Source organism: Hippocampus comes, unplaced genomic scaffold, assembly GCF_001891065.2.
Source record: "Hippocampus comes isolate QL1 unplaced genomic scaffold, H_comes_QL1_v1.1 scaffold37, whole genome shotgun sequence".
Taxonomy (NCBI): domain Eukaryota; kingdom Metazoa; phylum Chordata; class Actinopteri; order Syngnathiformes; family Syngnathidae; genus Hippocampus; species Hippocampus comes.
In genome coordinates this window covers 649,118-716,493 of record NW_017805535.1, presented here as the reverse complement: position 1 = coordinate 716,493, position 67,376 = coordinate 649,118, and the positions used below count along the sequence as shown (strand labels likewise).

The 67,376-nt window shown below is 40.6% G+C and overlaps 2 protein-coding genes across 5 annotated transcripts; both read right to left on the bottom strand.

Annotated features, from left to right (window-relative positions):
• Positions 1-11,501: 11,501 nt before the first annotated feature.
• far1 (fatty acyl CoA reductase 1) lies at positions 11,502-50,817 on the bottom strand. Of its 4 annotated transcripts, none has more exons than XM_019878116.1 (13): positions 50,658-50,810; positions 45,635-45,747; positions 37,921-38,037; positions 33,605-33,780; positions 32,794-32,973; positions 27,949-28,126; positions 27,760-27,804; positions 26,442-26,569; positions 24,165-24,232; positions 22,180-22,351; positions 17,184-17,313; positions 15,443-15,570; positions 11,502-15,205 (listed from the first exon to the last, which is right to left on the bottom strand). In XM_019878116.1, exons 2-13 carry the CDS (start codon positions 45,734-45,736, stop codon positions 15,046-15,048), a joined length of 1,584 nt encoding a protein of 527 aa, XP_019733675.1. In that variant the 5' UTR covers positions 45,737-45,747; positions 50,658-50,810; the 3' UTR covers positions 11,502-15,045. The 4 variants fall into 4 exon arrangements, with proteins under 4 accessions (XP_019733675.1, XP_019733674.1, XP_019733673.1 ...); XM_019878115.1 differs by lacking the exon at positions 22,180-22,351 and adding an exon at positions 22,993-23,164 and having other exon boundaries at positions 50,654-50,805; XM_019878114.1 differs by lacking the exon at positions 22,180-22,351 and adding an exon at positions 22,993-23,164 and having other exon boundaries at positions 50,658-50,805.
• A 514-nt stretch (positions 50,818-51,331) lies between these two features.
• On the bottom strand, positions 51,332-61,215 carry dkk3b (dickkopf WNT signaling pathway inhibitor 3b). Its single transcript, XM_019878123.1, has 7 exons — positions 60,883-61,215; positions 60,308-60,406; positions 60,114-60,194; positions 55,877-55,969; positions 54,865-55,009; positions 51,677-51,827; positions 51,332-51,534 (listed from the first exon to the last, which is right to left on the bottom strand). The coding sequence occupies exons 1-7, from the start codon at positions 61,075-61,077 to the stop codon at positions 51,498-51,500; spliced, it is 801 nt and encodes a 266-aa protein (XP_019733682.1). The 5' UTR covers positions 61,078-61,215; the 3' UTR covers positions 51,332-51,497.
• Between the last annotated feature and the right edge of the window lie 6,161 nt (positions 61,216-67,376).

Below are 67,376 nucleotides of genomic sequence, written 5' to 3'. Positions count from 1 at the left end.
TCGTGGGCTGCCTAGCTGTGGTCGCTGGCTGGTTGTCTCCCGGCTCCCTCGCGGTCGCTGGCTCCCCTGCAGTCGTCGCTGGTTTCCTCTCGGTCGTCTCTGGCTCCCTTGCGGTCGTCGCTGGCTCCCTCGCGGTGGTTGCTAGCTGGTTGTCTCCCGGCTCCCTCGCGGTCGTTGGCTCCCCTACAGTCGTCGCTGGCTTCCTCTCGGTCGTCTCTGGCTCCCTTGCGGTCGTCACTGGCTCCCTCGCGGAGTGTGACTCCACAAATACAAACAAAAAGTCTTTTGTGCTGTTAAATGGGCTGTCACTTGTATAGCGCTTTTTTGCCTCAGGCACTCAAAGCGCTTCACATTGTTGTGTCATTCATCTCCTGATGATGCAGCATCAGAAGCAATTGGGGGTTCAATATTTTGAATATTTCCAGGCAAAACGTTGTTTTTTGCTGTATGTAGTATTTGTACTAACTGTATTTCCACACGATGAAGACCTTGGTGCGAGAGAGAGTACTGTGGCTGAGGAGGCAGTGCAGACACACGGACTCGACCCATCGTCCCGCGGCTGCAGGCTGCAAAATATTAGCGGGTGATCGGTTCTTGTGATCGGCAATGAAAGGCATTGCTCGGCATATGCCAATCACATACTTTTCAGAGCACTACTCATGAAAATATTTTACTTTTTGGATCAGATAAACACAGACTTCTTTTTTATGCATTACTGATGAAAGGAAAAAGATCTTACAGTACCCGATGGCCTCTTTCCCGGCCACTGCTCATCAACTGACCTAATCGAAAACACACAAAACTGGATCATGAATTTCCAATAAAAGCAGTGCATGCCCAAATAAAAATCGCCACATGGATTGGACAAACTAAAGAGGTCAGAGCCTCAAATTGGATAATTGCGGCGGTAATAATGTACTCTGCTGTATTCCACAGAAAATACCCATCGAAAAGGGGCTCATGTGTGCTGTAATCAAACCTCTTATACACATTAGATTGTGTAATATTGTTGAAGTGGTATTACCACCCTCTTGCCACCTATGTTTACACAACAATGCTGGTGTGCTGCTGCCCAGTGTGCATATTCATCACCGTCAGTGATGTGTGCCAACGTTGTCGTTGTCATCAAGAATGAGAAAACACTTCAGAAGCTAACACCTGGCCATGTCAATTTGGTTTGCACCGCCTGGATAAAAGGCTTTCCATCGCCCCCTTTACATAAAACAATGTCCAGTGTAGCTGGAGCCAGTATTGAGTCGATTGGTTGCCGTGACAACCAAAATTTATTTAAGGTTGTTGTTTGTGAAGGTGTGTTTGTTTCCATGTCAACCTTCATATTTATGTTTTTCTTAAATCTTTTCAAGATGTTATTTGGAATGTACTCTCGAGGATCATTTCCGGTTCAGGTTCACGTGTGGCGGATAGCGAGGGAATTTGGGAGAGAGATCAAGAAAGAGAGATAACGAGGGAGAGACGAAACGATACGGTCTGGTCAACATTATTTTGGATTATCTACTTTCGGTTTAACAAGGTGCACACGGTATGTATTTGTTTTTGCTTATTTACTTAATGCACAGCAGGGTAGGTCTGGACTTTGTCATCATGCCAAGGTCGAATTGCATCAACCTTTCTTTGTTTCTGGGATTTGCATGGGGGCGTAACCCCCCGCCTCTCATTATCATATTGTATCTATATAATCTCATGACTGTTTTCTAGGCTTCCTGACTGAAATCTGAAACCCTCAGGAGCCCAAATCAATTCGTAAACTGCAGTAAAATAAATTAAACCCTTCGAAGGTAATGTTCATTGTCTCCAGCCTGTATTTCGATAAGCAACATCCTCACAGTGTGAAATTCAACGAACACGCGGAGGAAGAGAAAGGCCTCTCTCCCGCCAACATTATCCATACATGCTTGTAGCACAGGAATAAACTGGCAACAAGGCCAGTTGGGCTATTTGTGCTCCTGGCTGTCATAGGAGCTTTTAGGTTCACCTGAGATTAAGTGGGTACAAGAGTCATTACATACTTTAAAGTTGCTAGTGGTCGAAGCAGTAGACTCGGTTGGTTCTCAGTGGGGAGAGTCACATTATCGCACTTCAAAGTGAAAGAAGTTACAACTGAAGCAAAAGCAGGATTGAAACTTAGTTTCATATTAATGGATAAAGTATGTCACTAGTGCAATGATTTCCAACCAATGTGCCCGGGGTGCAGTAGTGTGCCATGAGAGCTCTAACGGTATGCTGCGGGAACTTGTCAAACAAATGCCACTTCTTGTTTGGTGATGTGCCTTGGCTCAGTAATGGTTGAGAATCACTGCACTAGCAACTTGTCCCAAAGTTAGCTTTTCTGAAAAGGATAATGGGATTGTTAGATAGAAATTAAGTGTCACCACATACAGTATTAACAAATTACCGTATTGGTCCGAATATAAGGCGGTGTTTTTTGCATTGAAATAAGACAGAAAATTTGGGGGTCGTCTTATATTTGGGGTCTAGACATTATACCCATTCACGACGCTAGATGGCGCCAGATATCATTGAAGCAAATGCTGAACTTGACTCCCCAGGCCAAAGTGAACCCCTGCCACGAAGAATAAAAATAAAAATAGCGGTAGCACGAAGAAGAAAAATAAAAAATAGTGGTGAGAAGGAAAAGAGAAGAAAATAATAGAAGAGATCACAGAAAATGGAGAAACGTAGTGACAATCTGGAGAAAAGTGGGTCGACGATCGGCCAGGTTAACCGGCAGCTGAGGAGAAGTTATGATGTCATTTACATTTCAAAAACCAGAAGCCATTCATTTACGAATGTGATTGCACTTTAGATTTGAATGAGGCAAAATAACATGCTTTTTCTCTCAAATATATTGTAATAATCATTTGTTTCAGATGTACTCTAATTATTTTCTGTATAAAAATTAATTTGGTGTTTTTTTCAAACTTGAGTCTTGAACAAGAGGGAGTTGTCTTATAATCAGGGCCGTCTTATATTCGGGCCAATACGATAATACTAAAATAAAGTCACATCATTTGCCTCGCTGTTGATCGGTTAATAATTACATACATGTGTTTCAATGTATCATGTCGAGGCAGGCACAAGGAAAGGCTAAGGTTATATCCAGTGACTTTTTTTTTTTTTTTTTTTGCAGACAGTTCTGTGGACACTGTACACAATGTGTTTTGTTTTCTTGTGGTCAGGTTTGTAAACATACTTCATGTGCTTGTGTACTGGATTAGAAAACATACTGAAATTAAACTTTGAATCCAATGGTAAATTTCAACCTTTACATCTCCGCGGAGCCAAGCCCTCCGAGTCCATGACACCTAGTCACCCCTGAATTGCAACTGGAACAGCATGGCTCATTTCATGGTGAGTCAAAGAATGGGTTAAGTAAATGAATCCACAAGAATGATTCATTACTCGATTCTACCAGTAAGACAGAGCTTCTCCATATCTGAATTGGTGAATGTGAGAAGGCATACACTCTCAAAAAGAGAGACAACACAGACAGCAGGCGGTTCCTAGTTCAGACGTCAAACCCACAAATAAAGCCCTGATTTTCCGCTGAGTGAAAATATATGCGGCATCAAGGTCACGAATGGTTTAAAAACACAAGTCAGGATGTGATGAAACAATTGGAGAAAAAGGGAATAAAACATCCTAAAACACTGAGTTCAGAGGCCACTGTTATTAATTTACTGTATTTGGAAGGGGATGTATCTATGTACATGGTTTCATTTAAGGCTTCACAAATAATAGTGCCGTTTGGAAAGAAAAAAAATATATATTTGTGACGTTTTGCAATGTTCTTGCTTCTGTCACTGTTCCTATGAGTCAGTAAGCTGATTGTTAGTGCTCGACAATATAATGCAGCCCACAATGACGAGCGTGCCCTTTCAGGTAAAAGCTTTACAAGATGAGATCAAAGAAATTCAGCCTATTCGTGAACATTAACCCTAGAACAGCAAGACAAAGGATGGAATAGAAGGAGGGTTGTAACATGTCAGAACACTGGGTCACTTACGAGACATTGTCGCTGAGGAAGGCACTATTTGGTCCCTGACAGCTGCATAAAATCCAACCTATAAATGTACCACAGGTATGAGTTAATCAGTCACACACAAATAAAAGAAGGTGGGTTCTGTTTCTCAAGGCTGGTGGAAAAATGTGAGCATGACCATACGACTTCAACTTGACGCCGACAGGCAGCCAAGAAAAATAATCCATGTTAAATTTCACAACCGATGTAAAGAATTTCTTGGATGTTCTTTCCTGATCACGCCACATTTGCACTACTTTTATTGGACTCCATCATAACTATTCCATAGGCTAGTAAATAAATAAGTGTACACACAATACAGTGATCCTTCACTTACCGCGGTTAATGGGGACCCTGCCGTGAAGTGAAAACCGCGAAGTAGTGTTTGCCCCCCTAAGAATTTTTGTGTAAGGGTTTGTGGGTACCAGCATGTTTAAAATATGTAAACAGTATTTATACTTAACATATTTGAGACAAAGACTACAGCAGTACATGTCGATCCATTCATCCATTTTCGGATCCGCTTTATCCTAACAAGGGTTGAGGGGGGTGCTGGAGCCTATCCCAGCTGTCTTCGGGCAGAAAGCAGGGGACACCCTGAACCGGTTGCCAGCCAATCGCAGGGCACACACAGACGAACAACGATCCGCGCTCACACTCACACCAAGGGACAATTGAGAGTGTTCAATCAGCCTGCCATGCATGTTTTTGGAATGCGGGAGGAAACCGGAGTACCCGGCGAAAACCCCCGCAGGCCCGGGGAGAACATGCAAACTCTACACAGGAAGGCCGGAGCCGAGATCGAACCCACGACCTCTGCACTGTGAGGTCAACGCGCTAACCCCTGGACCACCGGGCCACCCAGCAGTACACATATTTACTTATATTTTTTATCTTATTTTATATTTTTAATTATAAAACCTTATACAGTAATTAACATTCATCAGCATTGCCTTCTGAGAGAAACGAAGAGACTTGTGGTGGTGGCTCTCATTTGACGCTCTGACGGTGTAGCGGCCGTTAGCCTCCAGGTAGCTCCTGGCCAGCTATCCCCGCGCAGCCGATTTGTTAATGGTCAGACAATTAATAGGTATTGATGAGAAGGAGACGAAGAGAGACGCTCTGCTGGCGCACACACCTCCTCTCTCTCTTTCTCTCCACCGCGCAGTAGAAATAACAGAAGAGACAATATGCCAACGGGTCACTAGCGTGATGAGACTCAAGGTGCTGGGCGGGGCTGCGAAGATGCGCAGCCAATCCACTCGTGCTGTCATTGGTCGATGTCGCAGCAGAAACAATCATGCGCCTTGAATGAGTGCCCACTGCATATATACAGTACAGGCTTGTACAAAACCTCTGAGTCATTCAGCATTTTTTTTCAGAATACAGTACTTTGGAAAAAACGCGATGTACTGAAGCCGCGATAAATGAAGCGCAATATAGCGAGGGATCACTGTCCACACTTTGCAGACTATTACATTAGGGATTGAGGTGGGTGTGCCCCTGGACACAGCGATGACAGCAAGAGGGAGTTACTCATCCTGCTTTGTGACGAGCACTTGAGAGCTCCAATTGCCTGGTGCTCAAAGCGAGGTCAGGCAGTACCACTAAATTAACCCAACAGTCCCCAGTAAACGTATAAGTGCAGCCTTGGGAATCGGTTACATCTATCGTTTGCCGCAAACTGAGCACCACAACAGGCCCTGACCAGTGGTTTGATTGGAACTTCACCTCAATGTGAGTATATTTTCTGCCTGAGAGGTCTCCCTCTAGTCTAAGCCATGGTTCCTGTTTATGCAGCACTGTGGGCCGGCCCATTTCCCTGTGGGATTATAGCGGCTGCTGGGTCCTGGTTTCCAGGCTGCTGTTGATAAGCGCTGCATAAAAGAGCACAAAATACATGTCATGTTTTCTTTGAAGCCCCAAGATGTAAATACGACAATCCAAATTCATGGTGCTTTGGCCCACGTAGAACGGATCAACAAAGTTTTATAGTCAACAATGAATGTATCTCATTTCGGAAGTCCTGGAAAGTACCGAATGAACAACTGGTGATCAAAAAACTAAAGTCTTGCCCTGCAATGATCAACTGTCAACATTTATGGGGCCCCAGGTTAATAGAACAGGTTTGACAAATATTAAAACGATGTAAGTGTGACACTAAATATCGTGCACTAGACCAATTTTGTTTAAAGGTAAAACAGCAATTTAAATGATTCAAAATGAAATCTGGGCCATTAGTGTAATAGTTCACAAATCTCACCAACACGAAGGAATCAGTTTGTCTGATGTGAAATTGTGAGCATCATCACCTGGCTTTGAAAAGCGTCACATGAGTACTTGCGTATGGCGACTGAAGCAGTTTACGTACACGAGTGTCGCGACATGCACCACTTAAAAGCTCACGCGATTTAACCCTTTCAGGGACAGCAGTTACTACAGTGGACATTTGATCATGTTATCAGCTTACAGGGTGGATGAAAGGGTGAAGATGAACTCTGTTTTAACATGAAAAAGTTCCGAGATTCAACACACCCCATGCAATGAGTAGAGGAAATTAATCCCAATGGCAGCATTAAATCTTAATGTAGCAGCTCAAGGGCCTCTTTAATCTGACCTCTGCAGAGTACACCAGTGAATGTGGACGACTGACCTGTTACGCACTGATGGGAATAGGTCGTGTATCTACAAATTGAGATTAACTGTTTGTTTCCATCATGCTGTCACTCCCTCTTTATCAGTCGTGTTGACGAATACTACAGACAAGCAAAACACACACATCAAGGCACACAAATGTATCAAACAAACTTTTATTTCTTATTTTTTTGGTTCACAAAACCCCCCGTAACAGGCACCAGTTGATGTATTCTGTTTTTAAGGTGAATACACAAATACAGTAGCTCTGACTGAGTTACGAGCGATGAAAGCTTCCAAAGATGACAAGGTATAAAATGCGAGCCATCTTTTCCTGGTCAACATTTAAACGTCAGATAAACATCACAGACATTCGTGTTTTGCACATCAGTAGGAGAAGGAATGTCAAAAACTACACCCCACACATTCTATCAGTTGGATGTGCCAGTCAAAACTAGATCAGAGCATAAGAAACACAAAGAGGTGGGAAAAAGAAAAAAACCCACACTGGCCCTTAGAATTTGATTAGCCGGAAAATACCGAACGACGTACTTCTAAGGACATTACTGTGTTGAAAGGTCCTGAAATGTATGATCATGGTCAGGTCAGATCAGATCAGATCAGATCAAAATAAGACCAAATGTGCAGTCTGTGCATCAGAGAGGATTCACTCACGCTTGCCGTATCAATTCAATGTCTCCGGGATGCAAACTTCAATTTCTGAATTCGGATATCTTTGGGATTGCATTTCTTGGAATTTAAGCAACACAGTTAAACCTATAATAACAGCTGGAACGCTGGTATGATTTTTATCAGCAGGTTTGGATCTGAATTTATCCCAAATTACTTTCAAAGACAATATGATGCTTTGGTTATTTGTGCATTGCTAATTAATGACCATTTTTTGGCATGATTGAGTTAATCTGTCTCACTCAGTGCAACGCCAAACAAAAAAGCTGGAGTGGAGATGCAAGATCTTATTTTCTCAGAAAAAAAAAAAAGAATAAAAAAATCAAATCAACAAAACTGGCCTAATCACACACATATACACGAACAAAGCTTGTGAATGGCATTTCTATGTCATTTACCCCAGATTCCATGTGCTTATATTTCACTCAGTTTAAAAGAAAAAGGTATTGACAGACGGTTTGAAGCTGACAGGAGGTTAGGCTATCTTATGCAATTACATTCAAAGAAAAACAGAATATTATAGTCAAACAAAAATCGCTATGAGCTTGAGATGCAAGAAGTTGAATGATTTATCATCTCCAGAAATGAAGCAGATAGTGTTGTTTGGGAGTTCAAAGACCCTCACAATATAATTACAAAAATACAACTTCATTATAAATCTACCTAGAGAGCGACCGTACTCACAAAATAGTTTGAAAACATAGCTCTCCTCAGTTTTCACATTGTTCCAAATGTTCAGGCACAAAAGACAAAGTTGCGGAACTAACATATTACATTTTTTTTTTAACTCCAAGACATTCATAGGACATGTGTGACAGTTGTCACCTAAACCAAAGAGAAGACAAAATCAACATGAGCAAACATTGGCAAGGTCACGCCCAGATTATTCAAACATTGTATGTAGCGTTCTTAGGAAAACAAGACAGACTCACACGCACACTTCTGACACGTCACCCGTTCAGTGAAGCCTCATGAAGTCGACGGGTGTTAGACAAAGGTTTGGTGTCAAAGTGCCCTTGCGGAGGCAAATGCCTCTTGAACATGATGAACAGGAAACTTTACCTTTTCAAACTTCAACAAAACAAATGCTACATAAACACTCACTCAAATTAGTAACTGGATTTGGCCAAAAAAAAAAAAAGACCAACATTGAAAATGAGCTTAGCTAGCAAGCAACAGGCACTGGTAGCTACAGCACATTGTACGTAAGGTAGCTTGCATTGCAACTAGCAATAAACAGCTATGGTGTGAACTTTGGCCGAGAAGGTATCGAAATTGTTATTTAGAGGTCATTTAGAAGCCGTCTTTAAAGCAGATGTACTGTCATGTCAGCAGTTGTAGATTTATGTTTAATATGAATCACATGGCTTTAGTCTTAACAGATTTGGTGGTGGTGGCCTGACTAAAAACTGGCTCTCAAAACGAGTGGATTCGCTGCTGTGCAACCTCAGCTACCTTCTCAACAGGTAAAATTTTTCTGCCAGTATGGGCTAATTCTTAAGGCATCTCAAGTCAATATGTATCCATATACTGTATTCACATGGATACAGTATACATAGATATGTATATATTAGTATGTAGTACTCATGTATACTGTATACAAATACAAAGGACCCCTTCTATCTCGCAAAGAGCAAAAATCCATGTATAATAGTGGCCCAATATAAATGGCACTGGAAAACAGGGATAAACCTCCAATAAGCATTTCAGGGAAAACAGGGGTGGCTCCCCCCCAAAAAGATTTTCTTTTTAAATACCCCCGCACCCCCCAAAAAAACTTTACGAATAGGTGAATCTGATCTCTCTCTCTCTCTCTCTCTCTCTCTCTCTCTCTCTCTCTCTCTCTCCCCCCCATTTTTCCAATCTGGTTCATCCTCACAAGGGTCGTTGGGGGTGCTGGGGCCTATCCCAGCTGTCTTCGGGCAGGAGGCGGGGGACACCCTGAATCAGTTGCCAGCCAATCGCAGGGCACACAGAGACGAACAACCATCCACGCTCACACTCACACCTAGGGACAATTTCAAATGTTCAATCAGCCTGCCATGCATGTTATTGGACTGTGGGAGGAAACCAGAGTACCCGGAGAAAACCCACGCAGGCACGGGGAGAATATGCAGACTCCACACAGGAAGGCAGGAGCCAGGATCAAACCCACGTCCTCTGCACTGTGAGGTCAACGCGCTAACCCCTGGACCACCGGGCCACCCAGCAGTACACATATTTACTTATATTTTTTATCTTATTTTATATTTTTAATTATAAAACCTTATACAGTAATTAACATTCATCAGCATTGCCTTCTGAGAGAAACGAAGAGACTTGTGGTGGTGGCTCTCATTTGACGCTCTGACGGTGTAGCGGCCGTTAGCCTCCAGGTAGCTCCTGGCCAGCTATCCCCGCGCAGCCGATTTGTTAATGGTCAGACAATTAATAGGTATTGATGAGAAGGAGACGAAGAGAGACGCTCTGCTGGCGCACACACCTCCTCTCTCTCTTTCTCTCCACCGCGCAGTAGAAATAACAGAAGAGACAATATGCCAACGGGTCACTAGCGTGATGAGACTCAAGGTGCTGGGCGGGGCTGCGAAGATGCGCAGCCAATCCACTCGTGCTGTCATTGGTCGATGTCGCAGCAGAAACAATCATGCGCCTTGAATGAGTGCCCACTGCATATATACAGTACAGGCTTGTACAAAACCTCTGAGTCATTCAGCATTTTTTTTCAGAATACAGTACTTTGGAAAAAACGCGATGTACTGAAGCCGCGATAAATGAAGCGCAATATAGCGAGGGATCACTGTCCACACTTTGCAGACTATTACATTAGGGATTGAGGTGGGTGTGCCCCTGGACACAGCGATGACAGCAAGAGGGAGTTACTCATCCTGCTTTGTGACGAGCACTTGAGAGCTCCAATTGCCTGGTGCTCAAAGCGAGGTCAGGCAGTACCACTAAATTAACCCAACAGTCCCCAGTAAACGTATAAGTGCAGCCTTGGGAATCGGTTACATCTATCGTTTGCCGCAAACTGAGCACCACAACAGGCCCTGACCAGTGGTTTGATTGGAACTTCACCTCAATGTGAGTATATTTTCTGCCTGAGAGGTCTCCCTCTAGTCTAAGCCATGGTTCCTGTTTATGCAGCACTGTGGGCCGGCCCATTTCCCTGTGGGATTATAGCGGCTGCTGGGTCCTGGTTTCCAGGCTGCTGTTGATAAGCGCTGCATAAAAGAGCACAAAATACATGTCATGTTTTCTTTGAAGCCCCAAGATGTAAATACGACAATCCAAATTCATGGTGCTTTGGCCCACGTAGAACGGATCAACAAAGTTTTATAGTCAACAATGAATGTATCTCATTTCGGAAGTCCTGGAAAGTACCGAATGAACAACTGGTGATCAAAAAACTAAAGTCTTGCCCTGCAATGATCAACTGTCAACATTTATGGGGCCCCAGGTTAATAGAACAGGTTTGACAAATATTAAAACGATGTAAGTGTGACACTAAATATCGTGCACTAGACCAATTTTGTTTAAAGGTAAAACAGCAATTTAAATGATTCAAAATGAAATCTGGGCCATTAGTGTAATAGTTCACAAATCTCACCAACACGAAGGAATCAGTTTGTCTGATGTGAAATTGTGAGCATCATCACCTGGCTTTGAAAAGCGTCACATGAGTACTTGCGTATGGCGACTGAAGCAGTTTACGTACACGAGTGTCGCGACATGCACCACTTAAAAGCTCACGCGATTTAACCCTTTCAGGGACAGCAGTTACTACAGTGGACATTTGATCATGTTATCAGCTTACAGGGTGGATGAAAGGGTGAAGATGAACTCTGTTTTAACATGAAAAAGTTCCGAGATTCAACACACCCCATGCAATGAGTAGAGGAAATTAATCCCAATGGCAGCATTAAATCTTAATGTAGCAGCTCAAGGGCCTCTTTAATCTGACCTCTGCAGAGTACACCAGTGAATGTGGACGACTGACCTGTTACGCACTGATGGGAATAGGTCGTGTATCTACAAATTGAGATTAACTGTTTGTTTCCATCATGCTGTCACTCCCTCTTTATCAGTCGTGTTGACGAATACTACAGACAAGCAAAACACACACATCAAGGCACACAAATGTATCAAACAAACTTTTATTTCTTATTTTTTTGGTTCACAAAACCCCCCGTAACAGGCACCAGTTGATGTATTCTGTTTTTAAGGTGAATACACAAATACAGTAGCTCTGACTGAGTTACGAGCGATGAAAGCTTCCAAAGATGACAAGGTATAAAATGCGAGCCATCTTTTCCTGGTCAACATTTAAACGTCAGATAAACATCACAGACATTCGTGTTTTGCACATCAGTAGGAGAAGGAATGTCAAAAACTACACCCCACACATTCTATCAGTTGGATGTGCCAGTCAAAACTAGATCAGAGCATAAGAAACACAAAGAGGTGGGAAAAAGAAAAAAACCCACACTGGCCCTTAGAATTTGATTAGCCGGAAAATACCGAACGACGTACTTCTAAGGACATTACTGTGTTGAAAGGTCCTGAAATGTATGATCATGGTCAGATCAGATCAGATCAGATCAAAATAAGACCAAATGTGCAGTCTGTGCATCAGAGAGGATTCACTCACGCTTGCCGTATCAATTCAATGTCTCCGGGATGCAAACTTCAATTTCTGAATTCGGATATCTTTGGGATTGCATTTCTTGGAATTTAAGCAACACAGTTAAACCTATAATAACAGCTGGAACGCTGGTATGATTTTTATCAGCAGGTTTGGATCTGAATTTATCCCAAATTACTTTCAAAGACAATATGATGCTTTGGTTATTTGTGCATTGCTAATTAATGACCATTTTTTGGCATGATTGAGTTAATCTGTCTCACTCAGTGCAACGCCAAACAAAAAAGCTGGAGTGGAGATGCAAGATCTTATTTTCTCAGAAAAAAAAAAAAGAATAAAAAAATCAAATCAACAAAACTGGCCTAATCACACACATATACACGAACAAAGCTTGTGAATGGCATTTCTATGTCATTTACCCCAGATTCCATGTGCTTATATTTCACTCAGTTTAAAAGAAAAAGGTATTGACAGACGGTTTGAAGCTGACAGGAGGTTAGGCTATCTTATGCAATTACATTCAAAGAAAAACAGAATATTATAGTCAAACAAAAATCGCTATGAGCTTGAGATGCAAGAAGTTGAATGATTTATCATCTCCAGAAATGAAGCAGATAGTGTTGTTTGGGAGTTCAAAGACCCTCACAATATAATTACAAAAATACAACTTCATTATAAATCTACCTAGAGAGCGACCGTACTCACAAAATAGTTTGAAAACATAGCTCTCCTCAGTTTTCACATTGTTCCAAATGTTCAGGCACAAAAGACAAAGTTGCGGAACTAACATATTACATTTTTTTTTTTAACTCCAAGACATTCATAGGACATGTGTGACAGTTGTCACCTAAACCAAAGAGAAGACAAAATCAACATGAGCAAACATTGGCAAGGTCACGCCCAGATTATTCAAACATTGTATGTAGCGTTCTTAGGAAAACAAGACAGACTCACACGCACACTTCTGACACGTCACCCGTTCAGTGAAGCCTCATGAAGTCGACGGGTGTTAGACAAAGGTTTGGTGTCAAAGTGCCCTTGCGGAGGCAAATGCCTCTTGAACATGATGAACAGGAAACTTTACCTTTTCAAACTTCAACAAAACAAATGCTACATAAACACTCACTCAAATTAGTAACTGGATTTGGCCAAAAAAAAAAAAAAGACCAACATTGAAAATGAGCTTAGCTAGCAAGCAACAGGCACTGGTAGCTACAGCACATTGTACGTAAGGTAGCTTGCATTGCAACTAGCAATAAACAGCTATGGTGTGAACTTTGGCCGAGAAGGTATCGAAATTGTTATTTAGAGGTCATTTAGAAGCTGTCTTTAAAGCAGATGTACTGTCATGTCAGCAGTTGTAGATTTATGTTTAATATGAATCACATGGCTTTAGTCTTAACAGATTTGGTGGTGGTGGCCTGACTAAAAACTGGCTCTCAAAACGAGTGGATTCGCTGCTGTGCAACCTCAGCTACCTTCTCAACAGGTAAAATTTTTCTGCCAGTATGGGCTAATTCTTAAGGCATCTCAAGTCAATATGTATCCATATACTGTATTCACATGGATACAGTATACATAGATATGTATATATTAGTATGTAGTACTCATGTATACTGTATACAAATACAAAGGACCCCTTCTATCTCGCAAAGAGCAAAAATCCATGTATAATAGTGGCCCAATATAAATTGCACTGGAAAACAGGGATAAACCTCCAATAAGCATTTCAGGGAAAACAGGGGTGGCTCCCCCCCAAAAAGATTTTCTTTTTAAATACCCCCGCACCCCCCAAAAAAACTTTACGAATAGGTGAATCTGCAGGTGCTGAACCGTAGGTATGTGGTGGTCCACTGTATACATACACTCTCTATATAAATATGTATATATTCTTATACAGTGTGATGTATAATGTATACTAGTGGTGCGCCGATCGATCTTTCGTGATTGGCCACTTTCCGTGGAAAAGTCCATAATCGTCATTTCGATCAATGCCTTTCAATGCCATCGCATAAACTGATCAACTGCAACTTGTATTTTACAGCCTACTACAACTTTCCTAAATATTGCGCAATGCAGACCATACCAGAAATGCAATCATAATCATTTTAAAATAATGTTCTGATTTTGAATAATAAAGGGATGGAAATTCGGATAGAATTGTTTTTTTAAATTTCATTAATAAATTAGTTGCCGGTAATCAATTTTTAAACTAACTTAGTGAAGCAGCTCTGAAATTGAAAAACGTGCAGCTAATCCGTGTGATCAGCAGTGTACTTGGCCAATCTCACCGTGGATGAGGGGTATCGGAATCGATGGCATCAAACCTTGATCGGAAAACCACGACTGTAGACTAATATCGACATCTCTATGTATACCGTATTCATGTCTATGTATACCGTACACACATTGTGTATATATACACCTATGCAACCGCGCATGCACATTCACACACTCACATTGAATACAAACGCAATGCTTCAAGTAACAAAAGACAGTGTAGCATAGGGGTGTCCAACCCCGGTCCATGTGAGCCCCTACCCAAGATGTTTTCGATGTCTCCCTCCTCCAACATACCGGATTCAAATGATCAGCTCATCGGCAAGCTCTGAGAATCTTGACAACGATCCTGATCATTTGAATCCGGTGTGTTGGAGGAGGGACATGTTGAAAACATCCTCGACTGGGGGGTGGGAAGGCTCAAGGGCCGGATTTTGATATCCCTGGTGTGGTAGGTCTGACTGAAACCAGCAGAGTCCTTTCTCAGGTTCTTTCTTAAGCCTAATGTCTAATTGGAGTTGAAAAGCGTGTCAGAGATCAATACAGTATATAAAAATCAAACATATGCAACATTGATGTTTTTGAATGCTATTGAATCGCTGACCAACGAGTATAACTGCTTTGAAGGCTGCGCTCTCTTTTTCACACAGAACCAATGGAATAGATTTGCATATTCTCTTTCAAGAACCACAACCGGAATTCGGTATTCTTCATTTCTGTGTTGTTCCACCCTGCCTCCCTCTACTGGGACTCTGGGTCATTATTTCATGGTGGAAGAGGCTCGGAAGTAGGAGAGAAACTTAAAGCAGAGGCTCACAACAAAGTACCAGATGTTTCTAGCCATCTGAGATCGGGCAATGAAAATGCGCCAGATGAGCACCACTAGGATGGTGTTGAAAGTGTAGCGGATATTCCTCAGCCTAGGAAAAAAAAAAAGACAAACACTTTTAGAATTAGTATGCATGACGAGAAAACAAAAAAGACCAAAAAAAAATCATTTGTTATCCCAATGCTGTTAGTAGAAGTTGCTTAAATAAATCACTGGAATGTATTTTCCAAAACACTGAATAAAATTTACAAGTAAAACCAGTCTACTTATCTGTCATCCATTTTCTGTTTGATGGCAGAAATGCATGTTCAATGCAAAGCACACTTACTTGTTGAGGTGCTTGCGTGCGGCAGGCAGGCCTGACAGCTCTTCATTGAGGACATATTTTTTAGTGCCCATGCAGTAATTTTCCATGTACTCTGCCCAGTTCAGCTGCCGCACGTCGAAATTAAACACCTACAGCAACGAAATGGAGATATGTTGCGGTGTATATGTATAGACGCAGTGGAAGAAGCAACATTTTAAAACATGCAAAGTCAACTTTGTAAATCTAAAATCTAATCTTCTAAAATGAACATATGCTTCGATATGGATATGTGGTATAGGAAGCAGAATCTGGGAAAAGGAGAATCGCCTTTGTCAGGGCCGGAGAGCGGCCAGTCACCTCAGCAGTGGACTACGAGCTACAAGTGGACTTGTGCAAGAAGCTCAAGTTTCCAGTCCACGTCACAACAACTCAATATCTTGAAGGAAGGTGCGATTGACTGAACTGACGGTTCTTGGGAGGATCGCATCGAGGAGACGAATGAGCGGAAGCGGTTAAAGAACCAGGAGCGAGTTGATGTCAAAAATGCGTGCCAATTCTACTAGAACACAAGCGGGCTCTGATCAACCCTGGCTGGCTCATCTGAATGACGGGGTATGATGTCGGAAGACCCGAAATCCCTGTTGATCTCAGCAACATCACTGATGATGTGTCCCAGTCCATCCGAGGATGTTATCTCACACTGTGTACTGTCAAATTGACAGGGACAAGGGAATTTACACACTTGCTTTAGTTCTTTTAGAAAGACTCCCTTTGACTCGATGTAGTGGCTTTTACATCAAATTATCTGCAATGCCGAATGTGCATGACATTGATTGGGGTAGTAACTTCTTATTGAAGTAACTCCTCATTTCTTAAAGTGCCTGTCAAGTGAAATTAAAATGTCGTCAATTTTACAAAAAAAAAGAAAAAAAAAAGAGTTTTGCTAATAACTGTCAAATTTGAATGAGTAAAAAAGTATACAAAATGAGGCTTCAAAATCATGAAAAATCACGCCATTGTCACCACTCTCAATGATGTGGGTGTTTCGGCTGAAGACTGCATGGGGTCACATCTGGCCCCCGGGCTTTGAGTTTCGACACCTGTGCTTTAAGTTGCTAACAAGCGTGAATGGTTGTTATCTATATGTGCCCCACGATTGGCTAGTAACCAGTTGAGGGTGTCCCCCACCTGCTGCCGAAAACAGCTGGGATAGGCTCCAGCACGTCGGTGACCCTCGTGAGGAGAAGTAGATCAGAAAATGGATGGATGGATAAACTGCGGTAGAGTATCAAGGGATCTAAGAATCCCACATCCAGGTGAAAATGGCAGGAAAGTCACGGGCAAGGATCGATATGTTGACGTGGACTGCGCTTCTGCACCACTGAATTTATCCAGACACGACATAAATAAATGGATGGATAAAATATACATCTACAGTATATAAAAAAATAAAGGTGATTGCGATTTGGAAATTGCATTCGACGGCATTGCAATGTTGATTTGAATTTGATTCATTCTTCTGCCTTACTTTGAGGACTCAAATAAGCATTCCAGTAAATAAGATCCCCTCATAATTCCTTTTCCTGAACGGATGTTTGCTGACTGGCAAGCACTTTGAAATGATTTTGTCAAATTGTACCTGATGAAAACATTACCACACGGTAGATTACTGTCTGCCAACTAGGTACTTTGCTCCAAGAGTGGTGTCAGGATGCACGTGACAGTGGGTGGGTATCTGTCTGTCCGTCTGTGATTCTCTTACCTTTTTATCCTCTGGGGTCATGTGGGCCATCAACATGGCTACGTTGTCCGTGCTCCACACCCAAGAGTGACTAGTAAAATATTCCAGAACCATCATGGCTCTATGAAGGCGAGTGATTGTCTTCATCATCCTTTAGATAAGTAAGAAAGTGAGGTGAGGTGTAGAATTAAGATTCCAAAGGATTGATTATGGGATACTGAGCAGGGAGCAGATTGTTGACATATTTCAGTGAGGGGTCGGAGAGGCAAAGCGAGGCAGCGTGAAGAAAGACAGCAAGCTGTGTAATAAGGCGTTTGGAGTGTGAACAAAAGTGCGATAGTGAAGAAAGGACAACAACAGGAGGTTAGTTGTTGCCAGCAAGGATCAGAAAAGTGTTTTAGTAGGATTGCTGTTACTTGTAGATGAGATCCAGTTGAGAGAGGGTCATGAGTACGTGCATGCAGAATCATTATCTTGAATCTACTTTCGGATTATTTGCGTGCAATGGCACTGATTTCCAGGGTGCGAGGAGTGATTTGTTTTGAAAGAAGGTCATTTCAACTAGACAGTGGTACGCATCTGTATGCCCTAAATGGCCTCAAGCTATCTTCACTTTCAATTCAAATTGTCCCCAATCCTCTTTGGTACATCAGACAATCCAACTGGTTCATTGGTTAAAGCGTGTATGGCAAATTAGGACACAGTTGGTTGACATTTTATTGCCACTTAAGTGCGGATTCAGAAGTTAGTAGTTTTGAAGCTGCCATGACATTTCGGGCATAGTTTTTTTGTATACCACTGTTCTCATCAAACTACACCAAGTTATATAAAGTATGATAATGTCAAACAATAACTGTCAAACTTTTGTGCATTTTCTATTTGCAGAAAACGTCCCCCATGAATAGAATCCAGTTCATATGAAAGATATATGTGAGTTGTTTTAAGGACGTATGCATATTGCAATAAATCACAGTGTTGAAAACATAACAGCAAAACTACTTGTGGTGAGAAAAACAAAAACAAAAATGGAATGATCTGAGCCTTCCAATCACTTAGGAACTAATTCAGTTTAAGTGCTTCAAAATGGACATGAGCTGTTTGCATTTTCAAGCAGCAGGTTGAGGCAAAGATTGCTGCTGCTGACAAGCCTAAACCGGAAACATTTTAACCAAACTCGTTTCATTCACCGGAATCCAATTTTATATTTTTAGTGTGGAGATTTACTTCACTTATCTGCAAAATTCACGATTCAAAATGCCACTTGTAATAAGAACGCCATACACAAAAAAAAAAAAAATTAAATAAAGACTGCATTTTGGAAAAATCATTTTGTTATGTTGCAAGCCTATGTCAAAATCTGACGATCAGCAAAAGTGGAGAGAAGAGCCTTGGTGGGAGAAGGAACCAAAAACTCACTATTGAGTTTCTCTGGGGAGCTTTGTGAAAGGTCCAGACCCAGATTGGGCAAGCAGAGATTGCTGCCTGGGTTCCAGCAACTACTGTGTACACCCAAGAACTAAGGCCAAAGAGTTGAATCTTGGTGTCATCAGACCATCTAGCAGGTGGTTCTGTTAAAAAGCCCTGATTGACACTTCAGGAAAAAGAAACAAAAGTGTGACAAAGTGACAAAAACGGACATTTTCAATGTCTTGGGTTATTCCACAGATAGTTCAATAGAATTTAGGCCTGGACTCTTCATAATAGCGCAGTTTTGTTCTCAACCATTTCGGGTACGTTTGGCTGAAATATGTTTTGGAGGACATGTGACTTACAGCTAAGACTTCCTGACACTGGGCCACACAATTCACTCCAGATGACTTTAATTTTCTTGAGAGTTCCTATGTCAGAAAAGCAGCCCCAAAACAACCTCCTTGCTTCACTTTTTTTTTGCTTTGTGTGCTTCATTTTTGCATCTGTAAACAACAAGCCAATATGTTTTGACTCAACTGTTCAAAGAACACATTCCCAGAAGATGAGGCTTGTTGTTGTGTTTTGGCATCGTGTCTATTTATTTATTTTCTGTAACACTAACTTTGTCCATGTGTACATTTTATGGATTTCCTTAATAAGTACAAAATGCTTCTATTCATTAACGGCATATTTTTCCATCTGCTCAAGTCAAAAAAGGTGCGCTGCTGCGCTTCTTTTTGGCTGTGCAGATCCTCTCATCGACTGAAGTGTGCTTCCATACCACCATGAAATGTACGCACCCGAGGTGGAGTGACCTTAAAATCAGGGTGTTCCCTGACAAAATCTGTCAGTGCGTGCATTCTTCCATATGCTTAAGCATCTTTTGTCGAGCGCGCTCCGAGGCTGTACAATGAATGGTCTAGCGCCTCTCAAAGGCAAAATATCACCCTCATTAGTTCGGTTGTGCGTCATTTCACAGCCGCTGACTGCGAATGATGACTTACACAGGCCGACTCGGATGACTTGTGATGTGTCGCAGAGCTCACGTACGCTCACACCAGGAGTGCGCGGCAACTGTCTATGTGTGTCCTCTATACGTTACAATGACAGCCTAATGTTGACATTATATCATATTACTTTGTGAAAAAAAGTACCACATTTTCCAGATTATAAATCACAGTTTTTTTTTCATAGTTTGGCCGGTGGTGAGATTTATACTCTGGAGCGATTGATGTGTGAAAGGATAAACACATTATCATTTCACGATATTTTCACATTAAACCATAAGAGGGTGCTCTAGGCCTGTTGATACTTTCCACATCGGCGGCAACTGATATAAACAACTGACGATGACTTGGGCGTAAGGGACGTAGAAGAGGGAGCGCCGCATCTTCTACCTCCGGAGTTCGTGGAGTTCTTTAAAAGTGACACAGAGGATGAAGATTTCATTGGATTTAGTGATTTGGAGTGACACTCATGGTTTGGTAAACTTGTTAGCATGTTCTTTATGTTATCTGAATAACTCTTAATATGTTCCGTGAACATACCAGGTATGTTCTCAGTTTATTGTTTATGTGTCATGTAACGTTAGCATATCGTACATTTATTCAGCCTGATGTTCTCTATTTTTATTTTTATTTGCTTTTCAAGATGACATGTCTGTTCTTGGTGTTGGATTTTATCAAATAAATTTACCCACAAAATGCGACTTATACTCCAGTGCGGCTCATATGTTTTTTTTCTTCTTTATTATGCATTTTTATGGCTGCTGCGACTTATACTCAGGAGCGACTTATAGTCCAGAAAATACAGTAGGATCAGTAATAGTAGTAGTAGTAGTAGTGGTGATCTGGGTATTCAGATTGAACTGCTTGTATTTGATTTTTTTAAATAGTAAATGCAAAAACACACAGTTCTTCTAAGTCAGTGGTTCTTAACCTGGGTTCGATCGAACCCAAGGGGTTCGGTGAATCGGTCTCAGGGGTTCGACGGAGCCTCTGACATGGACGTTAAGACACACCCGACTCAACATGTCAATTAGTTATGACACGCCCGCTTGGCCATCACTGGCTGCAGTTGATCACATTACATTACTTGTCCAATCAGTGCTGCGGGAAATTTAGTCCGCTCAGTAGTCGCCGTGTGACTGTCGTGATAGTACGTCATACAATTTTTAAAAAACTATACTTAGGTTGTCCCCTGCCTACTGCGCGAAGACAGCTGGGATAGGCTCTAGCACTCCCCGCGACCCTTGTGAGGATCAAGCCGATTGGAAAATGGATGGATGGATATACGAAGGAAACACATGCTGTATGTATGTAGAAGACTGGATTGTCTCAGAATTGTTTGTTATTTATTCCCTTGTTGTGTGTTCACAAACGCCCCCATAGATTTTAGTTTGTGATTCCTCGCTTGATTTTTTTGTTTTGGTGCATTATTTTCGCTTTTCTTAATGTCAGTGAAGTGATCATGAATTTCCGTTTTTCGGAGGCTGTCTTTGAACGCCTCTCGAGTTGAACGAGAAGAGAGAAGGCACGGAGTCGGACTCAGACATGTCTGTGTTTGTCGAGACTGTTAAAAGCATAAAAATAAGCGTTTTAAAAAACCAACACCACAGCTCTCCTTTTTCGGAGCTGCAACATGTATCTATATCTGTTTGAGCTATATTGGCCAACTATCAAAATCTTTCTTCATTTTCAAACATTTTTATAAAGCTCCAGGGAGCCACTAGATGTCGCTAAAGAGCCGCATGCGGCTCTGGAGCCGCGTGTTGCCGACCCCCGACTCAGGCCATGTCATTTTATTTACGTTTTTCAGTTTTTAATAAATGTGTTTTTTTTATTATCTTGAATTTGTAAAAAATTATTTTATTTTTCACGAATAAAGGGTTCGGTGAACGTGCATATGAACTGGTTGGGTTCGGTACCACGAACAAAGGTGGAACCACTGTTCTAAGTAGTCTGTAATTGAGCCACACACAAGTCACTGGCGATAACCTTCAGATCCACGATGGAAATTAAACGTGTTGAGATAGTTTCAATATGGATCTCTATGGAATGCATGTCTCATGAAAACGATGACCCGGCAATTGGGGCCACAAGAGAGTTGATTGAATCACTCCACGATGGTGGTTGCATACACATTTCCAGTTCATGCATAGCGGGTGTGTCAGAAGTCTGGACGGGAGAATCGCAGCGCCTTGAAAGTGTCAAGAAAGGCGCACAAGGAATTGACATAAGCGTTAATGGGTGAATATGCCCCTAATTTACTTCAACAGGTCCCGAGTCCATATTAACAAGTGTGAAACCTTTTTTTTTTTTTTTCGGAAAAAACACCGTGGAGCATTGGAGATTTAGATCGTGTCATACCTCAGTTTCAATAACTCATCTTGCACTCCAAATAAAGTGGATTCTTTTAGCATAGGTTTGCAACATAACTAATATTTAACAAATTCAAGAGCACTTGAATGCACGCTGAATACACCGTATTAATATTAGCCAAGGGACACACTGTACCAAGTCTATCTGACTGAATGTGTGATGCGGTTTTTGTGCAAAAACTGGGCCTAGACTACCGAGGAGAGGAAAAAGTGGACACACAACCTTACCGAGGCTTTTGGCCTTTCAGCCCAAGATAGAAGTCATAGAGGAGAGCTGGCAGCGTGTGGCTGACAAGTGTCCAGTACTGATTAGTAAAGGGGTTGGAGCGGAGATTGACATTGGGCCTTCTGAAGGCTTGCTCTAAAGGATTGGTCTTGAAGGTCATGTTTATACAGTTCTCTGTAGGAGAAAGACATGACAAACAGGAAGGAGAAAAATAGGAGGCCATTTATAATCCGTAATCTCTCCTCCTGTGGTTCCTGAAGGATACACCGAATTGCGTCACGCTATTAACAATGTTAGCTTGTTAAGAGCATCATGCAGTGAACATCTGAAGCTCAGATGATTTCTGAAATGAAAAAGGGTGAATGAAATGCTCCTAAAGTCACTGTGACAAAGCCATGAGCGAAGCAAGACGGTTGGAAAAAAAAAAAGCATCAAAACCTCGGTTGGGTTTCCAAAGGCATAGCCACATGTATAGGCCAACTTTCAACCATTTATTGAGGCTGAACTGAGATGACCTAGATAGGTGTCCATTCTATTTGGAAACTCAACCGGGACTTAACGATTGCTCGTGGTAGAATGTAAAGTGTGCATAAACCAGTGAGAACCCCCCCACGTAAGCAGAGGAGCACCTGGGTTATACATTCTTGAAATGACAAGCATGGCATTACACATGAACAGCACAGCTTTAAGATGATACTACACTGACAAAGAAGTTAAGCAGCAGAAAGGTCTGTGTGTGTGGAGGGGGGTTTCTGGGCATTTTGGAAAACAGGAGTTGGCCAGGAAAGCCCGATACGGCGAGAGAATGAGGTTACCTGGGTTCTCGTCCAATCAGCCTGAGGTACACATCATACAAGAAGGCTGGAGCCTTGTGGCTCACAGCGATCCAGTACTGATTGATTAGGTGATTGGATGTGAGATTAACATTGGGCCGACGGAACGCCTGATCGAGAGGGTTCCTCTTGAAAGTAGATATTACATGGTATTCTAAAAAACAAAAGTAATCGACAAGGAGTGTAAGATGTGTTGTATCATTGTTAGAGTTTTGTCTGGAGCTGTGCATATGTAATTATTTTTTTTTTTCAAAAATGCAAATTCACTTTTTTACTTTCAATTTAACCAATTTGTAAGATGGGGATGGAACAAGTTTCCACCCAGCATTTGCAAGGCCAAGCATTTCAGCGCTCTGTTTTGTTCCAGTTTCAATTAAAATATTCCAGGACTATCGCTTCAGTTCTGGATACAACTGTTATTTTCAATTCTCAACATAGTGGATGCTCGGACAAAATATAGGACTCGCTGTTACTGCCTCGAGGATCTTATGAATTTTGTCAGAGGTCACTGGACTGTCTTTTCAATGAAAATTAAAATGTGGATAATGGATGCCGTTTTGATTATGTTTGATTTTATGGTGGTCCTGTCTTACATGATGGAGAATTTTTCTTCTAATTAAAAAAAAAAAAAAATCACTTTTCTTTAACACTAGCATTTTGAATGTTTTCAGTAAAACTCAAAGTTGTATCCTGCTTTCACTAATTGCATTTACTGTTAAGAAGCTTTATGGAATGATTTTTAAGAATTCACAATAAAGACTGAAAAGACTTAAATAAGACTTACTAAAACACTGCATACATGCAAATGTGTCGCGCTTAATTCATGCGTCCAGATGGCAGGATAATTTAATGACACCACTAACTGCTATGTGTAAACCAAAACAATGTTAAATGTAATATTTAAAGTCATGGAAGTAGCCCTGGACACGTGTGAGACGAAGATTTCAACCTTACAACATTTAACAATGACTGATTAATTAATTTAGCCAGAATCCACAGGAAACAGGCAAATAAATGTTCCCAGGTTGGGTGAGGCCAGTGGAGAAGATACTGTGCACAATTTGAAAATCCATGACAAGTTTCTCTCAACTAGACCGACAACACCGCTGCCCGGGGCTGTTTTGGGCTGTTTAGATAACATCAGAGAGACATACCAACTTCTCCCCAGCGAAATGGGTTGATGCCACCAGTCGTGCAGTTGTAAACCAGGATGGATTTGGGCCTACAATGAGACAGCAACTTTAATTACAAGCACTCTGTGAACATTTTTTTTTGTACACCTTTACAAAAATCTGAATATACAACCAAGTTCACAACAGGCCTGATTTACTAAGATCCCAAGTTCAGTAGCAGATACTAAATTCCGTATTCACTCACACTGACAGCATGCACGGTTAGTGTGCATTTTGCATGCGCTCTATAATGATTACGTTCTTTTACTACGATCCTATATAGTGAGAGTTAAATTCTGGGTTAACTCATGAACAAAATCTGCACGTAGGTTGCTCTAATGATTTTCACAATGGAGCACTCGGGAGAGCATAGAAAACATAAAATGAAGTTTGAAGTAATCAAGTGGTTAGTGGAAGTGGCAAAAAACAAATGATAGAAAAAAAAAATCACCCTGATAATTTGGGACAATCCAGCAACCGCATAAAAGCCATGTTTGTTTGATTGAACTTGCCCCAAGTTCGTGGCAATAGGATATTACTGTCCATCCTCTGTGGTTAAAACACCACAAAAATGATCTCGGAGAAACCAGTACTACTCCACTAGGGCTGGACGATTAATCGAATTTCAGTGATGATCTCGAGTTTGGCTTCTCTCATTCTTTAAAATGTAATAATCGAAGAAAAGCAATTAAGGTGCACAACGGAGTGGTGCCTTTACAAGTTCCCGACGTTGGAAACATACCCTAACTCAGTGTTTTTCAAACTTTTTTGAGCCAAGGCACACTTCTTTCATTGAAAAAAATCTCGCGGCGCACCACTAGCTGTAAATCTGAACCCCCCCACAACCCCCCCGCTTATTTTAACAATTAACGTGTTATATTGTTACTATAGCCGTTTTTAACATTGAAAAATGACGTTATAACAGCTTGAATTGGAATCAAATGAACACAAAGAAAACAGTATTTTATCATCTTTCATATTTATTGTTTCACCGTCGTCCTGCATTCATGCGTCACAAATTCGCTTGTCTCTCGTCGAAACACAAGGCAATTGGCTAGCTGTTGCTGCTCCCTAGCGGTATGGGAGGGTACTACATGATTACTTTCTGGGCGAAAGACCGCACAGGCATACAAATTGGATATTTTCCCGCAGCACACCTGACAATGTCTCGCGGCACACTGGTGTGGCACAGGGGTTGAAGAACACTGCCCTAACTAACTCAAGGTTCTGTTTTTTAATTGCGATTATTTCAGTATATTCTTATTTTAGTTCTTGCTCATTTTTTCCCCTTGGTCTCTTTTCAAAATAAATTCAAATTTGAGTTTAAGAATTCAAGGAATTTTCCTTTGCTCAAAATTCGAGGATACAAAGATACTTTTTTTTTTTTGGTCATACCAACACCCATTTCCACATAACTTGGCACGAAATACAATCCCGAAATCCCAGGTTAGGCTGAAGTAGGTTGTGTGTATTTTGATTTCTGATTTTCATTGAGCGCTGGAATGACCCAGACATGAGGGGAGTTTCATCATAGGTGACAATGCATGACTCCTTCATGTGACTGGCTTCAAGTCAGCCCTAAGTTCAGGGGTGTCCCAAATAGGTCCGCAAGGACCGATGTCCTGCCTGGTTGCCATCTCCCTCTGCTGATTCAAGTGATCAGGATTGTTTTCTTGCTTCTTCAGAGCTTGCTGATGAGTTGATCCTTTGAATCAGGTGTGTTTCAGGTGTGTTTCAGCAGGGAAAGACGAAAAACAGGCAGGACAGCGGCCCATGAGGACCGATTCTGGACATCCCTGCCTTAGATCATTCAGAAGCTCCAAAGTTGCATTGTTGACTTGACTGTGATGTAAAATTTTTGCTTGTAGCGTTTCAAAAATGTTTACATGAGCGGAAAACATCAATTTTTCCTACCGCCGCTCATTTTGCATCTGTTCAATTCCTGTCAGTTCTGGACAACGATGCAGTCTGAAATATTTACATTTTTAAAGATTTAATTTCAAGATGCAAAATAAACCATTGCAATTTGTCTCAGGGTTGATAAATCACATTGCGTGTTTTTAATGAAACAATTCACTTGTACTCAGACAGCATGCAAAATCAACTGTCGCAATGTTCCACATTTGGCAGACTCACTCCTCTGTTAAGACATTTGCTTCCACATCTAACCGGGTGAGCAATCAAGTTTGCAGCAGGTTTTTTTTTTTTTTGGCCTGTGCAATCTTTCAGTAAATCCAACCCAATTGCTGAGTTTCCAACCTGTTCTTTTGTTGTGATCCAGAATACCAGGCAGCAGCCAGTGTAGCATTGATGACTACATCTACAGGTACCAAGTCAGCCACTGCATCATTAGATGCTCTCATTGTACGTAGGATCCCTTTACCTGCCTAAGGAGAGATAAAAATTGATGAAAACATCTATTGATCTCAAAATTCAAATACAGGCTACGTAAGGCCTGTAGTTAAGATGTTCTCTTAACTACCAAAGGATTGAGTTTTAAAAAATTCTTGTCACACTTAAATGCTTCTGATAATCGATTTTAATATCTCTCAAAGAAATGCAAGTCAATACGAAATGCCATTTTCTAAAGAATGATTTCATTTATTATATTTTTCTTAATTGTATTTAGGAAGGGAAAAACAATTTAAATTAAAACCTGGTCGTCTTTGGAAAAGTAACTGTCTCCTTATTAAATCATCAGTCAACTGTGTTGAACCCTTTGAGGGACAGTTGTTACTACAGTGGACAGCCTACCACGATATCAGGTTACAGGGTGCATGAAAGGGTTTACCCACAGTTTTTGGAAAGCCGAGTTCAAGAAATCATTGAAATAGCACCTGTCAGACAAAGTGGAGTATGCTACAAGATCTTATTTAAAAAAAAAAAGAAAATTAAATAAAGGCACCGTGCAATGATCAAAAGAACTTCAAGAACAAATGACAAAAAGTGAGTGTAATTTATATGTCAAGGAATGGTTACAAAGCTATTTGGAAGGATTTGGGGCTCCAGCAAACCACAGTAGGTGTTTGGATTTTGGCTTCCCTTGATGAATAAAATCTGTATTTTTAAACTACAGTTTTTATTTAATTGGGATGTCTTTGTGAGCTGCAGTATGAAAAGTGGTTCAATTATTTGAATCTGGTGCGGTAAATAAGCAAAATATAGGAATAAAAATCAGAATGGTGGCATATACTATTTGATTTATTGTATATTGCTTGAAAAATAAAACCAAAAAAAAAAAAAAAAACCCCAAAGCTTTAAGTTTCGAAAATGTTCTGTCAAGGAGATCGCATATCTTCAGTAAAAGACGATGCAATAGATATTTCGGTACATACAAAGGAGGGTAAGATTGGATTCAAGACTGGTGCATTTTAAAATGGAACGATTCCATTCCGGTTCGATGAAATCAAAACCGATTTTCCAATTCAAACCGGTTTTTGTTACACCCCTAGTTCTGTCTATTAAAAGTGGTAAAAGCATTGCTACCATTCAAAGCACGTTCTCCAAAATCTGCAATGTGTTTGTTCCACTTTTGAATGATAAAACAAACCGTTACCTTATTCCTCCCAGTACTTACTGCAATGAATATTCCACTAGGTCCATTAAAATTATCAATCCAACCCTGAAACAGTGCAGAGAAGTAACAAATTATTATTATTATGATTATTATTGTAGATACTGAATTACAGAGGTATACACAATACAATATTGACCTTCTATATGGACTTTGAATCGGGAGGAAAAAATTATTTCAACAAAAACTCACGGGAAAAGGTTCTTTCCAGCTGGCACCAACTATGGAGGGTCTTACAATAGCAACGTTGAGGTCGCCGGCCTCCTGCTGCACCAGATACTCGGCTAATGCTTTTGTGTAGGTATAAGTGTTGGGTCGTTGACCAATCAGTTTGGGGGTCAGAACCGACACCAGTTCATCGTCCATCCAACTGGGAACAGAATTAAGACATGAAAGGGTTTCTAGTTACCATCAGAGGTTTACATACGGTCATCATGCCACGAATACTAATACGGTGTAGACGTTCCAAAGGAGGTAGGTGGTTGGCTGGAATGTGCTGTACATGAGAGCGCATGTGCAAACTCTACGAGTGTGGAAAGTCAACGACTGACCTGATCTTAATTTTCAATATTTATCATCTTGAATGTTCATATCATCCAGCCTCACTATCTGGTGTCAACAATTTCACGAAGCAATCAGGCATGTGTTACCAATCAGGACCTAAAACTAATGGTAAACACGTATCCCACAAAACTCAATGCGGCTCTTTATAACTTTGGGCTTTGACAGACAGAAGTCCGATAAACGGTGTCGTACAGTCATGATTAGAAAGTGGCAATTCTTTGCCCAGCCTAGTCGCCACGTCGTGGGCTGATTAACTCGGAGTGAGGGTGGCATTATCCACATTGTGACATCACAATTTGAGAAATTTCTGAGCAGCTCGCTCAGAGTAGCAACATGACAAGAGTTCCCTAAAATGACACTGGCAGTCTGACAGAATGATGAATACGTTTGAAATGGCCATTTCAAGCAGAGTACAACGGATTACAAATTTTGAAAGTGTTCCAAATATACCAAGCTTTTTGTGTGTGAACATTGACCTCGTTGGGTTACGCTTTTGTGTTATATTGCCTATCTATCAGTCTATTTGCTCCAAAGAGCCCAAATTACAGTAAAACAGTCTAACTGCACTATTTATTAACATATCACAACAAAAAGTCACACATTTTTGTAATTGGCCATGCCAAATAGCATTTTGAACGTATTTCTTCTGATGACAATTTAAGGAGCCTAATTATGATCTCCACCCTCCCTTCCCCACAAAATTGTTAAAAAAAAGGGGGGGGGGGTTGGTTGGGTTTTTGTTTTTTCCCCAAAAGCAAAACAATCAAGCTAAGCTATTCATATTTGGACATAGTATTTTAACCCATCATGTAGTTTTTATAATATAGACATTTTGAAATGAATTTGTCAGTCACAGCAATTTTTCACAACATTAGTTATGTAATTTGACAAGTAATACTTTAATTTAGCTGAAATTTGGTACGCACCTACTTATAATGTGTGCTTTTATCAAGTTTGGTGCTATACTGTCCTCCTTGATGCAATAGATGCCTGAAGTTGTGACATCGTCCCAGTGATAGTCTTTCATAACACTGACAAACCCTTGCCTGAAGATTGTGCAAACCCGAAGACATTTTTATGAACCGTTAGCAACTTTGTTTCAATTTTTGATTAAGTCCACAGCACCAAGCGGAGCAGTTTAACATATGAAGTTACAGGCAGTTGTTGAAGTGGTCTATGCATTAGCACCTTAAATTTTATTTCGTCCAACTGAATCAAAATTAGTTATTAAAATATCGCAACAGTTCAATATTTTTCATGTTCGTTATTGATATTTATCACTCACAAAGAATACATTTTGACTTAATACTCTTTATTTTAACTTAGCATGAGAGAAATCACAAAATGATTGCATTCTTCATAAGATTACTCGAGAGACAGCGAATATTTTACTGAGAGATGCAAGTCTTATTATTAATGCAAATTCATCATTCATTTAATTTATCGTGCATATGGGTTCAATATGAACTGATAATCTGGGGTTCATCAAGCTGTTTGAAAGTGAGACATACTTCTTGGGTACTAATGTGAAGGTAATAAATGTTATACACACTTCTGAATAATAAATGTGCTCAAATTACCTTCAACAATACATCATTTCATCAACAGGAGAATGCAATTTCTGGAGAAATTGTGTTTAAAGGCAAAGAGGCTCAATGAAAAACAACGTTGAATGATATAGAATGACAGAATGATATACGATGACCTCGAATGAGCAGAGCAGGTCAAAAAGTGGAATGGTTTGAATTGTTCAAGAAAATGCAGAAAGTAGAGGATAAAACCAAAAAATATTACCGTAAATTCCGGGCTACAGACCGCACCTGATTAAGAGCCGCATGCTAAAATTTATGAAGAAAAATCAATTTTGTAATTATACGCGTCACACCATACCGCTGGCCAATGAGTAGGCGGGGGTTTGCTTCTGCGTCCGTGCCGCCTGGAGCGCCTCCGGGTGCTGAACCCCCGCAGAAAAAAACACAACAATTTCTTAAGGTTAAAATAATCTCCATATTTTTATGAGCATGATAAATGCATTTGCACAACGAAATTACGCTGAAACACATAAGAGGCCAGACAAAGAGAGATCTCGATGCGCATTTGCGTAATTACGAGGAGAAATACTGCAGCCCACTAGGCTTTAAATAGAATAATGCAAATCATATGAATGGGAAAAGATATATGAAATTATTTCTCTAGTCAGCCGCTTAAAAATGATCATCGGTGGCAGCTTTAGGCCCGATGCTGCGCAGCTCAAAACACGGGTAAAATGTGTTCTCTCGTGGCGGCTTGTTTTCAGTATGACGGAGGAGTCAGCTTTTTTATTTCCAGTCTAAAAGACTGAAATAAGGAAGTTGTGATTACCGGTAATCATACAATTTCATTGGACCCCTGTGTACTACTCATTCATTTTATTGGTCGACTGTTGCCAGGTAACACATTTTTCCCCGCTACGGCGAGAAGAGTGGAAGTTGTGATTAGTCATACAATCTCATTGGACCTTAGTGAACTACTCATTCATTTTATTGGTCCATGTTTTTCCCGCGATGGAAAAAAAATAATTAAAAAGCCGCTTCATATTACACGCCGCAGTGTTGAAAGTGTGGAAAAAAAGTAGCGGCTTGTAATCCAGAATTTACGGTAATTTCCTGCTTTTATTTTGACATTTTAAAAATGTGGTAGAAATAAGCTGAACAGTTTAAAGTTGTTTTGAATCAGTGAAAAAACATGGAAGACAAGAAAAACAAAAATTTTTTTGCATTTATTTTAAAATATTGCAAGGAAGCAAGAAAGCTAGGAAACAAGGAACGTATGAAGCAAGGAAAGAAGAAAGCAAAGAAACAAGGATGCGAGAAAGGAAGGAAGCAAAGAAACAAAGAAACTGTAAGCAAGCAAGCAAACAAGGCTAATATGGTCCACCCCATTGGGGATGGCTTCACAAGAGAATCCGGGGTGAACCTTATAGCCCCATCGGGACGCCAACAGGCATGTCCCTAATATTCTGGCGAAAATGGCCGCACCATTGGAGGCCTGGGGGCGGAAATCCGGGGTGTACTTAATGTTCTGGCCAAGATGGCCGCACCACTAGGGAGGCCTAGAAACAATAAGCTGAACAGTTTAAAGCTGGAACATTTCCTTGATAGTTTATTTGCCGCCAGGTGGATAAGCTGGCACTCCAGAGATCCAACTATTTATATACAAGAAACTAACTATAATGTACACCAGAAGAGCCGCCATTGAGCACCCATTTGACGTTACTATATGATACTAAGGCGTAGAAAAAAAAGTAGTGTGTTTCCGGTAACCCGACCGACCGAGAATTTCTACCTCAAAAAAAAACTTTACGGTCGGCATTTTTTTCAAACAACCTTCAAATTTAACACACGTCATCATTAGTTCTACCAACAGTTAACATTAGCATTACTACCCCTTGTGACGAATGTTTTATTCATAAAGGTACCATGCTACAACCAGTAAGTTATAGAATAACCAATACTGTTTCATAATATTTTTCAGAGCGATTAGCCTACAAATCTAATGACCAACTTGCCTCGTAATCGTGCCTCTCGTCGTATCTCGCTCTCGTGTTCTGTGCATACATCCCAGGTGAGTTTAGTGATACGCCCTTTGGACGATTCATACAAAAAATCAGACTGGCATTCCCATTTCTTAAATGTCGCAATTAGTAGACCTTTGTGAGTTTTTTTCGCCGCCATCTCAAACTTTCATCCGCGCGATTCCTCAGTTTGCGGACTAAAATAGCAACCCGCATGCGCACATAACGTTATCTGTTGCGTCGCCCCCCAACACTGAAAACAAAACGAAAGTAAATTAGAAGAAACACACTCACACACCATACCACACCACAAACACATACAGGCACAGTGAAATCGCGTTGATCACACAGTCAACTCGTGTGCTGTGACTTTTATGGTTAAACTATTTTTCGGTACCGTTAAAATGACGCCACGGAAACGACACGCTACCAGTAACTATTGTTACCGTGAAATCCTCAGGCTTGCCGTCGGTTTTTTTTTTTGTTTGTTTGTTTTGACTGAGAAATTTCCTTGCGTCCCAAAAACGCACATTATTTGGAACAGTGCGTCTCGTGGGAAAATTATGCGTCTAGGACGCGGGACGCAGAGGTAACGAGATGGCTGTAACACCCAGCCGCCGGGTACCCAACTCTCTTGCCGCCTTTGCATCGAGCGGGGGTTTCAATGTCTCCTTGTTTTATGTTTTATGGTTATTTTGTTTACATTTTTGATGGGGGGAAAAAAAGATTAAAAAAAAAACAAAACTTTGTCCGACCTATGCTGAAATTTCATGTTACCGGAAACACACTACTTTTTTTTTCTACGCCTAAGTCTATCACTGATATTAGTTGGGGGGTGTAAAAACACAATTCTCCAAAAACTCGCGTGTCATCTGCTAACATTGACGAGCTACATTTGGTAAAAGTCAAAATGAACTTACTCCAGTGCATCAATGAGTTTGACATACTCCACTGGGGTAGGATAGACCATTTCCTCAATGAGCTCCCGATCACAGTTGGCGTAGGCTGTGGATACATGGATGAAGATTTCTAGATGCTTCATCTTATGGGCCAGAGCGAGCATCTTCTGAGTAGCCAAGACATTCAACTGCATTGCATCTCTAAGAGGAAAGTTTTAGAAAGGATACAAAGTTAAAAAAAATAATAATAATTGCAAGATGACAATTACAACAAGGTCCACTGCGGTCTCACAGAGCTGATCAGTACAGAACTATGGCATTAAAAGGAGCTACTGCTTCAAGGCATGCAACATAATTCAGTTATATAAGTCTGTATCTCTATACAACAAATTAAGTTCATAAAATGAATCTTTCAAGTGATACAAACAGCAGACAGCCTTACCTATTTAAAAACCAAAAGTTAAAATTAACCTGCTTTCTCACTCTTAAACAGCAACCTCTGCCCTTAAAATAACTACTGATCAAAAGGCACTACCTCATTTTGTCCAGGTCAAAAACAGGAGAAAAAAAAACAACCTTTGTTGAGGCAAGTAAGTAAGGTGTCAAATATCTGTGTACACCAAACCACTCTGACTCATACCGACATTCCATGCTTGATGAGAAGTTGAGCAAACATCTATAAGCATCCATAGCACTTCATACTCAAGACGCTTTAAACAATCATTCATTTGGCTGAAAGTGTTGTACAAGCTTATTTAATACTCTTGCCTAAGTCACACACAGTTAGAAAGCCATTCCAAGAGAGAAAAACGCTTACAATTAAAATACTCACTTCAGTGGCTCATTGAAACGGATGGTGGCAGCACAGTGGAAGATAATGTTGACGCTTTCAGCGAGTAATGTCTGATTCTCCTTACTAAGATCCAGTTCTGGCTTTGTGAGGTCACTGCTCACTGCAATAATCTTCTCTGCAAAGCATGGCTGTTCACCTTGTAACCTTTCGAACAACTAAGAGCAGAGACATTTTAATTCAAATCAAAACCAAGCACACAGGAATTTTGAATGTGAGACATTTTGAATAAATGCAATTAAAGAAGGTCAGGACTCTTGAGACTCACTTTTTGTACAGGTTGCACTCATGTGCCCAGCTTTTTTTCTTGGTAGCGCCAGCACTTAAATTAGTCACACCGACATTTTTGACTACATTACATTGGCAGAAAGCTGCCAAACTACAGAAATTCCCTTCCTGGAAAATTTATCTGAATTTTCCAGTGATTAAAATTCTATCAGGAACATTACAGTGGGACTGCACATGGGAGTGTTTTTACCGTATAGATATTTAATATTAATGCTTCAAAGAATAAATCACTCACACACTTATTTACAAGTGGCAATTCAACAAAGCACACTGCACACACTGCACACGGGCACACATATATTTTTAAATCAAGTCAGGACCCCAGACAGTTTCAAGGACCAAAATAAAAACAAAAGGAATTTGACTTTTTATTGTTTGTGCACAAAAAGCTGGGTCCTGAATTGGGCCCGACTAATTAAGTGAGCCAATTATAGCCCTTGAAACATTGGATAAGTGGACGTTTGCCGGTTATTTTACATTTACATACAATGGTACCTCTACTTATGAAATTAATTGGTTCTGTAAGAAATGTCTTAACGAGAAAATTTTGTAAATTGAGATGTGTTTTCCATGTACCGTAATTTCCGGACTATAAGCCGCGACTTTTGTCACACGCTTTCAACTCTGCGGCTTATTTCATGAAGCGGCTTATATAAAGACTTTTCTAACGGCCGCCTGTGTATCGTCTTTCTTCGTAAATATCTCATGTTACAATATGGGCACGTGCGGCTCATACACAGGTGCGGCTTATGTGTGTACAAAATATTTTTTCCTTTAAAAATGTAGTGGTGCGGCTTATAATCAGGTGCGGTCTATAGTCCAGAAATTACGGTAATTGCCCTAATCCGTTGCAAGCCTTCCCCAAAATTCAGACAAATGTTTTCTAAAGCATAAAAACGCATCAAAATTTGTAACAAATACATGTTAAAATTAGATTATTGCACAATAAATGAGAGTTGTGCATAATGTAAAAAAAAGAGTAAAGAGTAAAAATGATTGTCATTTAACTTTTAACTGCGTCCTCATCGTTTTTTGCCCTCTTTAGTTGATGTTCTCTCTCAGAAGTGGTTTTTGCCTGGCGTTTTGTAAAGAACCGATCCAAGAACGTTTGCTGTGGTCGGCTTTTAATAATCCTTTGAAAATGTCCGAGGCAAACATCAGCATGGTGAGCGATTGCCCGACTGGTGAACACTTTTTCTGGGTGATTCACATTTACGTATAACTATCGGAACACCTCATGGCCCCGGGGGTCGAATGACGAGGACGCTGCATAGACACACATCTATTTATCTATCTACACACACAGACGCATACGGTACAGCAGTGTTTTTCAACCCGTGTGCCAGTGTGCCGTGAGATATTGTCAGGTGTGCCGCTGGAAAATATCCAATTTGTATGCCTGTGCGGTCTTTCGCCCAGAAAATAATCATGTAGTACCCTCCCATACCACTAGGGAGCAGCAACAGCTCGCCAATTGCCCTGTGTTTCGACGAGAGACAAGCGAATTTGTGACGCATGAATGCAGGACGACGGTGAAACAATAAACATGAAAGATGACAAAATTCTGCTTTCTTTGTGTTCATTTGATTCCAATTCAAGCTGTTATAACATCATTCTTCAATGTTAAAAACGATTATAGTAACAATATAACATTATGTTGTTTTAAAAAATAAGGGGGGGGGGGGGGGGGGAGTCACATTTTCAGCTTGTGGTGTGCCGCAAGATTTTTTTCAATGAAAGAAGCGTGCCTTGGCTCAAAAAAAAGTTTGAAAAACACTGCGGTAGAGGTCCCTCTTTGCCAATGGGATGCCAGGAAGATGCGCAGTAATAGCCAACGGCAGAGCAGTTAAAAGTATGTTGCGTTCAGGAAACTCGGAGCTGCGAGTAGCAGCCCATACTGTATTTTTACCTTTCGTATCTTGAAATTTCTTTCGTAACAGGAGGCAATATTTTCCTGTTGAGGCGTTTCGTAACTTGAAAATTTTGTATGAAGAGGCGTTCGTAAGTAGAGGTACCACTGTACTCTAACCATTTACCGCAGTGTTACACAAGTAAAACTGGTCTCATTATGAGGGTTATACGCGAATCTGTGGTGAAATGTTGCAATACTGTTGTGTAAACCGTCCCTTTAATGAGAATTCAATGTGTATGATGTAGCTATGTGGGGAGTGCGCAGGCGTGTGTGCAAGAGCCTTTGTCAAGCTTTTTCTGGTATCTGGAAGCATATGCAGATACTGTATTTGTGAATATTGAGCTAGCTACAGTAAAATTATCTTTACACCAACGGTTCAGCAGTCTCGATGAAATCCATCTAGTCAGTGTATCAAATCTCTGTTCGTCGCCTCTCACTCACAAAATCACGCATGGCGCAAAAAACGAAAGCCGCTTGCACCAGAGACGACTTCTCCTCCCTCAGCTTAGCTGATGTGCTGATACCTGCTAAATCAGTGCTAACAAGCTAATTAGCATGCGAAAGAATCATGATAACGCCTTGTTTATTATTGTTTGTCACGCTTAGAGCTCCATTTATGTCTGTTGTTTGACGCTAGACGATTTGTGTTGTATTTATTTACAATAAGCTAATGCATGTGTTAAATCTGTTCATTCCAGTTTCACTCTACATTTCAATGAGCTGCTGTCACAGTTGTTCACTGTACGCCGTCAAGACGAGCGCAATAAAGGAGCAAGACGCTCAGTTTCCTGGCTCATAAATAAATGAGTTTGGCTTGCTGCTGACCTGCGTTAACATACCCGGAGTATCTAACACGTACCGATAAAAGTACTATATATATATATATTTTTTTTTTTTTTTTTTTTTAAATCAGCTAGCTGTAGTTTTTTTCCTGGCAAATATCAATATCGGCCTAAAAAAATCCATATTGGCCGTGCCCTAGTCCTGAAGTGTCTGGCCACAACCAAGTACCGACCGCATTTTCCACACAAAAAGGCGCACTGGATTATGAGACGCACCTTCAATGAATGGGCTATTTTGTAATTTTATTTTCATATATTGGACGCACCGCACTATAAGACGCAATCTACAATGCATCCACTAGATGGAGCTACGCTCAAGGAAATACTAACAAAACTGTAGCAACGGCACTCGAGTGAAGCGCGCCTCAGCAGTCCATAGTCCGCTGTTCTTTGTTGTGCGCACGTGAGCGCAAGCACATACGCACGTGGTTCAACCAATCAGCGCCAATGCAACAAGTCACAGATCAAAGAAGCTTTGAACAAACGACAACAGCTAAGCTTAGCTGTTGAGTGGCGTTGCTACAGAACGATCAGATGTCAGTAAAACCTATTTAATAAAGCAGCGACACAGTTCACTTAACCGACAGCAAGTTATAACATTGACTCATTAACGTAGAACTCTCTTGCTGCTGCTCTATTTCCGTGTTCAACTGCATAACCCGATCACCTTAAGTTTGAACTCTGCGTTGTAAGCATGTCTCTAGCGAGGAGCCATTTTGGGGTTGACATATTACCATAATAACCATTCACAAGGTGCATCGGATTTTAAAGCGCGCTGTGAGCTTTTAAGAAAATGGAAAGCTTTCAGGTGCACGTTTTAGTGCGGAATAGACGGTAGATATTTTAACCCAGCCGCTGGGGAGCAGTGCCCTCCCCTGGGGATACACTGTTCCCCGGTGCCGGTCCCAAGCCCGGAGAAATGGGGAGGGTTGCGTCAGGAAGGGCATCCGGCGTAAAACTTTTGCCAAGACGGACATGCGAGTTGATCGGGCGGTTTGCAGGGACGGATGGGAATTAATGACTCACTGTGGCGACCCCTGAAAAGGGACGTGCCGAAAGGAGAAGAAGAAGAAGAAGATACGGTAGATATTTTGTCATCTGCATATTTCTCAATTGTCTTTGGAAGTTTCACTGTACTACATGACCAAGTAACACATCAGTAAATCAAATTTATGTTTCTTAATATGCTCCCATCCTACTATACTCCCATCCCCCAAAAGTAATCCATGGTATCATTGGATCTCAAAAGCTCTTACCTTGCTGCTGATCATGTCAGTAATACGGGCCTGAGGGCTCTGGCCAGATTTTGACCTGACCATCACATAGACAGTGTTAACTCCTGGGCACGACCTGAGCAGCTTCTCCAGCATTACCTGTAATAGTCAACAGGGAAGGGGTATAAACATTTCTTTCCTGTCGCTACATAAGTCACTAATACAGACAATGAAATGGAACATATTGTTCTTGTCTCCACCATATAGAGACATCATTATTTGTGGTGTAGTATGTTCCTAGATTTCTTAAAAATCACTCAGCACTTACTAACTGGGTTGCAACATTACTTCTTCCTACTTTACTTCATTACATTTAAATTTAAATCAGTTTTGTTGGTCATTTTCTTCTGTCATGTTTGAAATAAAGAATTCAACCAATCAATTAATCAAAACACTTATGCTTCTCATACACTGCGTGTGTCAGTACTATTAAGCTAGTAGAAATACTTGACTGTGCAGGGAACAGAGACTGAAAGGACTAACGAAATACATTTCTTAGATTTTATGACTGATGAACATTTACATGAAAAACCCATATAGAACACGTTAAATCATAGGTATCCCAAACTAGTGCTGTAATACATAAGGTCAAAGATTCATTTAAGAGGTAAGTACACCAAAGCACTCTTTCCTTTATGGAAAATTGTTCATAAAAGTGGATATAGGGACCTTTACTACTGTAATCCAATATTTATGCAGTTCAAATCTTTAAAATTCAATGAATTGGTGGAATATAACTTCCATGTGTTATGTTTTAAGCGAATGACCAACTCATACGAAATAGCTTGCAAAATAGATTTAAAAAGAGGAATAAAGAAATGGTTAAAAGTGCAATTACCGTATTTTCAGCACTGGAAGGCGCGCCTAAAAGCATTACATTTTCTGACAGTGCATTTTATAATCCGATGCGCCTGATGTATGGATTAATATTATCAGCCATCTCGTTACCTCTGCGTCCCGCGTCCGAGATGCATAATTTCCCGCGGGACGCACAAGTTCCAAATATTGTGCGTTTTTGGGACGCAAGGAAATTTAGCAGTCAAAACAAACAAAAACAAAAAAAACTACGGCAGGCCTGAGGATTTCACGGTAAAGATCGTTACCGGTAGCGTGTTGTTTCCGTGGCGTCATTTTGACGGTACCGAAAAATCGTTTAACCATACAAGTCACCGCACACGAGTTGACTGTACGCGATCAAATCTCTCCTGTGTGATCAACGCGATTTCACTGTGCCTGTATGTGTGTTTGTGGTGTTGTGTGTGTGAGTGTGTTTCTTCTAATTTACTTTCGTTTTGTTTTCAGTTCTGTGGGGGGACGAAACAGATAACGTTATGTGCGCATGCGGGTTGCTATTTTAGTCCGCAAACTGAGGAATCGCGCGGATGAAAGTTTGAGATGGCGGCGAAAACAACACACAAAGGTCTACTAATTACGACATTTAAGAAATGGGAATGCCAGTCTGATTTTTCGTATGAATCGTCCGAAGGGCGTATCACTATCTCACCTGTGATGTATGCACAGACCACGAGAGCGAGATACGACGGGAGGCACGATTACGAGGCAAGTTGGTCATTAGATCCATAGGCTAATCGCTATGAAAAAATATTATGAAACAGTATTGGTTATTCTATAACTTACTGGTTGTAGCATGATAACATTCGTCACGAGGTGTAGTAATGCTAATGTTAACTGTTGGTAGAACTAACGATGACGTGTGTTAGATTCTTTCGTCAAATTGATAGATTACACATGCATCGACTTGGGAAGAGGATGTCAAGCCACGTCAATACTTACCTGGATTAATGATTACCAGTAAATTAATCTTTGCAGTGTGAGATTGGAAAAACTACTCTGATTTTGTGGTATGCTGTATTCATGATGCCATATGAGTACACTATATTTTCATCCATTTATTTTTTTGAATAAACCTGGAGTACGCAGCTGCTGATGTAAGTTTTCAAACATTTACACTTGAAACATTATACTTTTGAGTTTCATAATTCTTGATTATGAATATCAGTCAAAATAGAAAAACGGGTTGAACGTTGACGAAACCCAAAATTAGTTACCGTGGTTTCCCATTGGGTAATCCGACGGAACCGAAAAACAGTTACCGTGAATTTCCGAAATCCTCAGGCCTGCTACTGAATTATTTAAATTTTTGCATCATTTGTTTATAATTGTATGTATATGTTGTTGTTTGTGTTATTATCATATGCAATTGAATAAGTAGACCATTTCAGAATTCAAAATTTGGGACTCTCTAAATGCATAATGGGACTCACACTTTTCTGATCAGCGAGTCCCTGGGACTCGCTGGGGGTAAACTGTAAAATTATCACTGTATTATGATTTCTTGGACGTAGTATTTTAAATGTTCTCTTTTGCAGCTGCAGCGATTGTGAAAGCTCTATATAAATAAAGCTGTATTGTATTCCCTTTAGCTCCACCTAGTGAATGCATAACGCAACCGCAGCCACTATTGTAGCTTCTATTCTCTGCGTCTTTTAATGCGGTGCGCCCTATATAAGAAAACAGTTTTGAAATTGGCCATTCATTGAAGGTGCGCCTTATACTCTGAAGCGCCTTATACTGCGGAAAATACGGTACTAGAAAAAATATATTTGATACTGCTATATAGAAGCAGAAATAATACATTAAAATTACAAATTAGGGGATTGAATCAATTATGTTTTGTATTGTAAAATTTGATTTGTAAGTATGCCTTCACTGTAGATACCATTCATTTTATATTGATAAGCGGTAGGTAAGGTGTTTTTAACTTCTTTCTGCCCCTTTCATTTCTTTTCTTTTTACTTTTGCGCTGGTAGCACTGGTGCGTCCAACTTTTTTATTTGGTCGCACCAGCACAGATTTGGTTGCACCCTTTTGGGGGTTGGTATAGCCTGCTATTGTATAGTTGTCTCAACTGGCATGCAGGCGTTTCATATGATGTAGATTGACAGTGACTGAACATATATTTGCAAAATATTTTACTGTAACTAGGTCTGGGTTTAAAAAGAGAAAAACATCTAGTGTGTGAAATAATAGCTAATAGCTAAACAACGTCAAATATGTTTTATTTGTATCAGTTTAATAAATTACAATTAATATAATTAGAATGCTGTCAATAACAACAAACAAAAAAACATTTTGAACACTTTTAAACAATTGAAAAAGCGAAACATTAAAAATGTGTTGACATCCTACTGATGTTTTATTTATATCCAGGACTCAACAAAGCCCTAGGGGCACCAAAATATTTGTTTTTTATGATACAAGTCTTTGGGGAGTATACAGTCTAATTTAACATTTGACATTTGACATCCCAACCACTAGACTGAAGAATGGAAGCCTAGTAACTTGATTAGGTATTAGAGCATGAGTGACTAGATAAGTGGTGGCCAACCCGCGGCTTGCGAGCTGCATGCGGCTCTTTGGCGGGTTCAATGTGGCTCCCGGGCTTTCACATGGCAAGAGTCGAAAATTACTCGGCAGTGGCGCTGCCATTAAAACAGAGCTAAGTACAGCAGAATTTACGATGTCAGCCTATCATCAATCCCGTTACTTGATTGACATAGAGGGGAACCAGTCAGATAACAACTGAATCACAACTCATGCGCAAACAACGGTGCTAAGCGCTAAGCTAGTCAGCGAATTACCTCTGATTTTAAGACAGGGGTGCCCAATACGTCGATCATGATCGACCGGTTGCCAGCGGACTTGTCCCATGTTGACCGCGTTCGTGAATCTCGTCACGAGACAAGAGCAGAGAAAAAGATTTCGTATAACGGGACAAGGATTTTTTGTCGTAGGGGGAGCAGAAAAGTGGGAATGGCTTTCATGCATGAAAATTTTTTCACATTAGGGGGTATTTTCGCCCATGTAGGTTTCGTTGTAGAGGAGTTTCACTGTATTAAAAATTATTGCACAGGTGTGCGTAATGCTGCTCACAATAAAATGTTTTGTTATACTGTGAGGGTCCTTTGGGTCTGAAATCCAGTCAGGAGCCGGTGTGATCACAATTTATACCACAGCTCCTACATAGAGTTGAGAAGGATTCTTGGTTGCAGCCTGTGGAATGCTGGTCCACCCCTCGTTATGCGAAGTTACTGGATATTGGCAGGAACTGGAAAGCGCTGTGAAAAAGTGCTGTGAAAAAGTATTTCCCCTTTTCTCAAATTCTCACACTTTTGCATAGTTACCCCACTTCAGTGTTTAAGACCATCACATAAATTTCATTATGTGACAACGATAACCTGAGTAAAAAAAAAAAAAAAGTGGTTTATAAATGGCTACATTATTTATTTGGGGGGGGGGGGGGGGGCAAACTATTCAAAGCTAATTGGTCCTGTGTGGAGAGATATTTGCTCCCGAAACCTAGGAACTGGTTGGGCTACCCTCAGCATCTATCACTGAAATCAAACGTTTACTCTAACTGGCGGTTTACATTTCTGTGGAGATATTTTGGCCCACACTTCCTTGCATAATGACTAATTCAACAACACTGGAGGGCTTTGAGGATGAATGGCCTTTTTAAAGTCATGCAACAGAATTTTAATCGAATTCAAGTGCAGACTTTGACTCAGCCACTAATTTTGTTTTTTTAACCATTTCAGAAGTTAACTTACTTGTGTGGTTTGGATTATTGTACTGCTGCTGAACAGTACAATCAAGCACACTCTAAAGCACACTCAAGCCAAGTGTGCTTTAGCTTGAGGTCATGAACCGATGGCCAAATATTTTCTCTCTTGATTTTTGGGTGAAGAGCAGAATTCATGGTTTCATCCATCCCAAGTCATCCAGGTCCTGAATAAACAAAGCAGTCCCAGATGATCACAGTACAGTTATCATGTTTGACTCTTGGGATGTTCTTTTTCTGAAATGCTGCATTACATTTCCGCCAGATGTAATGAGACACACCTTCCAAATAGTTCAGCTTAAAGCTTCAATTATTTTATTTCTCATCTGCTCTTGAATTTCTTTGGATCATGGCATTTTGTTGGAGGTTTTTGAGATCTTTTTTTGTCCATACTTTTTCTCAGTACTTTTTCAGAAAGAGTTAGGGAGAGTCGAACATTTTTGAACCTTTTCTGAATAAAAATTAAAACTGGCCAACATTAACTCCATCTTGAAAAAGGCCCAGCAGAGGATGTACTTCCTGAGGCTGCCGCCACAAAAAATTACAAAGATCCAACTGCAACAGACAATTAGGACTGTGGAAAAATCATTGGCACCACCCTACCCACTCTCAAGGACTTGTACACCGCAAGAACCAAGACAAGGGCACGGAAAAACCTACTGGAGCCCACACACCCTGCCCACCACCTCTTTCAGTTACTCCCCATTGGTAGGCGCTATCGAACCATGCACACCAAAGCCAGCAGACATCCGAACAGCTTCTTCCCTCTTACCATTAACTCCCAAAACAGTGACTCAAATCTATAGTGGCTCCTTGCACATGTTGCACACACCCCGTGGGACAGGATTACTGATAATTATAGATCCAGCTCTCTACATACCTGAACAATTGTTGTTAATCAATATTCCACAGCACTAGACACTTTAAAGCCTTCAAGAACGTTCTGAATAATTGCACACCGAAAGTTGGACCACAATTGCTGCTACTGGTCACTTAAAAATGGTGCAACGATTATTTGCACCAACAGTCCTAGTATTGTATCGCACCACTGATCAGTTTCTCTCTCCTCGATGACTCTGCACATCACACAGCTGTCATTGGTGATACTATTGCACAATAGTACTCTGACATCAAGAAAAAGGTTTTCTACACTTATATGTCATTTCTTTGCTGATCGTAGCTTCTTGTTATTGCAATACTAGTGTAGAGACAAATTTCCTGTTAGTTTTCCATACTTGATACTTGGCCAACAAAGCTGATTCAGATTATCATTTGCAAACACGTGCAACAAAAAGGAATAAAAACTGCTCTACACAAAGTGCCAATGTGAAGGGTGTATATATACTAGACAAGATGTATACTACACAAGATGCACCGGGTTAATAGGCACATTATTTTTGTGAAGTCTGTATTTTGAATGGTTTATTCTAAATGTAACAAATCTGTATTTGTTATGCTACATTTAGACGGGTCACAAAATATCCAATATTGCCACGTGCTTCGCTTGCTTTTGTTCGCTGTGCAACTACGCTTGGGGCTCCTTTGAGTGGAGAAGAGGAGGGGATCTTCTGGCAGATGTTAAAAAAAAAAAAAAAAAAAAAAAAACAAATTTGGAAATCTCTTGTTAATCTGGTGATGGGTGTTTGTGTTATTACTTTGATTAATGCTAAATGCCATTTGGGTTGACAGTTCAACATCTGTAAACAAGTCAATGCACTCACCATTATCCAAACTTTTTTTTCTCCCCCTCTGTACCAACAACTATTGGAAGCTGGCTGAGTCATTTACCTTGCGCCGGTCTCGTCTCACATTGTAACATTGGAAATATGCTGCCAGAAAAGCCCAGTTTACGTCAGTCCGAACCAGCGACTGCTGGCATTTGGCTAGTAGGACTACATTTCCCATGATTGTTAGACACAAAAGCAGGAAGTAGCCCTTCTTCCAGCATGACGAAAACAGATGTCTGCTAGTAATTAGATGCAGATGAAAATTAGAATGCAAACATGAATGCTGTGGTAATTAAGAAGGAATTAAACTTCATGTTTACCTCTCAGTCCCACAGACCGCAATGATATTGTCCCACATTGTAACACTGGAAATGTGCCACCAGAAATAGCTCGCATTAGACTAGTTGGACTATATTTTCCATGCTTCTTTGACACAGAAGCAGGAAGTAAGTCCTAGTTCATATAAACGTCTGCTAGTGATTAGGTGCGGATAAGAATGACAAACCGAAGAGCTGACTTTCATCCATATACTGTACAAGGCGCACCACATAAAAAGGCACACTTTTTAAGAAAATTAAAGGATTCTCAGTAAACCTTAAGGTCCAAAAAATACAGTATTTGGTTTTTATTTTGCCTTGTTTTACTCTGCTGTCTGCGGCTGGAATGTCGGCATTGCAGAGAATGTCTTGCCTTACCTGGATTAAAGTAAGGATAAATAAATGATCTTTGTCAGTTTAACACTATGAAGTTTAAGAGTGCAAAAACTAAGGAGTTTCGTGAACAAGAAAAATTACACGAGGAATTCCTAGCTCCTACGTTGCCATTTTATTGCACAAATTATATTTAGTAACATAAGTGGCGGCTCATAAAGGCCCTCCTCACTGAGAGGCAGTAGAACTAAGTCAGAATGATTTTTAAGATTTCTGCCTCACATTTAACAAAAACACACTAAAATTATCAAGTCTTTTCATATGCACACATCCACAGGGTATAAAATTAATACATTATATTAATTAAGACTCAGAATACGTTTTTAATCAAGTGCTGTATGTGTGCGTGTGTGTGTGTGTGTGTTTGTGCATGTGCATGTGCATGTTTGTGTGTGTGTGTGTGTGTGTGTGTGTGTGTGTGTGCGCGCACACTATTTTGTAGTTCTAAATTATGCTACGTGATTATTCATAAAATATCACATATTTCAAAAGGAAGAAATGAATTTCATAAAGTATATATAGTCATACCATGCTGACACCGAAATCTGCTTATGCTTGATCCACACATTGGTTGAGCCAGACCTACTGACTCGCTGCCAAGTCAATTACTATTGTACCTTTCCCATGAAGCCAGTTGCTCCAGTGATCAGCACATTTTTCCCTGCATAGTATTCCGGTATGTTCATCATGTCTGCAAATGTGTTTGCTGAACTCCTCATCACCACTCCTCCTGTTCAAAAAGAATAACAAAAATCACAACAAAAAGTATTAGAGCAACGACAACATCTTAAAGCTTTGCCCAGTTTATTTTTTTTACCCCCAATGTGGAGAAGCACTATAGAATCATCAGGAGTTTGAAACATACATGTGTCTTGTTCCGAATTGAAACTTGGCACATGCAGTATAGAGCCAGGGGACAGCCTGCCTGCCAGCAGTTGGGTTAATAAAGTTTGTGTACACAACACAAGGGCTGATTAGCATTTGTCTGGTTATGAGGGATGTGTTTATTCTTTCTAAGGTTGGGTCTTATCAGTGAAATCATGTTGGCTTTTCAAGAAGACAGACACTGTCCAACTGATAACAAGCCATTTAGATACCTTAAATCAATATTGACACAGCATTAGGCGTAGAAAAAAAAGTAGTGTGTTTCCGGTAACCCGACCGACCGAGAATTTCTACGTCGAAAAAAAACTTTACGGTCGGCATTTTTTTTCAAACAACCCTCTACATTTTTGTGTAGAGGGTTTACATCGGTGCAAACTCTGGCGATATTCACGTTGAGCGTGTGCGTCGTTTGCCCTGTCGTCTGTCAACAACATTGAAACATGGCGGCGGCCGCGATCTCCGACGACAGTTTAAACCGCGTTTTCTGTGTTACAGTCGCAAGCTCGCACCGTAATGTTAAGAAAATAATGTTTTGATTGTAAAGTGTCCTTGAGTGTTTTGAAAGGCGCTTATAAATGTAATGTATTATTATATTATTATTATTAAAATAGCATCCATTGACGTATCAAAGAAATTCAGCGAACTATTTGATGAACACCACGGACCGAGTAAAAACCGAGGGCGGAGGAGGGCGGAGGAGGGCGGAGGAGGACGGAGGAGGACGGCGGCGCGCCCTGGTCCCCCGAGTCCGGAGCGGGGAGAAAACTAAATAGGTGGCGGCAGCCACCATGTTTTATGGTTATTTTGTTTAAATTTTTGATGGAAAAAAAAAAAGATTAAAAAAAAAACTTTGTACGACCTACCGACCCTATGCAGAAATTTCATGTTTCCGGAAACACACTGTCTTTTTTGTTTGGCCTTATCTCTTTTCTCCACAAATACACACATATTCACTACTGAAGGGCTGTAGACAACCATGAGTATCATCGGTGGGGGAGAAAAACAATATGAATGCTTTCTTGTTTATATTAATAAATTGTAACGCTTTTGAGGGCATGGAAGGATACTTAACATTAAGTCGAAATGGACACCATATGGTGAAGAAAGGTGATGACCAAGGAAACATGTTATTATACTGGAATACAATACATTTTAACATATTATGTACTTTATTTCTGTATTTGAAATAGTAAACAGGTTTAAAATTAAGCCCGTATCTCACTGAGCAGCAAAGTGTGCGCGCACGCAGCAAATTTTTTCCGTCACAAGGCTGTTTCACCAACGATTTTAATGGTCTCAAACTGTTTACGTTTTTATTTTTGTTGCTTGAAATTTTGAACATGTTCAAAATTTGATTGCTCACAAGAAAAAATGTGTGTGGCCGTTATAACTGCTTGGGAATGTCTTTGCAACAGTTTACAACATTGAAAAAAACCCCAAAACAAAACAAAAGAAATTAGCTCGGTGGGCACACACTTGCAAACCTTTGTCAGTCAGTTTGATACGGGATTAAAATAAGGCATATTGTTTATTTAATCTTTTTATTATTTGTTTATGTCATTATTGTTGTTATTATTATAATTATTATATCAAATAATAATATGCATTGCTGGGAAATCCAGGGATATATGTTGCCAAAATTCTGGTACATTCTTAGCTCTGACACCATACTGCAAGGCAATTTTAATGGACAGTCCAGCATGACAGTTCAGACATCTTTATTTGCTCTGTATATAGCACTGTACCGAGTCAGTCACGATTCAAAATGGATTTGTGGAAATCATTGTTATTGCAAAAGACAATCTACGCGGATATGAAAAAGGGAAGGAATGTTTAAAGTTCCGTTTGTACATGAGTGAGAGCTTCGACAAGAGAGCGGTGCAGGGAAGAGAAATAACACATTCAACTAAACACATTACAATTGCTTTCATTGCAGTAAAAACAAAACCGGACTTTCCATTCATTTGAGTAACGATAGCAGCTCGTCTTTGGCTGCAGGCTTTCTGTCCCTTGTGGGTGTCATTAGCATTTCTGTGACAGCTAACGAGTTGACACGAGGCAAATAGTAAACGTGACCTTTGCAGGTACAAGGCAGGCAGGAGCCAAGGCAACATTTTAAAAAGGTCTACAAATAAAGAGAATGGCAACGTCGCCAGTTCACCTCCAAAATGCCTACACTTTGTAAAATGGGCTGAGAAAAGTCATCTGAATTGACGGTTATGTTTTAAGTCCTAAAACATTACCGTCAATTCACCTAAAATTTAGGTTAATCGACATTTAAAAAAAAAAAAAAGTACATAAAATGCTTGTTTGCACACTGCATTATTTGTGCAATCTTTGAAGAAATGGTGTAAATGTGTGCACCAACATGTGTATGTGTTTGTGAATCCTTCGTTATCCAGCCCAAAAGAGACATTCTTACGGGAAAACTGTCTGTTAGGATCAAAAAGTTGGCTTTCGAAGACCCAGTCATGTCTAGCTCGTGTACAGGCTAAAAACAAACCAGATGTGTCATAGAAAGCAGGGTAATCTTAGGTCTGAACTACTGTGACCTTTAATGAGACGTCTATTCTAGAGCTAATGCAGCTTACAGTTAGACAGACAGGCAGCAAGCTGATCTTTGATGTGACGTTCACACGATCAATAATTCATCACTTTAGATTGTATATTAAGCTATCCAGGCACAGCGGCATGCATGACAGGCAGAGGAAAGTTTTGGTCTCAGAGGCACATTGCTGCGCTTGGGTGAGAACAAGAAGGCTCAAGTTTCTTTTTAGGGTGGTTATGCGCTGACAAATCACCTCACTTATTTAAATCTGTCAGGACGAAAAGTAGGAAGAGAACACTGAAAGAGTTGGCTGAAGATTCAACAAAAGCAACCAGTGCCAGGGCACATTCGCATGAAGTGAGGATTCAATATCACACTCTGAGCACAAGTCCATAACAATTTGCCTATTGAGATACGGTATTGTCACAAGGCTCTAATTGCACGTGACTTGTAGATACTTGAGTTAGATGTCAAATGATCTCCTCCAGTTTAACAAAGACCAACAGCTCGAAATTAAAGGCCACTTGTCAATCCCAAAAGAAGCCACTTACTGTATGTCAATATTATGTATAATTATGTACAGTACAAACATTAGGGCTCAATGAATGTTTTTTTTTAAATGTGATTTCTTTGTCAAGATGTATATATTTTTTTAACAAACACAAACAATAAACCAATCGGCATTACAAGAAACAATATCAGATTAATTAGACATAAATGTTTTGATCTTATAGCATCGTCCTCCATTAAACCTTTTTGGGTGGTGGCCTGACCATGTTATGTTGACTCTGCTAAAACGAGCACTGTGCCCGGATAATCTTAATAGAATATGTCAAGTAGCAATGATTATTTCATATTTTGCATTTTTATAGTGTTTTAGTTTAGCCTTTCAGAAAATATTGCTTCTGTGTATTTATTTGTTTTGCATGTTGTTTTCTTTTTTTGCAGTATAAAATAAAATTCAATTGAGCATTTGACATTTTACCTTTTAACCGGACAAGCAAAACGATGTGTAGCACAGTAAATACATCAACAATGATTGACCATTTTAAGTCGAAAACCCTTGCCTCCTCAAAATATTAAATATTTAAAAAGCAAGAAAATCTTGACTTCATCATATTTATTTATTACTTTTATACAGGCGCAAATGGGCCAACATCAGTAAACTTCGAGTGGCCCCGGGCAGCTGATTAATTACTGTATGTGTGTCAAACTTAAGGCCCGGGGGCCAAATCCGGCCAGCTATATCATTTTATGTGGCCCGCAAAGACAAATCATGTGTCCACTGCATGTTTCTTGCTAAAATACCAAAACGTATTGTCTTCACTTAACATTGAGATGTTCAAGCATTTTTTGTTACCAATGCCTCTTTTATTTAAATTGGGAATCATCCCCAGTCATAATGGCACCACAAAGGCAAACCATAACTCTCTGTACAATGTGGCCGCGAGACAAAAAATGAGTTTGACACACCGCCGAATTAATTGTTCAGCCCTAACAAACATGTTTTCATGGACATTAATTGTTCAGCCCTAACAAACACGTTTTCATGGACTACTTTGAGGTAATGAGAACGATCATTGAGTTTTATACAACCATATGAATTAAATGTATTCACTACAGACGAAATTCTCAACCCATCAAAACAAGACATTTGCATTGAACAGGAAGATCCCCGCAGGCAAAACCGAGGCCACTGGATCCCGTGATTCCAATTCCTCACTGATGCCTCGCATCATTACCACACCATGAAGCTTGTGGAGTTCCACTTTTACAGCAGGCGTTTCACACAGCAACTATTGGAGGACCGCAATACCACTAAGAGCCAAACAGAAACTCGCTTCCCACAAACGCTTCGTGTATTTTCTGCTTTCGTCTGAGCCGCTGCACACGGAGAAAGTTCAACAGCTGGCTGACCACCGAGAAGAATTCAAATTACTGTTTAACACGAGAGTCGCGCGACGGCTTCTAAAGTGGCTTGGAGATTGCTAGGGACATGAAGGTTCTTGTGGTGTGGTCGACAAGGGAAGCGAACGCGTGTGGTCGCAAAAAAAAAACACGATTTTTACATTTTAAGCATCTCGAGCCGCCTGGCGCAGAAGTTGGCGATGAGAAAACCACCGGTGAAAAGGAACAATTCAGTTACTGGGGAGAATATCACGGATAGCATTACAATGGCACGGATGTTGTACCGCGGTTCTACGTACCGAAGTGTGGATATTTCCGGGCTTGCGAACTTGTTAGCCTGTTGCACAGCGTCCCGATAACAGGGAAGCAATCGGCAGGGATCGCGAAATTCAACGGTGGTCACTCACGAGGAAGCTGGTCGTGGGGCGGATAGTGTGACGTCACGACGTCATAGGAACGGCGGGCTGCACAGCAGAGCAGAGACAAAAAGGAAGTCTCCGTCTTGCAATCGAACAACTCATTATGTGGCTCAATGCACATGTACAAAAACAGCATTTGGGTGTTTTTGAAATCCCATCAAGTCAATTCACTGACTGTACCATAAACGGCAATAATTTGGCATCGCACAAAGAGATAACGTTTTTGCAAAAATACAATTTGAAAGCAACATTTTGTTGTACGTTTTTGTTCGACGCAAGTGGAGGCAATTAGTGTGGCCGGTCAAGACCAGAACACACCGGTGTAAAAACAATTAAGACATCATTTTAAAAAGCAGTAATGTGATCCTAAAACCTGTCAATGCGATTCAAAGCTAAAAGTTTGAAAAATGGACAACTCACACACTAAAAAAATGTAGTTCCGTATTAATTGCTTAGCACACTGCCTTGCATATCGATAAAACATAAGTGGGGCCCGTAGTGTTCCATTGTTTCCAGTAAAAAAACAAAAAACAAAAAAAAAAACAAGAATCTTATCATGGGACTTTGTATCTTTTATTACAAAGAATACATTCCAAAAAAACACAAACAATTGAAAAACTGATAGTTGCAGCAGGTTGGCTGTTCTTTGGTGAATCATCAATCACGACTTCACCATAGCTTCAGGCGTACTCGTGTATTTTCGATACGGCACTTAGTTCCTTATTTCGGGTCTGACAGCACACAAACAGATCCACGTCTGTAAGAGAAAAAAAATACAGGTAATGCAGCAAAGAAGTGAGTTAAGAGATAACCATACTGCATACTATTACTGAGCTTCCAAAAATTTGGGGAGCATAATTTAGGACATATATTAATTGTGTACTAATAGTTGTTCTTACCCTTGAGGTTGGCACTGAAGGTCATTGGCACAGGGGCAGTAGTCGCGAGGGCCCTCCTGGTCCCAGGCAAGCATGTCCATCAATAAATTGGGTTGGTTCAGACAGGCCTCTCCCTGTCCCGGCTTAGGGTTGCACACAGGGAATAAAAGCTCTGGAGAGAATAGGGAAGGGGGCAGACTAAACAGAGCCAGGCTAGACAAGCACATGGATTTCAAAACGTTTATTGTAATGAGAGTAGTACATCCTGAAAGCACGCCTGTCTTACGGTCAAAGGTCTTCTTTGAATCTGTTGGAAGTTTGCATGTCCACTTTTCTCCATTCAGTCCGAAGGTATCAATGCTAGATTTTTTTTAAACTCTAAATTGCCCCTAGCTGTGAATGTGAGTGTGAATGGCTGTCTTTCTGTGGTGCACCCTGCCTCGTGCCCAGTGTCAACTGGGGAAAACTCCAGCGCACCTGTGACCCTGAACAAAATATGTGGTAGAAAGCAGAGGTGGGAGTAAGTCTCATATGTGCAAGTCACAAGTCTCAAGTCGTAACTTTCAAGTCTCAAGCAAGTCCCAAGGGACTACTGTATCAAAAAAAAAAAAAGAAACGAATCAAGTCGCCTCCAAATTTCTAGCAAGTCACAAGTCAAGTCATAAAATCTTGTTCAGTAAAACATATGTTAGAGTGGTAAAATACTGTATTTTTTACTGATCCCACTATAAAAATACATAATCTCAAAAAAATTAATAAACATTTATGTTTCTGTAACTCCTAAAGTGAAATCAGGAACAATGAACGTATAAAATGAATGTTTACATGGAAATTATTTAGGAGAACGCATGTTATTTTTTTCATACTAACATTTATATGAGTGGCGCACTGTTAATGTGGTGAGAGAAACTGAAAATATGCAGAATGAGGACCTAAACATCTACAGTATGATCATCCCGTTTAAAAATTACCTACGTTGTTTCTGGTGCCAATCTGTTAGCCAAATCTAATTAATGTGTGTAAATGGGCGACTGAAATGCAACAACTTTGTGGAATGTGTAGCTTGCTGCTTTTTTTAAATTGAGGTGCATTAGTTGAGCCCCATCAAATATGGCGGACAGCTTCACGAGCAGAAAAATACTCTGTATAAACTCTATTTAATAACACTGTACTCTATGACAGTGTTTTTCAACCCATGTGCCAGGCACACCAGTGTGCCGCGAGACATTGTCAGGTGTGCCGCGGGAAAATATCCAAATATCCCATTTGTATGCCTGTGCGGTCTTTCGCCCAGAGTAGTACCCTCTCATACCGCTAGGGAGCAGCAACAGCTACCCAATGGCCTTGTGTTTCGACGAGAGACAAGCGAATTTGTGACGCATGAATGCAGGACGACGGTGAAACAATAAATATGAAAGATGATAAAATACTGTTTTCTTTGTGTTCATTTGATTCCAATTGAAGCTGTTATAACGTCATTCTTCAATGTTAAAAACGGTTATAGTAACAATATAACACGTTAGTTGGTAAAATAAGCGGGGGTGGGGGTGTTCACATTTTCAGCTAGTGGTGTGCCGCGAAATTTTTTTCAATGAAAGAAATGTGCCTTGGCTCAAAAAAGTTTGAAAAACACTGCTCTATGTTATACTTTATGAATTAATGTCGATAAGTAATGACGGCTGTTTTAAAGGGTATAGATTCAAGATTACACTGTCCTTGGTGTCTGATCCATCTCTTCATGGGCTTCTTTTAAATGCATGAAGTAGTTGACCAGCGATTGGTGAGCTAAACTGTCGAGCTAACCTAATAGCTTACGTTCACAGTGCTATCTTCTATAAGGCAGATAAAACTAAACTTATAGATGTTGTCTCTTCGATCTTCGAGTGTCAAAATTCGCATGCTGCTATTGTTTTTTTCCCGGTTTCATCAAAACCATCATCCTTGATTCCAAAGTTGTCTCCACATCTTTTTTTTCCTCTCCACAACTGACCACGACACTCATGACAGTACCACCGGTGTCTATGGTAGTTATGTTTTGGTGGATAGAAGCTACTTTTGAAGTGCACATCTCTTCATCATGTTAGGACAGGAGGGAGTTTTGCATGACTACACAAATGGTAATGCAACAGTCGAAACCAACGGTTCGGAGAGTTTTCACAAACAATCCCAGTTCTAGTTATATTATTTAGCTGAACTTAAAACCCCCGTGCAATGCAGGTACACTTCATGTACACCTGATATGCGTTGTGTTGTAAAAACGAATGCATGCCACAGGTTTAAAACCCATGCATGGCATGCATTTGTTTTTGCAACACAACGCATGTCAGGTGTACATGAAGTGTACCTGCATTGCACAGGGGTTTAAGATGATTCCCAATCACCTTTTTTTTTTTTTTTTTACTGGTCCCAAACCAGTGTTCGTATCGCAAGTTAAATTGTATGGTTAGCTTACCTGTCTGTAGGTTGTGTAATTACGGATAAAGACGACGTTGCTGTGAGTTCATTCTGTGAGATGTAAACCATGTGTTTTGCCATCCTCTTTTCGTTAACGTCGTTGGTGTAATTACGGATAAAGTAAGACGTTGACGTTGTTGTGAGTTCATTCTGTAAGACGTAAACCATGCGTTTTGCCATCCTCTTTTTGTTAACGTCGTTGGCAAAATAATCCGTAAATTAAAATCAATGATCCTCTCAGGGTGGCACGGTGAACCACTGGTTAGCACGTTTGCCTCACAGTGCAGCGGTGCAGGGTTCGATTCCGGCTCTGGCCTCCCTGTGTGGAGTTTACATGTTCTCCCCGTGCCTGCGTGGGTTTTCTCCGGGTACTCCAGTTTCCTCCCACGTTCCCTAAAGATGCATGGCAGGTTAATGGAACACCTCGGTTTGAGTGTGAGCACGGATGTTTGTTTGTCTATGTGTGCCCTGTGATTGGCTGGCAACCAGTATAGGGGGTACCCTGCCTACTTCCTGAAGACAGATGGGATAGCCTGCAGCATGCTTGCGACCCTTGTGAGGATAAGCCAATTTGATACCAAGTCCCAAGTCAAGTCAAGTCATTCCCATCTTTTTGGCAAAAATTATCAAATTGAATCTCACTCGAGTCAAGTCGTATACCCATCTCACCCCCATCTCTGGCAGAAAGTGTATGAATACAATGGGTTGAATCCTTCATGTTAGTCTTTGAGGAAGTGTGACAGAAAAGAGGTTACCTCGTTGGAAGGCACAGCAGAGGTCTCGTTTGCAGTCATTCTGACCCTGACATATTGTTCCCTCTGTTCCCTCAGTGGTATTAACTGTACACTGGCCCCAAACACACAACTGACTTGAGCAGCACTCTTCATTCTTTGTGCAGGGCTAAAAATGGAAAGACATTCAGATGTACAAACTGTAATGATAATTTTTAATATTAACGATATTAAGAAGATGGAAAGACATTCAGATGTACAAACTGTAATGATACTTTTTAATATTAACGATATTAAGAATGCATCCAATTTATATGGTGCTTTTTCTGGACACTCAAATCACTAACAATGGACATTTTTTTATGTGCTCACAGATTTACGCTCTGGTGGTGGTAAACTATGATCTGTAGCCACAGATGTTCTGGGCGGGCTGAAGGAAGCATGGCTGCCAGTGTGCGCCTAAGGACCCTCTGACCACCACCAAACGTTCACACCCAGCCATACACCAGTGTGAGTGGCACTGGAGGCAACTAGGGTGACGTATCATGCCCGAGGACGCAACGACACATGACACGGACAGAACAGGAATAGAATCGGTCAACCCTTTGGTTTCGAGATAACCCGCTCTATATGTGTCACGGCCCTTCAAATAGTTTACATGACCCAACTCATACCATGGAGAAGTCACAGTGAGATTTTTACTGATGATGGAAAGAATTGTGTTTTGCAAGCAGTATTGATCAGCTGAATTAGACTTTTACAGGGCCATTGGGAGGGACTACATTACCACGATGGCTGGGATATTGGAATTAATTTGAAGTTATGTATGACATTACAAGTCCATCCAGCTGTAACTAGGCTTTTGATGATTGATTTGATCATGTGTAAAATTTGAGCATTTAGAAAGATTCTTATTTGACAGTATAAACCTCAGCATTCATTACACCGGCAGTCATTTATTTCATTGCTCACATAAAAACTGGCTTGTTTAACGGAACAAAGAAAAAGGATAACAATAACAGGACGGACTTCCCACCATATCAGTTGGTATGCAGGGGAGGCACTTGGAGCTGTCAATCCGATACAGGCAATACTTCCGCTCGCCACAGTCCTCGTCCACCAGGCACTCCTGTGGCATGAGATATACGTTACGTATAAGCATGGCATTACACGTCAACTTTGCATTACTAGACTGACTGTGTCTGTGGAGCTTTTTCAGCACATAAACCTAAAATCTCCTCTTATTCTTCCCTGCTTACAACTGCCTTCATTTTGTGTCTAAACCAGGGTTTTTGGGCTCCATTCCGGGCCATGGCCTTCCTGTGTGGAGTTTGCATGTTCTCCCATGCCTTTGTGGTTTTTCCCCGGGTGCTATGGTGTTCTCCCACATTCCAAAAACATGCATGGTAGGTGAATGGAACACTCTAAATCAGGGGTGTCAAAGTCATTTCTTGTCGCGGGCCACTTTGGAGCTACGGCTTCCCTCGGAGGGCCGGTGCAAAATCTCAACGTTATTTATTACCCATGACAATTTGACATTTCGGTCCAGATTTCGGCAAGAATCATGAAAGTTGACACACATGATTTGCTCCCGCGGGCCACATAAAATGACGTGGGGGGCCGGATCTGGCCCCCGGGCCTTGACTTTGACACCTGTGCTCTAAATTGTCCTTAAGTGTGATTGTGAGTGAGAATGATTGTTCATCTATGTGTGCCCTGCGATTGGCTGGTGATCGCGCCCACTGCCCGAAGACCACTGGGATCGACTCGAGCATGCCAGTGACCTTCGTGAGGATATTGGTTCAGATAAAAGATGGACCGATGGATGTCATTCACCATTTCATCACCCACATCTGAATTTGTTGTTGTGTGTCCACTGATACGTCTACATAAAACATCCTTGCAGCTGATCACACTCCTTTGGAATTACTAAATATATCCAATGCATACTGTAGAGTGAGCGTAGCCCGGTGTTCAAGTGGTTAGACCGTCAATCTCACAGTGCGGAGGTGCAGGGTTCGATTCCAGCTCCGGCCTCCCTGTGTGGCGTTTGCATGTTCTCTCCAGGCCTGCGTGGGTTTTCTCCGGGTACTCCGGTTTCCTCCCACATTCCAAAAACATGCACAGTAGGCTGATTGAGCACTTCAAATTGTCTCTAGGTGTGAGCGTGAGCGCGGGTGGTTATTTGTCTCTGTGTGCCCTGCAATTGGCTGGCAACCGGTTCAGGGTGTCCCCCGCCCACTGCCCAAAGACAGCTGTGATAGGCTCCAGCACCCTCCGCGACCCTCGTGAGGATAAAGTGGATCGGAAAATGGATGGATGGATACTGTAGAGTGAACAATTTTGCAGGGTAATTTAAAAAAAAAAACATTTCTGAACCCTGCACAGGCTTTTGGGGTAAAAGGTTACTAATATCTTGAAGAATTAAACACTTATAAAGATGAACGTATAATTATGTACTGTGTATTGCATAATGGCCAGTTTACAGTAAATACAGTGCACTTGAATCTATGCCCATATTTTTTCACAAAACAGCACCACTTCATGACCCTTTGTTGTTTTTGTTTCTCTTCCCTTAAACGTAGGTGCTAGCAGTGCAAATCTACCGAAGCATAATTAAAAACAGTCTGGAATGTTATGTTTTATGTCAAGTATGAAGTGCGGGAGCCTGGACCTAATGACCACCAGAGGGCATTGAACTTTTCCTTGAAACAGGCTGTCAAGCACAACAGTGGACTCGCCAAATGAAGCAATGTTGTTCGTGTGATTTGTTCATTTGAGAAGATTATTGAAATAAATTCGTATTTGGCCCTCCTCACATTTTGAACCAATGGAAAACCCCTCAAAAACGGCGGTGTTAAAAAGGCCCCCTTACTATTGACCACAGTCAGTAGGGGGCACACCTAACATAAATGAAAACCAACTAATCTTAACCATTTAAAACAAAAAGTTGCTGATTATGTGGTTTAGTCTTTACATGTTGTGTTCATTTAGTTTGTTGAGTTTTATAGTACATAGTCATCATTTGCTTAGCTCATGTACAGCCAGACCAGTAGTTAAAATCACATGCACAGAATAAATTGAGAATAAATTACATTATACCAATAGACAAGATCATTTTAAAAGCCTCATCCCATCCACTGTTCATATTCTAAGGAGAGTTTCTCTCACTTTTTTCCCCCTACAGCCTTTGTCATGAGATCTTCCTGAAGTAATAAAAAAACATATTGGAAACTGTAAGTAGGGGCCAGACAACCCTGTAATTATCTTAATATCTTCCAGACAAATACTGCTGCTGTTAGTCATGTGCACAGTAGCACTGATCAGTCAAGTCCAGGGGTTGGCAACCCGAGGCTCCGGAGCCACATGCAGCTCTTTCATCCTTATGTTGTGGCTCTGCGTGGCTTTGAAAAATAAATGATAAGTGGCCGATTGAAGTGTATGTTATTTGTCTCAAAAACGTGCATCACTTCTGTTACGTTCTCTGATTGTACATTAGGTGGCAGTGTTGCTATAAAAATAGTGTTGAGAGGAAAAGGGAAGGAGAGGAGTTAGGTAATGGCGATGATAGTAAATTGTATGAATGAGTGTTGTGCTGTTGATAACCTGTTAAGAAAATACAGTGTTTGTCTACAGTCTGGCCTTGTCATTTTGCCTCCTGACACCACAACTTCTTTCTTCAGACCTTTTCGGTGATCAGCATTCGCCAACTTCAGAGACGTTTGTGAACGCGTGTCATGTCAGCAATCAGATTTGACAGGCGGCACGCATGGAAAGCCCAGCAACACCAAAACTGCACAGTATTTGAACAAAGCATTTTATTTGCTTTTGTTCATTTTTTAATTGTAGATGTAAATTTTAAGATTATTGTGATTTGAAATATTAAAAATAATTTATGTAGTGTATTATTTTTCGTCGCTCAAAATATATGTCAGACTCTCCAACAGCCTGGCAAAACGACGTACATTTATCGAGACTTTCAACCCTAGGAAGGGCAAAGATGGAGAAATGTAAGAAAAGAAAAATATCTGAAGAAAATAGAACATTTAATGAAGCCTGGGCAGATTCATTTGCATTTTCCTCTGACAAGAGCTGGTCATATGCCTAATTTTTGGTGAAAAACTGGCCAATAATAAAAGCTCGAACATAGGAAGACAATTCCAAAATAAACACACAGCCTTTGCTGAAAAATATCCGGAGGGAGAAGAGAGAAAAAAAAGATGTTTTGGAACTGGGGCAGGAGGCTGATCTGAGGAAAAATCAATTCAAGAAGTGGATGTAGTCTGCAAATTCAACGACGTAAGCAAGTTTTGTGGCCGCTCGGGAAATAGTCAGACATAGGAAGCTGTTCACAGATGCAGAACACATGAAAGAGTCACTCATTAAGATTTCACTACTCCTATTCGCGGACTTTAAAAACAAGACTGAAATTGTGCAGAAAATCAGAGTGATGCATTTCCATTGTATTTTTCAATTCAAGTCAAGGCTCCGCGACACGCTCTGAAAGCCGAAAAGATGACGGCTCACGGCATTTTTGTTTCCTAGTTCAGCTCGAGAAGTTTGCTCCAAGTTCAGCGTTTTAATTAATTTGACAACACCCTATTTTACTAGTGTAAAATACACACACACACACACACACACACACACACACACACACACACACACACACACACACACACACGCTGAGAAAAAAAAAACTAAAAGGTAGCACTCCAAAAGGAGTGACTGGTACAGCTCAGCGTAACTATCACCTCTCTCTTCGACATATAAGTATTTTTATCTCTATTTTGCATTCCTGCATGTGTGTGATCTTGTTCTCTGTAAAGTGTGCTACATAAAATGTGCAGCAGTGTGTGAGTTCAATTTCCCCCGGAGGGATTTTATTGTGCTTAAAAACTAGACAGCTAACACTTTACCTCAGCCATGTTGCCTGATGACAAATGATGAGAAATGAAAAACATACTGTGTGTTAGCTGCATGCTGTAACGGTATGTAAAAACAAGTCTTTACAATACCGTCACCGTTTGAAAGCAGCCCAACCATGAAACCCTCCCAGTAGATAACATTTAGGATTTTTAAATGGTTGTATGTAGTTTTGTATTATTTAAAATAACTTTCTCGGCCTAGAGTTTGCTCTAAAAACAAACAAACAAAAAAAGATTCCTTAACATTTAGTCAGACACCATTAGCTGAACTCCAATCTCACTATCCTTTTTGCTTTTGGAACTTGTCTACATTTTCGAGATAGCGGTTGGTAACGCTCAAATACTTACATGATACACACTGTTCCATTCGCCTGAGATCTCTACATGGATATGTGATGAGTCTGTCTCTCCTGCTGTGTTATTAATTTCCTTAAAAAGACAAACAAGGCGAGCAAAAAATTCTGATGACTCATAAACATAATACAGTATAATACTTTATTTAACTGTTTCCTACTTCTGACACCCAAGCATGGAAGAACTACCTTGTCAGTTTGAATGGTTATGACTCCATCTTTCACAGTCTTGGTATTACTGTGGTGATGATGGTGATTTTCCAATGACTTGGCACTCTCCGTTGTTATCTGTGAGTTAGAATTCACTTTAAAATGTGCATACAAATAAAAGGCCAGAAAACGTGGAGGGTTACAACAAATATATTCACTGAAAACAAAAGGAGGGGCCCAGTGACACTCATTTGATTCATTCTGTCACACAGCTGTAAATTAAACTGCGTGTTTATTTTTACTGGGGTTGATTTGCATTGCTGAATAAATTGCATTTCATTCCACGAATTATTTTTGCCCCTCTCGTTAGTTAAATAATGTAACAAATAATATAACTGATTATACTTCTCAGAATGATATTTCACAACATGCACATACACGCCAGCAACAAAAACTTGTTAACTCATGAAAATGGCAGTCTTGAACTCGGGTGAATCAGTATCAATGTTAACGTTTGTTCTTTATCAATGTTAACGTTTGTTCTTTACTCGTTTTACAAAAACCACATCGCTCTAAAGTAAAGAATAGTGGCCATTAATTATACTATATTCGACCTGGTCGACGGCATCCTCCAGAAGGTTTTGGGTATCTTCCATCAACTCCTCCACTTCACGGAACATGTCGTCCAAGCTGACAAAGCTTTGCTCCTGGCCGTCTCGAATAATCATTGCCCGGCTCGGCACGACTCCAACAGCCCCCCACAACAAAAATAGACTGAAAGTAACAGATAAAAACACATGGCCGGACATTTCTGCCTCTGTTCTTCCTTGTTGTGAGCCCACGGAGCGCTCAGAGACGGATGACGCAGAGAGCACCACTGCACACAGCTGGTTCAGTTTTATTTGGAAAGTCTGAGGAAGAGTACGAATTCGCTTTAATGACGAGGAAGCGGCTGGATGCAACGCTTTTTTTTTCCCCCATGAAAAAGCTGCTTGGAGACTGTGCTGTATTATTTACTTAAACGGTGAAGCCTCCAAAATGAGTGGAAGTAGCATGGACGTGAATATTGATTGAGCTTTTCCACACATTTTGTGTTTCCATACGAAATTATTCACTTTACATTTCCAGTGAATGCATTGGTTACACATCTATATGATATCCAGCAGATGGCGCTGCTTTTCCCTTCTGGAAGTATGCCTCATTTTGATCAGTGACGTCATGAACCACTTGCATATCTCCTCTGCGCCTGCGTGCCAATCGAGGGTGGGGGTGGGGCAGGCTACAAAACTAGCCGTTTTGATTGATATAGGTGACGGTGTATGTTTAACTGTACACCCTAAATCTTTACAGGCACAGTTTAAAAGTCTTTAAGCCTCAAGTGACAAAACAAGAAGTGCACGTTGTGCCCTGTTAAACTGTTCTAATGTAATTCAGAGGCCTGAATATTGGTGTTTGTCCCTGAAAGGGTTAATCATGCTATTTGTGTTTTGCTGGCAGCTTTTGACAGTAAAACGAACTTAAGATTTACAAGAATCAAAGAAATTCAACCTATCGCAGTGCTATAAACACATTTTATAATGGTATGTGCTGTTGGTATGAAAATCCCCATGCAAATGACCACAAATGTCTGACATATGTCATCCTGTTGTCCACATGTCCTCCTCACTGCACACATCTAGCAAAATGTCATCCATTCACCCATTATCTTAACGACTTCTCCTCAAGGGATGCGGACTCAAAAACTTAACTGTCGTATCAAACAGCAGAGTTTAAAATAGCTAAAATAATAATTAACAACTTTCCAGCCGTTGAAATGAAAACCTATTCAGCAAGCTCTGCAGAAGCCTGATAACCTTGAATCTTGAATCAGGTTTGTTGGAGAGGGGAGACATGTAAAACATGCGGGAACACTCCGACATGCACTTAGCATGTTGTTCATTTGGGGTGTACAAAAAAAATCCATTCATTCAGTTATATGCCACGATTCAATAAATTGATGTCAAAGTTCAGAATCTATTTTCATGATTTTTCAAAAAGCAAAGATGAAGCTACCACTTTCCTTCATGAGCCATGCAGTCGTCTCTTTCTGAAATAAATGTCAGAGTGACTCACTTTCATCTGGCTGCATTGATTGAAGCACATGATTCAACCTATGTATTGTTCATGCTTTATATTGTTTAGAAATGTTTTAGAATGTTATAATTGAAGAAAATTAAATCTTGTTTGAGAAAAATACCCAAAACGGTGATTTTGAATCACAAATCGCATAATAATCAATAAATGGAATATAAACGTAATCGTCACACAAGTGTTGTGATTTGAATCAAATCGAGAAGTAAGTAAGTGAATCGTCCCACCACTAGTGTTCATACTGTACCTTTGCACATCGTCGCAGTAGACAAGGATGATTTAATTATGGTTGTGTGGCTGCCAAGTCTTTCTTACTTTCCCATTTGGATGGGCAAAGGGCATGAAACATTCCATACATTTGTGCAAAAAAATAACAAGTCTTTATTTACACTGCAGTCAAATTTGATTTGTTGATATCAAATTGGATCCTCAGACAGCACATCTCATGCCGGCAATATACCAGCTTACTGCTTCTCATGCACATAGTACCTGACACACATTATATAGCCATAGCACCACATGTACTTTTGTTGTCAAGTTGCTGTTCTCAACTGTCTCTGAACTCTGTTTTCATCCTCAAAGTGGTCTTCAGGATGTGGAGGTTTGACAACATCCACTGAAGAGCAACTCAAAGTGCCAGTAAATACAAACCCAGTGCCAATGAAGATGGGACATTGTGTTAAACATAAATAAAAACAGAGTATAATGATTTGCAAATCATGTTCAACTTATATTTAATGGAAAACAAAGACAAGACTATTGTTTTGAGCAAATAATCAGTAACTTAGTATTTTATGGCTGCAACACATTCCAAAAAAAGCAGGGACAGGGACACATGTTTACCGCTGTGTTACATCACCTTTTCTTTTAACAGCATTCAATAAACGTTTGGGAACTGACGAAGGACAAGAATTGGTTGAAGCTTTGAAGGTGGAGTTCTTTCCCATTCTAGCTTGATGTACAGCTTCAGTTGTTTAACAGTCTGAGGTCTCCGTTGCCGTATTTTACAATCGGTAATGCGCCACATATTTTCAATGGGAGACAGGTCTGAACTGAAAGGAAGGCGAGTCTCGTACCCGCTCTCTTTTACTACAAAGCCACGCTGTTGTAACATTTGCAGAATGTGGTTTGGCATTGTCTTGCTGAAATAAGCAGAGACGTCCATGAAAAAGACGTTGCTAGGATGGCAGCATATGTTTTTCCAAAACCTCGGTCTACCTTTCAGCATTAATGGTGCCTTCAGAGTTACCCATGCCACTGGCACTAAAACAGCCCCATATCATCACGGATGCTGCCTTTTGAACTTTATGTCCACAAGAGTCCGCATGGTTCTTTTCCTCTTTGGCCCAGAGGATACAAAGTGCACAATTTCCATTTGAAAAGTGGATGCGTCACTCCACAGAACACTTTTCTACTTTGCATCAGTCCATCTTAGAGAATCCGGCGGCATTTCTGGGTGTTGTTTATAAATGGCTTTCGCTTTGCATAGTAGAGTTTTGAATTTCACTTACACATATAGCGCCAAACTGTTTAGTTACAGTGGTTTTCTCAAGTGTTCCTGAGCCTATGTGGGGATATCCCTTACACATTGATGTCGGTTTTTGATGCCTTGCTGCCTGAGGGATTGAAGGTCACAGGCATTCAATGTTGGTTTTCGGCCTTGCTGCTTACAAGCAGTGATTTCTCCAGATTCGCTGAACCTTTTGATGATATTGGATGGATGGATAAATTAAAATAAAATCAGAGCACTATTAAACAACGTTCGGATACTGTAACATGCTCTCCTGTTCCTTCCGGAGATTTTGCTGCATTATACAGCCTGATGGTTGGAGGGACAAAAGAGACGTTAAGTCTATCTGGAGAGCCCCCGAGTGAGCAGAATCTGGAGCTCACGTAGCTCCTCTGACGAGAGAAGATGGAGTACAATGGGCAGATGATGAAATCCCTAAATTCCTTGCAATTGTAGGTGTTGGGGGAAGAGCGGCCTCCTCTCCCCCGCGTGTTCGTTGAATTTCGGACGAGGAGAATGTTGGTAATCCAAATAAAGGCTGGAATCGATGAACAGTTCCATCGAAACTTTTAATAATGGAATATTCCGGGCACCCGCGGTTACAGACAATGGCTGCGCGTCACGAGTGCGAAGCAGGAAGAGATTCACATAATTTTTATACCATCAGAAGGGCGGTACCGAGACACTAAGTGTGATATCATAACTTTCGTTTCTCCTAAAGTGATTCTCAGCTTGGCGCATTTCAAAGTTTGTGCGTCTTCAGCAGGGAGTATTCCAATTCTAGGTGGTGATTGTTACAAGGACGCAAAGCTACACTGCGGGCATGGGAAAGTTAGACAGCATGACGAACTATGAGCAGAATACAGACTTCATAGGTCATAGGAACATTGTCCTGAAACTGTCCGACTATTTTCTCACACAGTTGTTCGCAAAGAGGTGAACCTTACCCGATCTTTGCTTGTGAATGATTGAGCAATTCAGGGAACCCCCTTTTATATCCAGTCATGGGCACCCACCTGTTCCCAGTTAGTCTGGTCACCTGTGGGATGTTCCAAACAGGTGTTTGATGAGCATTCCCCCACTTTCTGAGTCTTTTTTGCCACCCTTCCCAGCTTTTTTGGAACATGTTGCAGCCATTAAATACTAAATTAATGATTGTTTGCTAAAAAGAATTAAGCTTATCAGGTTTGACATTGTCTATCTTGTCTTTGTAGTCATATTTAATTCAGTATAGGGTGAACCAACATGTCACCAGAGCCCAGCCTTAAGGGGCTGTGGGGGAGGGGGAGCACATGAAATTTATGGGGAAGGAGGTGTTATACCCTGCAGACAGCACTTACTTTACTCCGTATATTTGTGTAGCACTGCCAATCCCATTTTGAATGAACGTATTATCAAAGAGAACATTTACATTACATACACAAAAATAACTTCTTCAGTGCCGCGACACCGCAGCCGTGTTGGATGTGGCAAAGTGAAGCAAATTGTGAATGTGCTTCCTTCACTTGTATCATCAAGCAGTAACTCTGCATTAACACCGAATCATTGCTTTTGGTTGCATGATGTCATTCTAGCTCAATTTTACAATTTTAATGGCGAATTTATGGTTAATATTAAAGCCACGTACAATATGGCGGATGGGTTGACATCGCTTCGACCCGGCCATTAGAATCAACAATTGTCTGCTACAGAATCTACAGCAAAAAGGAAATAAATATGTATTTTCATTTTAGATTTCCAAAGAGGTTGTGGCTCAAATGGAATCTTGTATGAAATGGTACAAATTGTTTTGGAGTTGCAGATGCATAAGTTGTCCCTCTGTACGGCAAGGGAGGAAGAAACTCAACCTCCCCTCATGTGCAAAAACTGCGATCAATGGTCACCAAGTTTTATGTTTACATCTTTACTTCTGCTCATATCGACTTATGAAAATATCAGAATTATCGCCCAAGTACTAGGGATTTTAGCGTCTTTCACTCTTCACAGAGGCGCTCACTACAAAGCTTATGTCACTTCCTAAGGGAAACGCGTCGTTCACAAAATACAAAATACATGACATGCCTCGCCACATTACACAATGCCACACTTGGAAAAATCACCAGGATGCTCATACGCAAACTTTGGCGTATTATGCTTACCTAACCTTATTTTCAGTAACGACGTGATTGGCTGTTGCAGATAAAACTGGCCATCAATCAATCAAACAAAAATGACATCACTGTTTCTTCAATATTGTGAACGTCTTCGTGAAAAGCAACTCAACATTAGTATTTCACAATCCATAAAGAGTTATGATGAAATAAAATAATAAAAAGTTTACTTAAATCCATGCCTCAAATGGGGGTTGGTGATGGGTCAGGATTGAACATGATTCGCAAATCAGTTTATTCTGTTTTTATTTATGTTTAACGCAACTTCCCAACTTCAGCGAAGACTGGTGGTTGTTTGTTTCTTCCATGCCAATGTCAAGAAAGTTGTTATTTATGAGCATCATATAAAGTTGCCTTTTTCTCCAGAGCATCAGGTGTTCTGTTTTGTTTTTTTGTTTTTTTGAATGTACTCAATTCAACTCAAATGTATTTATAGAGCACTTTCAAACAGCCATCGCTGCACACAAAGTGCTGTACATGGAGCAACTAGCATATACAACAGTAAAGCAAAGCAACAAATCAGTAACAAATGGTAGAGAGCACCAAACAGTACAACTAAGATCATAATTTGGGTCATGCTGAGTCAAATGCCAAAGAATACAAGTGAGTTTTGAGGCGGGGTTTAAAGATGGGCAGCGAGGAGTCTTGCCGAATGTTCAGTGGGAGGTCATTCCAGAGAGAGGGACCAGCAACGGAAAAAGCCCGATCCCCTCTGAGCCTCAGTTTAGTTCTTGGTACTAATAATGTTTGGTCCACTGACCTGAGGCGGGCAGGTGTGTGGGGGCGGATGAGCTCAGAGAGGTAAGGTGGTGCGAGTTCATTTAGAGATTTGAAAACAAATAATAGGATCTTGAAAATAACTCTAAAATGTATAGGGAGCCAGTGGAGGGATGCCAGAGTAGGAGTTATGTACACTGTTCTTTTACATCAACATAGACAATTCGGAACCAGTCCAGTCTCCTACAGTTCTGTTCTGTCTCGGCTTTTAAAAACCACATCCCCAAGTGGCTTTGGAATAAGATTTCATGTGATTCTTGACGTTCAAAATCAAGACAGATGTGGACATGACAGTTAACACATTTGTGGCCGGCAGTCTAAACAAGGTGCCAGACAAGGCCATCATTTCACTAAGATAAGATAAGATAAGATAACCTTTATTTGTCCCACACTGGGGAAATTTGCAGTCTACAGCAGCAAAATTGGGGGGGGATAAAGTGTTTCATTGCACAAACTAAATGTTTCAGAAAAGAACTGTACATAGTTCAATATAAGTGCAATATAAAATAAAGCATTAGCAATATATTTGTAGAATAAATAT

Bases quoted from the DNA above. Each gene is read 5' to 3' on its own strand.
- far1 (XM_019878116.1), bottom strand. From the start codon at position 45,736: ATGAGGAGTTCAGCAAACACATTTGCAGACATGATGAACATACCGGAA. The intron at 26,570-27,759 runs GTAAGTACTGGG...ATCTCTCCTTAG, and splicing joins CTAGTGGAATATTCATTGCA to GCAGGTAAAGGGATCCTACG. The intron at 17,314-22,179 runs GTAAGGTTGTGT...ACTTATCTAAAG, and splicing joins CTGAAAGGCCAAAAGCCTCG to GATGATGAAGACAATCACTC.
- dkk3b (XM_019878123.1), bottom strand. From the start codon at position 61,077: ATGTCCGGCCATGTGTTTTTATCTGTTACTTTCAGTCTATTTTTGTTG. The intron at 60,407-60,882 runs GTCGAATATAGT...TCTAACTCACAG, and splicing joins TGGAGGATGCCGTCGACCAG to ATAACAACGGAGAGTGCCAA. The intron at 55,970-60,113 runs GTAAGTATTTGA...CTCATGCCACAG, and splicing joins AATGGAACAGTGTGTATCAT to GAGTGCCTGGTGGACGAGGA.